Source organism: Dipodomys merriami, unplaced genomic scaffold (genome assembly GCF_024711535.1).
Source record: "Dipodomys merriami isolate MVZ:Mamm:240054 unplaced genomic scaffold, mDipMer1.0.p SCAF_5, whole genome shotgun sequence".
Taxonomy (NCBI): Eukaryota; Metazoa; Chordata; class Mammalia; order Rodentia; family Heteromyidae; genus Dipodomys; species Dipodomys merriami.
Window position 1 is genome coordinate 5,970,757 of NW_027206068.1, and position 72,089 is coordinate 6,042,845.

Below are 72,089 nucleotides of genomic sequence, written 5' to 3' on the forward strand. Positions count from 1 at the left end.
TTTTATTAAACTGTAAGCTATTTGTTCAGTGCAGTTATACCATTGGAATCCTCCCTTATATATACCATACTTGAGTTAATATATTTTTGTATATATGCATATGTCCCTGTGGGTATATATATATCTTCTATACATGAGAAAAAAGTATACATCTTTGTCTCTCTGAGCCTGACATACTTCACTTAACATCATTTTTTCCATATCCATCCAATTTCCTGCAAATAGTCTAATTTTTCCTATTGGGTAAATAAAATTTCATTTTGTGTGTGTGTGTGTGTGTGTGTGTGTGTGTGTGTGTGTGTGTTGTGTGTCTATTTTTCTTGGTCCATTTGTACATTGAAGGGCATTTGAGCTGTTTCCATAACTATATGAATTCCTGTTACTACAAAACTACTTAAGCAAGTTTTAATTAATACTTACCATTTATTAGTATGCAGTTTAAGAAAATAGAGAAGATGCCACTAGACTAGTTTTATTTAAATGGTAGTGCTACACATAGATTTTAACATGTGCACATCTGACATTTGGTTGGCTAGCCTTCCCTGAGTTATAGCCACAATTCTCTTACGAAAGATGTTAGCTATCCCATTTTGGAGAAGATTGTTGAACATTCACCACAGGTTCTCATATATAAGTACTAAAAGTGATCAATTCTTGCTTCCACTGCCTGGCTGGAAACTGTAGCAAAATAGCCTTAAAATCTAAATGTGGCCAGGCACTGGAGGATCATGGTTATAATCTTAGCTACTCAGGAACATAAGACCTGAAGATTGGGATTTGAAGCCAGCTGGATACGAAAGCCCATGAGAGCTTTATTTCTGATAAGCTAATAAAAAAGCTAGGAGTGGAGCTATGGCTCAAGTAGTAGTGTGCTAGCCTTGAGCACAAAGCTCAGGAACAGCACCCAGGCTCCAAATTAAAGCCCCAAGACCAGCAAAAACAATTACAACAAAGCTAAATGTACCAATTTGCATTGTTTGGAGATTTTGTCATTATTATTTCACCCTTTGAAAAGATCATGTATATGACTCGCTTTCTTTCTGCTAATTCAGTATTTTTAGGGAATAAAATATGTTGATGTAGCTTGGGAAATAGAGCTATTTTTCATATATTTGCTCTAGAATGGCCAAGATTAGAGCATTCCTGTCTGTAGTTACACAATTATCTGAAAATCAGCCATATCTGCAAAATCTACTGAGTCAGAAATTGTCTAAGATGATGTCAAGCCAAATGAACTCCAAGACATGGACACAGAGGTTTTTCTTTGTTGCTACTGTTCTCAATGTACTACTTTTTTCTTTTTGTGTTTTCCCTCCTATGGTACCCTGGGTATTGTATTGTTTATCTGAACTAGGGAAGGGAAGGGGAACAACAAAATGATGAGATAAAGGACAAAGTGGGAACCTATGCAACACTGATTCTCACAAGACAATATGTTGGAAATGATCTGTACAATTTGGCAAGGGTATGGGGGAAGAGAAAGAGGGAGAAAAATGAGGAAAGGGGTAACAAGTTAGACAAGAAATGTACTCACCACCTTACTTATGTAACTGTAGCCTTTCTGTACAGCACCTTGACAATAAAATAAAAATAAAGAAAAATAAAATTTAAAAAAAGAAATTGTCTTAACAGTGTTTTTCTACTCTTACTTTATCCTGTCGAAAGCTGCTTCCAGGGTTTTAAGTCCCTCCCTGATCTTGGAAAAAGGAAATGGGGTTTTGTTTTGCATTTTAAGATGAGTCCTTCAGATGGATCATAGCTATCTCTTTCTAGGTGGATAGTTAATAAATTACACACTGAATCTCTCATGCACATTGAGAATTCCCAATGACTGCTGAGACTCCTCAGCTCTGTAAGAACACATGGAGTAAACCTTGCACATCACCAGCTCAGATTCTTCCAGCAGAAAATAGTAGTTAATTATCAGGACTAAATGTGAAGCATCAGGTTGTCTTCTGGAAACTTCTAGCCCTAAGCTATGAGACATGAAAGTTCATTAACAGTGGAGATATTGGTTTCATGGGATGAAAGTCTACATCCAGCACATATATTATATTTCAGATTGTTTTTCCCTTATAATCTCTGAAGATATTTCAGTTATCTTGAATTTAGATGAAAAAATTATTACTACTATTTCATGTAGGTTTTCATTGATTTTCATGTAGTTATTACCATTAATAACGTACTCATCCTTAAGAGAATCTATTAAGGGAATAAATCTTTCTGAAAAGTTACCTTTCATGTACATTTGTAATAGGGTTTTTCCCCCTCTTTTTCTCCCTATCCAAGTCAATTTTGTGTGTGGAAACAAGATTTCAACAGCTTGGAGAAACATATAAAAGTATTCAAGTCTTTAGGAATGTTTTCACTTTCTAAAAAAATGTCTTAAGTAGAAGTGTGGGAAGAAAATCAATGTACATTAAAAGCGGACACGGAAGCTGGGCTCTGGTAGCTCACACCTATAATCCTAACTACTCAAGAGGCTGATATCAGAGGATTGTGGTTCAAAGCCAGGCAGGGCAAGAAATTCCCTTGAGACCCATATCTCCAATTAATCACCAAAAATAAAGAAGTGGCAATATGGCTCAAAGTGGTAGAGTGCTAGCCTTGAGCAGAACAGCTCAAGCCCCAAATTCAAACCCCATCACTGGAAAAAATATATAGATATGTGTGGTGCTCAAAAGAGAGGAAAATCACACATTTCCATGGGCATAATTGAGATAATAAGATCAGGAAAAAGAGTCTAGCTATGTCTTATAGATGAAGCCAAAGAGCCATTTGCAAAAGGCAAGTGGATGGACAAGTCACATCCATTCAACAGCCATTGGTATCCACCCCCTTTGCAAGGTGACCTGGTGGATATTAAAAGAGAAAAATATAGGGAGTGGTTAGTAGGAGGCCTGGGGATCTGGTGGGTGAGAGAGGGAGCTTCATAGATAGATTAAGAACACCATGTAGACATCACCACACTTGCAAACTTAAGATCCCATTCAGTAAACAAGAGATTGTGGTAGAGACTATACTGTATTTATTGAAAGTCAGGTGAACTTGACCCTGTGCATTTGCTTATTTCTCACACAGGAACTTTTTAAAACAACAGCAACTTGGTTTCTAAAGGAAGAAAAACAGATTGTATTCTCCGAACAATTATACTTCTTGTGAAGTTTATGTTCATATCCCCCATGTCTTCTCTTGATTTAAATTTCATTTCTCTTCCTAAGACAACCCTCTTTCTCTTGTAATGTGGAATAGATATCTATGCCTCTATGGAACCTATTTTGGCTGTACAACTACTAAACACACAGGATTCATTACTACTCTGGTAGAAATACAGGCATCTCACATAGATATTATCATGGACCAACAAATTTAGCTTTGTAGATCAGATAAACTTGGCTGTTATCTATATGAAAAATCTCTGGGTCTGGTGCCATGTAAGACTCTTCCTGATTGTTTTCAACCATCTTCCTCAGGACTATGAGTAGACAAAAAAGGAAAGGCATTTTCTTGACTTGTGAGAATTTTCTGGAAGTGTTTCTCAGACCAAAAGGAATTCTCCTGCTGGAACTAGAGGAAGTCAGCACTGGCATTTGTGGTTTCACAAGCTGGCATTTGGCCAGAGGTCAGCAGTTTTGAATTTGGATGCCAATAATGGCATTTGGCATCAGTACTAGTAGAAGAAAGCTAACATGCTGCAAATACTTTCCTTGTGTAAAAGCTGAGAGAAAACAAGATTCAGAGCCAAGAGCCTAGAGGGCTTCTGGCAGTAGCCCAGTACCTGGAGGCCCTAAAAAGACACCAATTAGAAGCTTGTCCTGAGACTGAAGAAGTAAGTTCTCAGGTTCTTACAGAGACTTGAGATATATCAATGCAAGTAACAGAATACCTTCCAGGCGTTTGTTTCTATCCTCCTAGGAGGATGGGCAAATAAAGAGTAAACCAACTGTGGTGCTAGTTATGAAGGAGTAAGTTGTTAGGAAAGATCCATGAGACAGAAGCCAGTCAATTACCCTGGCAAGCTCAAGCCATTGAAGAGGATCATATAACAAATTTACATTGTGAAGAAGGCTAGAGCAAATTTCCCCTGTTTTCAAGAAATTCTCATATAAGGACTAATAGTGAGTCTTTCCATTTCCTAACAAATGGGGTGATATCAATCTTTCTGATGGAGACATAGAATTCCATTGTGTGTGTGTGTGTGTGTGTGTGTGTGTGTGTGTGTGTGTGTGTGTGTGTGTGTGTGTGTTCCACCTTTTTTTGATCCATTCATCTACTATGGAGCATCTGGGTTGGTTTCATATCTTAGCTATGGTAAATAATGCTGCAATAAACATAATTGGGCTGGGAGCTTTAGTATGGTCTTGTCATCATTTGTGTAAATGCCCAAAAGTGGGATTGCTGTGTCATAGGGGAGCTCTATGTGGAGTCTTGTGGACCCTCCATACTGCTTTCCAAAGTTTACACTCCCACCAACATTGCAGTAGGTTCCCTTCTGTCCACATCCCTTCCAGCATCTGTTTTTATTAGATTTCTTTTTTTTCTTTATTATTTTTTTATTGTGAAAATACTGTACAGAGGAGTTACAATTACATGGGCAAGATAATGAGTACATGTCTTATCTTGATAAGACATGTTTCCCCTTCCCATCCCTTCCCATCCTGCTCCCCCAATCCTCTCAACCGCCACCCCCCCCCCCCGCCCCCACACGAAAGTTGTAAAGTTCGTTTTCAACATAACGACTCGTACATCTCAGTGTTGCAATAGGTCCACCTGTATCCCTATTTAAACGATTTGTTTTTCCCCTTCCCCTCCACAAATTATACCTACATCAAATACAGTGAAAGCAAGGGTTATACTGTGGGGAAGGGACATACAAAGCAACAAAGAAATAATCTTATGAATGTGTTAGAAACAATCACATGAAAGAAAAAAAGCATTTAAATACATATCTTAGGGTTCATTTCCCTAACATCATAGCCATTCTAACTGGAGTGAGGTGGAATCTCAATGTTGTCTTGATTTGCATTTCTTGGAAAAAATTATACTAAGTGAAGTAAGCCAGGCCCAAAGAAACATAGGTTCCCTTATTTGCAATAACTAGTATATGTCTAGGACAAGCAGAAAAGATCAAAAGCTATGTATATATGACCATATAAGATGATGTTAAGTGAAATGAACCCCAAAACAGGAACTCAAACATTTTTCTTTTCTTTCTTGCTATTGTTTTTAATGTACTTATAATGTACTATGTGATTTTTTTGTTTCTTTCTATGTTCTTGCCCCATGGTATAGCCCCTGTTTTCACTGTATCTGATTTCGGTGCCCTGCATCTTGTATATACATTTTTATAACTTGGGGAGGGGAAGAAATATAACAAAATGCTTAAATAAGGATACAGGTTGACCCATTGTAACTGTGAGATGTACAAGTCACTATGTTGAAAACAAACTTTACAATTTTGGGTGGGGATGGGGAGGGAGCATTTGGGGAGGTAGGGAGAGAAGGGATTGTAGGGGAAAAACAAAGGAGGAGGTAACAATGCTCCATAGGAAATGTACTCATTACCTTACTCATGTAACTGTAACCCCTCTATACAGTATTTTTTACAATAAAAATATACATGAAAAAAAACTAATAGTGAATGTGGTAGATTAAAACACATGATTGCTTCCAAGTAATTTGTTTCATGCTGAAGCATCAGAAACACAATAAAGGCCATTAATTACTAGTGGCAATTGTGTAAAATACTTTTTAAAATCTTAATTGATATCACAATGCTTGATATTTTAGTTTCTGAGAACTCTTCAGTGTTTCTTGGATTTGGAGCTGTCAAAGGAGTGTGCAAGTATGTCATCTTTGAATCTTATAATCAGCCCTTATTTATTAGGTCTCTGTTAGATGCCTCAGATCTCTTAGATGCTAGTATAAAAATAAAGCATGAGGAGACATGGTTGTTGTCATCATGTACTTCCTGATGAAGTATTAAATGGGAAATCTCAACAGCTGATTGTGTGTGTTTATTTTTAATAGTGTTAGTGAGACTAAATAAATAAAGGGATTTTTAACAGAAATATTAATTTCTCTATGTGTCATTAAGAATCTAATTGAAAGTATCATGCTCTGGCAAATAAATTTATTCAATGGATGAGTTCAGAGCTAATTCCTCTGGAGACTGATATGTGTTTTCACAGGATCTCACTCTTTGGCATCATGGATGTTCAGCTTTCATAAATGCTACCAATGAGTTGGCTGAGTGATTTCCTCAGTTTGCTCTTTCAATAGGGATCATGTAATATTTTGCATCTGATTTTTAGATACATTAGCTCATTGCTCAAGATGGAAAGATCTATGGGAAGTTTTCAGTTGTGTATGATTTTCTTTGTTCACCTTGTGGCAGGATATAAACTTCACAATGTGAAGGTATTTTTTTTTTTGCAAATGGTTCCCCTTGAATATCTTAAGCTCCTTAAAACTTATGAGAATAAGCTCCTCACTATTGCTGGGCTTCTTCATCAGCTTTAAGAATGGTGAAGCCTTTTGATTTTTGGTACATCTAGTGGTCATGGTTTCAATACCCTCCTCTTCCCTCATCTTTCCATCTCTACACTTATAGGGGATGAGAACCATGTTAGCTTTCCCAAGGCCATCTTCCTTTTTGATCTCCCTATCAGAATATGTTCTCCTCTATCTCCAAGTCAAAAAACAAAATAACAACAACAAAAAACCTAATGATTAAATGCTTAGGAAACAGCCATCATAGAAAACTTGCCTAATACATTATTTTCTGTCTCAAGTACTGATGCAGCCCACCCAGTTGCAGTGAAGATGCAAAATATATGACTTCTGATCATTTAAGGAGTAACTAATGAGACCCTGGTTCTTAGCCTTCTAAAGGGCAGTGACAAAAAATAAAATCAAAGTAGTCTCCTGAAACTAAAGTACATCATCATCCTTTGCATTCTACATCTCACTTGCAAGTGTTATTTTAGCAAGATAATCTTATTGAAATCCATATGTCAGAAGCTGATACTAAGTTCTATGAAAGAAAGCTTAACTTGCAATGTTCTGCGTAATGTTTTGGTAAATTATGTCATTTATGAAAAATTTTACTTCTGAATTTTAAAATGAAAGTATTTGATTTTGTTTTCTTAGTATTGGTTTTTTTCCATTATCTCTCATATATGTGTTAATTTTCTAAAATTTGAGAAAATTGCACATGTAATTAAATATTAGTGATTCCCTGTGACGAAAAACTGTAAGATAAAAAATCTTGTATGCTGGGCACCAGTGCCTCACACCTATAATCCTAGCTGCTCAGCAGGCTGATCACGGTTCAAAGCCAGCCCAAGCAGGAAACTCTGTGAGACTCTTATCTCCAATTAACCACCAGAAAACAGGAAGTGGCACTGTGGCTCAAGTGGTAGAGCTCTCACACTGAGCTGAAGAGCTGAGGGACAGAGCCCAGGCCCAGAATTCAAGCCCCATGACTGACCAAAAAAAAAAAAAAAAAATCTTGTAATAGAAATACTATAAGTAAGTTGAAAGCAAGTAGAAATTTATAGTACTTGTAACACATAATAAATGATTTAAAATAGTTAATTTATAGTTCCTTCTTTAAAAGAAAAAGTTTTATAGGAGGAAAATATGAGTAAAGAATATTTAATGAATCAAGTACCAGTGGGTCTCAAGAGTATGAGATCTGAAGATCACATTTCAAAGACAGCCCAAGAAGGAAAGTCCATGAGTTTTTCACCTATTAACTACCAAAAATCCAGAAGTGTAACTGTGGCTCAAATGGTAGAGTTCCAGCCCTGAGCTGGAAATATTTATATATATATATATATATATATATATATATATATATATATATATATATATATATATATATATATATATATATATATATATATATATATATATAATATATATATATAATATATATATATATATATATATATAATATATATATATATATATATATATATAATATATATATATATATATATATATATATATATATATATATATAAATATTATATATATATATATATATATATATTATATATATATATATATATATATATATATATATATATATATATATATATATATATATATATATATATTATATATATATATATATATATATATATATATATATATATATATATAATAGTAATATATATTAAATATATGCACCTTAAAAATATGCATATAAACATTTTTATATATGCACCTTATAAAAATAAAGAATATAAGAATAATCAATAAGTAAAATCTTAAGGCACAGTAATATGAAAATACATATTTAAAATGTCTAATATTGAAAAAAATCAGTATTAGCAAAATTAGTATAATCATTAAAAAGCATATATTGGTAAAAAGCTGTGGCAGACTAAATCTTCCTTGCTGACAAGGAAGCTCTAGCCTTACTTCCTTTCCTCTTTGATTTGATTGATTGATAAATGGCAGACTTAGCTACCCATTCTCATTGGCTAACTCCTTACCTTGCTGCTCCCTGAGGAAATATTTGACTCCTAGTCGTCCCTATCTCTTCTACCCTATGCAAATATTTGAAATAGGCAAGTTAATTTTGTATACAAAATATATATGGAGATAAAGTTCACATACCTTTAACGTCACCCTTTCAAAGTATGTGTTTTTTAGTCTACTCAAAGAGATAAGCAAATTACATCATAGTCTAACTTCAGATAAGTTTTATTATGCCCTCCTCCAAATAAACCCATCATCACTAGCAGACACTGTGCTTACTCTCTAGATAAATTCACCTTGAAAAAGAAAACACAAATCTTGAGAGAGAAACAAACTGGTGAGATCTCCAAACTTTAGATGAATGTAAAGAAATAATAATAATAATAGAAAGAAATCATAAACACAAGAAAAAAATAGTTTTAGGTCCCAATGACTGAGATGATCAGAAAGATATTAGAGAAAGGAGGTGTCCAAAATGTTCAAAACATAAGCAATTTGAAACTACAGGAAAGAACATTAGCATGAATACCATGGCTGTTAAATAAAAAGATTTTAGAATTGTGAATAAAACATTGAAAAAAGAACATTACTAAGTTAAAAAGTAGGTTAGACATAATTAAAGAATAAAATTAAAAGTTATAAATTATATATAAGAACTTAGCAAAAATGCAAAGAAATTTTGACATGTGAATGTCCATTAATCTTAAAAACATGAACTTTTTAATGTTATTATAAAGATGATGTACAGAAGGGTTACAATTAGGTATGTCACATAATAAGTATATTTCTTTTTGAACAGTACCACCCCTTCCCTCATTTTCCTTCCCATCACCCCCACAAGTTGTATAGTTCATTTTCTACATGGTATCTAGTCAGTACCACTATTTCACTTATTCATCCTTTGTCTCTCCATTTCTGTGACCCTGCTTACTCTCCCAAAGACAGATAAATGAGCAAGGCAAAAAGAATAAAACAACAGAAACAACAGCGAAGAAAAAAGCTTCTTCTTTCTATTTCTTGGAGTTCATTATGATAAAAACTCTTTATTTATAATAAGATGCACATACATATTGCACCTTTGTGTTCCTTTTCTAAGAATATACTCCTTTGGAGAAACAAATGCACAATTCCTATGTACATCTGATCACACAAAATAATATTTAAATGAACTTCAGGAAATGAAAACAATAGTTTTTTTTTCTTTTTTCTGTGAAAGGACCAAAGGGAATGAATGAAGCTGAGGAATATTTCACATTTTTTCTTGTTGCTTTCAATATTATAAAGATTACACACACATACACACACACACACACTCACCATTTTGAATACTTCAAAATTTTTAAAGGAGAAAATGAAACAATTATTTTAGCAGTGAGATTGAGAAAGGTTTTTACTTTTTTAAAATTAATTTACTTTATTGTTATTATAAAGGTGATGTACAGATGGATTATTACAATTAGATGAGTCAGGTAATAGTACATTTCCTTTTGTACAGAATCATCTGTTCCCTCAATTTCTCCCTCCCATCTACATCCATTAGTTGTATAGTCCACTTTCATCTATGTCCAGTCAGCTCCACTGCTATACTTTTTTCGCCCTTTTCCCCTGGAGATTGAGAAGTTTTAAAACAAATTTTAAAGGTTGGTTTAAGTCCACTGTTTCTGCTGTTCGCTGGGTGGTCTTACACAGGTTAATTAAGGAATGTATTTTCTCAAAACTGGGTACCTCATTTCCATAAGAAGTCAGTGATGCATAAATTCCAGTTACCTGTGATGAGAATTAAACAAAATACTAAGTGTTATCACCTTCATGCATGGTAGGTACCCCTATGCTAGTCAGCTTTCCATTATTGTAACAAAACACCTGAGGAGACAGTCTGTGGCGACCCCCTTGACCAGCAAGGAAGATGCGACACCGAGCTCTTCTCTCTGCAGTTTATTCAGGACCTTTGAGCAATCTTCTGACCACTAACCCCGGGGAGAATTCCCCACAGCCTTAAGTACCCACTGGGTAGCCAACCCTGATACGCCACGTGGGAACCACCAATAGGTTCAGGTGCGCCAAAGCAAGGCAGATTCTTTGCCTTAGCCATATAAGGAGTTGTTTACCACAGAGAGCACTTGCCATCGGGAAGGCAGAGGGCGGAAGCCGGCGCCATCTTCCAGGTGCAGCTGCACGCAGCTCTCTACAACAGTCAATTCATAAAAAATATTTCAGCTCACAATTTTGGGGTTCTCAGTTCATGGGCACTTGGCCCTGTTACTTTGGGCTTCTGGCACCATTATATTGGGAATGAGAATGGGTGATGTAGCAACAAATTTACCTTATGGTCAAGAATAGTGGGGGCTGGAGGGGGTAGAATAAGACCTTACTTTCCTATTTGGGGGCATACCCCAGTTCCCCTTGATGGGAAGACTTCCACTAAGAATTACCCCTTAAAATTCCATTTCCTCTCAATATCACCTTTTAGATTCAAACTCTCAACCTATGAATATTTATAAGGACATTCCAGTTCCACACAACAGAGCTCTCAAAAATATTAATTTACTCCTGAGTAAATGTAGGTAAATTCCCAAATCACACTGCAGGATTTATCTCATGTCTTAGCTCACAAAAGATTCTCACTTGAGTCTCTACTTTCTTTCTCATCTCTTCCTTCTTGTTTGACTTTTATCCCTGACCTATAAATCCAAGTACCATGGAAATACTGTTCATTTCTTTTCCAGACAATTTACACTTGGTCATCAAGTTTGGCAAATTTTGTTTCTGAAAATTTGTTCACACCCTGTCTAGATTGAGATCACTTCATTCTTCTCTTGAAGTATGCAAGTAACCTTCAAGAAGATGCATACTCCACTGGGAAGCCCACAGCAGACATCATGAGTTCATCCTCTGTTAAGCTCTTAGACAATCTTTGTCACCTCACAGTTACATCACGGGCACATGGAAAACTCTTCAGAATCAAAACAGATATGAATACTGTCATAATAGTCTATCATATTGATCTGATATATTTAAGGTTATTTCTAGCTTTGAATGATTGCAAATAAATATGCAATGATGAGTTTTATAAATACTCTATGGAATGCACTCATGATTCTGAATGTAAGCTAAGCAGAGAATTATAGGGTCAGAGGAGGAAAATATGTTAAAACTCCTTATAGCAAATTGTTTCTAGAATGGCTCTACTAATTATGACTCCTTTACATGTTAGCATTTGTACTGACTTTCCTATACCATTGCTAGCACCAAAAAAAAATTATAGATGCCATTCTGCTTTCTTTTTTTAACTAAAAAAGAAAGAAACAATTTTAAAAATGTTATTGTTAAGATGTTGTACAAAGAGGTCACAGTTACATGAGTAAGGCAATGAGTACATTACTTGTCAATCATTGTTACTGCTTCCCTTCCTTGTTGTTGTCCCACTATCCCTTCCCTCCCCACCTTACACACTCCTATCTTTCCTCCCCCCACTTTGCTGCCAGAAGTTGTAAAGCTCATTTCCAATATAGTGTCCTGTGGGTATCTTTGTTGCATGGGTCATCCTTGTTTCAGGATTTTGTTATTCCCCTTCCCCTCCCCATGTTTATTGCAGCATTATTCACCATAGCTAAGATATGGAACCAACCCAGATGCCCCTCAGTAGATGAATGGATCAAGAAAATGTGGTACATATATACAATGGAATTCTATGTTTCCATCAGAAATAAGGAAATTGCCCCATTTGTTAGGAAATGGAAAATTTTGGAAAAATTCATATAAAGTTAAGAAAGCCAGTCCCAGATAAATATAGGTCCCATGGTTTCCTTTATTTGCAATATTAGTATACATATAGGATAATCTTATCTGATGAGATGAAAAGCTCAAAAACCATTACAAATGAGCATATAAGATGATGCTAACTGAAATGAACACCAAGATATAGACACAAGAGGTCTGTCTTTATTGTTATTGTCTTAAATGCACCATGTGATTCTATCTTTTATTGATGTTGTTGTTGCCTTTGTATATTATTTCCCCTATGGCATATTCCCTGTTGTCATTGTACTCGATTTTGATATCTTGCATCGTGTATATACAAATTTTTTAAGTTATTTGAATTATTCTAATGTGGATTATCTCTGTATTTTTTGTCAATTTTGTTTCTGGACATTAGTGTTTTCTTATTGATGTGTATAAATCCTTTATTAGAATAATCTTTATTAGAATAATCTTTATTAGAATAATCAAATCTTTGATTTGATCTCCTCTCTCTATGAATTTTGATTTTGCTGGCAGTACTTAATCATGTAGGTATGTTTTGTACAAGGGTAATTGTTTGAACTATTCATTTTCCTTGGCCAGTTCATTTGCTTTGTATTATCATAATACGTTGTCCTATCTGAAAAATTAAATATATATTATTTTAGTACCCTCTTAATTCTTTTGTGACTTCCTTGTTTAAAATATGCTTGGAATTTCATTTCAGTATTTATTTTAGTGGCATGAGAGCCAGATTTACCGATGAACAATTCCTCCCTTACCACTTATTAAATAATTCACTCTCATCATTGATTTAAGATGCTCATTTATCAGTTACTAACATGTACAGTAATCTTTTTTTTCCTTTGGCCTTCATATTCTCAGTTATTGATCTGTTTATCTCTTTTCACAAAGTACATTCATAAGTCAAGATTTTTCTCATCACTTCCCTCTGTTAAAGGTTTCTTAACTGTGTTGTTTCTTTATGATTAAAAATATGTTGAAAGAGCACAACAGAGTGAATTTTTGAAAATGATAACAATAAATAGTTTAATTATTGAATACCATATAATATTCTATAGTACATTGAACTTCAGCTGGTTATTTTCTGACCTACTTCTAATCGCTGCTGAGCCAAGCTGGATCAGTTATAATTCTGAGTCTGTCAAACGTTACCCTTCTACTCTGATTTGTAGCCGAAGCTCAAAGCTGTCTTTCATCTCTGCCACCTCACTTTGTGCATGCAAAAGAGAAGATTGCTCTAGAGATTCAGCAACTCACCCAAGGGCAAACCAAAAAAAAAAAAAAAGGAAATGCTTTGTGGAAGTTTCCAGCCTATAAGCAAATCTTGCAGTTATAGAACTTAACTCTAGATTGAAGGTTGTTTGGTTTTTTAAAAAATCCTCTCCTCTTATTTAGAGATCAGGTATCACTATACAAACTGCTTACAATAAAAGTCAACTTGAAATCCAGTGGATGGAAAAAGCACAGCCATAAAGAATGTGGGAGCTGGGGAGAATGATTTCAGTAACTCTAAAGTGTTCTGTGAAAATCAGAGGCATTGCTTTCCTTTCTAATGTTCCCAACTATCCAATCACTGGCTTTCAGGTCTTTCATGAATACTATGTTCTACTCAAAATGTCATCTTAGAAAAAGATTCTCATTTATTTATATGGCAAATATTTATAATGTCCACAAACAAAAATTATTCCAAAGAAGAACCGCAACACAAGTAAGCTGTTAAATTGCTGCAATATGGAATAAGGGCTGAGTTTGCTTAGTTGAGGCAGGTGGCCAGACTTAGATGCCAGTGTGGACCAATGGGAATAATGCTGCCTGAAGAAAAAAATAAGGAAAAGGGAAAGAATGGTTCTGAAGACCAAGGGAAATTTTGAGAAGCTTTGAGAAAGAGAGAGGCTTAATCACAGTGTCCAGTTAGCAAGGTTATTTCCTTAGTTTTGCATCCGAAAAGTTGAAGCAGGGGCAATTAGAGGATGAGACATTAACAAAGCAGACAGTATATACAGGGATAGACATGCTATTTCATTCTGAAGTTCTTATGCTCTTCTGGAGCATAGATTGTTCCATTCTGTGGAACAGGGGTAGCTCTCTCCTGATGCTTTGGAATCATTGATCTCTTGGGATTCCCTTTAGGGTCCCGGCGATATATAAACTCTCTGAATGATTCTGAAGTACAGTCACATGGGACTGACCTGGTCAGGATCACATAATGTGTTCCTTGTGCATCCTCCTGTTAGAAGAACCAACTCACTATTGTGTACTATTGTCTAGTGCCTTTGTTATAAATTGGAACACAGATACAAGAAGTTGGTTTAGCCCAAACTAACTAATGGTTGTCTTCTATTATTGGCTTTCATTAGAATGTCATGGCTTTCTTTGTTGATAATGTCAGTTTTTTTAGGCACAGGCCCCTCAGTCACAGAATGAGTCCGTGGTTTCTTCACATTCAATCAAACTTAAATAACTGATTACCAAATCTCACCATAAGACTGATGAGGAGTGTGAAACTCAATGACCATCATTTTTCTTAACTTCAGCTACAAAATTTGTTCTCTAATTTTTTTCTCTGAAATTGAACACATTATGACTTCTCAATATAGAGACTTCTTTAATGGGCTCCTGCTTCTTCTCCACCCTACACATAAGCATGTATGTTGGGTTGTAACCATGAATCAGGACTAATATTTTCTATGTCTTTCTACAACAGAGTATGCTACCTCACATGCTGAATCATTTTTATGCAATTAAAATGTTACATGAAAATAGCAAGACACGGGCAAAGCAGCAGAATCTAGTGTTAACCTAGTAAACTGCAGTTGACTCTGCAGTCTTTGAAATTTGCAAAGCTGTGATTACACAGTGTTGATTCATTTCTACACCTTCAAAATAATATCAGTCAATCTTGTAGAAACATAACAATATTTCACACCTGCAATCTGTAGAGAAAGTGACTTCCAGATATTCACAGGGCTATGGCCTGGTTTGCAATCATCCATGTGACTTGATCTGCAAACCAAGCTCTGAAACCTGGGGTTTTCTCTACCTCCCTCACTACCTCCTTCTCTCTCTCTCTCTCTCTCTCTCTCTCTCTCTCTCTCTCTCTCTCTCTCTCTCTCTCTCTCTCTCTCTCTCTCCTCTCCCTCTTTCCCCCTCTTTCTCTCCCTCTCTCCCTTCTTTTCTCTCTTTCTCTGTCTCTCTCTTCTCTAGTCTTTAGTCTTTAATTGCCATTCAGAAACTCTGTCAAAGCAGTTTGGTGGGCAAAACCTACAATTAATTTTAGAACTATATTCCTTTTCTGACATAATTTAAAATTTCCCTTCTCTCACATCATTTCCTTTGAACATATCTGTTCTTGATGAACTATTATCTCCTCCCTGAAATGCTTAATATACTTTTAATTTCCTATTTTACCTCTACAGTCTAGATAAACCCTTAAAACTCAATTGTTGTTTAAGTTTTTTTCCTCCTACCATTTCCCTCTTGGGTCACTCTGTGCTCTGCATTTGCACTTCCCTTCAAGCAAATGGGTCCTGCCCATGAAGCATCGCTTTTTCATTCTCTGAGTACATTGTTGACTTTGCATATCAAAGAATCATTTGATGAAGTACTTATGATTTTATTATGAGGATGGTTTTTGGTTGTGTTCCATCCATACATTATTAGTCCAGAGATTAGGAGGGTTAGAAATAGTCATTTCCAAGATGAATAAATATCCCTACCTAAGGCATCGAAAGATAATATGCATATTGATAAAGAAACTAATGGCTCTCAAATATGTAACAGATTTTTATTGTTTCCATGGTTAAAAAACAAAAATACAGGAGGTCAGAAAATAAAAACAAGCCTTGGAATCTGGGTACCAGGTGGCTCACACCTGTAATCCTTGCTCATCAGGAGGCTGAGATCTGAGGATTCTGATTCAAAGGCAGCCCAAGCAGGAAGGTCCATGAGAATTTATCTCCAATGAACCACAAAAACCTTAAGAACAAAGTCCAGACACAGAGTTCAAATCAGGACTGGCTATTAAAAAATATCAAGCCTTGGATCACTATGATTATTCTAAGGTGTGAGAAAATATATCTTTGGTGTCCATATAACCTGAGAATATGTCTTAGTTTTATCACAAATTCAGAGTAATAATATTGATGTAACAGTCATTGAGAAGGCAAAATATATAACTCGTGTGTAATTCTGTGATGTTTAGCATGAGTCTTGACACAGGGTAGGTATTTAGCAAGCAAGTAAGTACCCTTCCTAAGGTATCTCTTCTCAATATATATTTGTTCCATAAAGCTGGAGAAAGAAATTTAGGCCACTGCTTCATTTCTTAAGAGAAAGATTTAAGTACTCTGATCCCAAGGTATCACTAGTAAAAAGATATCTTTTTTTTTTTGGGGGGGGGAGGTCTAGTCGTGGGGCCTGAACTCAGGGCCTGGTCGCTGTCCCTCAGTTCTTCAGCTCAAGGCTAGTGCTCTACCACTTGAGCCACAGCACCACTTCTGGCATTTTTCTTTTTGCTTATGTGGTGCTGAGGAATTGAACCCAGGGCCTCAGGCATGCAAGGCAAGCGCTCTACCACTGAGCCACCTTCCCAGCCCCATGGTAAAAAGATATCTATACCTGCATCTACATGTTGCATCTATCTATCCTTTTTGGATCAGTCCAAGGATCTCAGAAAGTTTTGCTTGTGATAACCTTATTTCTTTGATAATCTTCTTTATACAGGTATCACCCAACCCTGATGGGTCATATGACACCACGTTCATAATATTTTGGTATTTATCAAGTATGTGCAAGATTTGTACTCATATTTGTCAACTTATTTATATATGATTAATTTGTGAATTGAAAAATAATTGAATGCCGGGCGCTGGTGGCTCACGTCTGTCATCCTAGCTACTCAGGAGGCTGAGATCTGAGGATCGCGGTTCAAAGCCAGCCCGGGCAGGAGAGACCGTGAGACTCCTATCTCCAATAAACCACTAGAAAACTGGAAGTGGCGCTGTAGCTCAAGTGGTAGAGCGCTCGCCTTGAGCTGAAGGGCTGAGGGACAGCGCCCAGGCCCAGAGTTCAAGCCCCACGGCCAACCAAAATAATAATAATAATAATTGAAGCCAGATACTGCTTGCTCATTCCTGTAAACCTAGACACTCAGGAGGCTGAGATCTGAGGATCACTGTTCAAAGCCAGCCTAGGCAGGAAAGTCCATTAGATTCTTATCTGCAATAGGGTACTTGGCAAAAGCCACAAATGGCACTGTGGCTCAAGTGGTAGACACTAGCTTTGAGCAAAAGAAGCTCAGGGACTGCACCTAAGCCATGAGTTCAAGTCCTCGGACTGGCACAATAAAATAAAAGAAATAAATAAGTTTGAAAAGGGACCTCAAATATTTGGACTGAATATATGCAATTCGATCTAATTCTGCTTGTTAATCTTATAGATGACTCACTTGAAAGTACAAATCTAGACACTCCTTCAGAGATCCTTCTGAGGTGAGTGCTCCACTTCTGATGCTGTCCTTCTCCAGTGTGCAGCCTTCCCAGGTATGTATTCTACAAGGACTCCTCTGATCTCTGGGCATTAAGCAATTTAAAACAGGGTGAAGCTGAACATATTTATCTCTCTCATTTAACATTTCATGGAGAAAAGTATTCCATTTACAGACCTGAGAATGATCTCATAGCTCTAAACCAAAAATGTGCATTGTAAAATGTAGCCAAATAGATAAGCTCAATGTGAAATTTTCCAGCTAGTACTTCCTTCAACCACTGTACTGTATTGAAGCAATCAAGGGACCAAGCAAGTTATTCTGTATTTTTTTCTTTCAGACAAAATAATTTTTAGCTGAATACAGAAACTCCACAAAGAAAAGAAACTAAGCAGCACAGTTGACTGTCCTACCTGTATATACCTTACCATCTCCACATCCCTTCATTCTCTAGCAACTCTCTAGGAATTGAAGGCAGAGGTCTTCAAGGGTGTAGAGTTGTTTGGTATCCACATTTTCATGGTCTTAGTGATCTCCCAGTGTATTGGATAAGATCTCACAATGTACCATAAGATTGCCCTCATGATGATCAAGGCTTCTTTCTCTCCAGTGATTTATTTCTGATCTTTAAATAACAACTTTCCACAATCTGTTTCCTCAGCCTTTTTTGCTTTCAAAATCTGGGAATCTATCCTGAAAATTTAATCTATTCTAACCATCATATATCCTGCCTTCTGATGGGCATACCCATGGGTCTTTTCCAAAGGCACTTTTTGCTTATCTTGTTTATAAATTAACTCAACCATATTTCTCTCTAAATTTGTTTTGACCATTAGAATTGGTTTTTCATTCAACTTGAAACTGTATAGACACCCTGTACCTATCTTACACCCTCACCCTCTGTAACTAATTCACAGTGGCTTTCTCATTCTCATCCTTCTTCTTATGGCAATGGTTTGGATGTGATTCTGCCACACACACAATTCATGTATTAGAACTTAATTTTCTATGCAACCATGCTAAGAGATGGGACCCAGTGAGAGATGAATAAGTCATGACAACAAAGCTCTGGTTAATGTATTAATATTGTTATCACAGAAAATGGGTTCCTCATGAAAGAATGAGTATCCACCACTTCCATTATGAGGATGCACAAACAAGGTCCTCACCAGATGCCAACTTCATGATCTTGAAATTCCCAGGATTCAAAACTAATCATCCTGCTATCCATCCTGTGTTAGTTTGTTCTAGCAACACAAAACTCATTAAATCAGTCCCTCAAGTGTTAACATTGCAATCAAATTTGCATCATCTCATGCCTAAGATGCTGTAAGAGCTCATAGTATCACCCACCAACATCCATTACCACTGCATAAAATACACACACACACACACACACACACACACACACACACACACACACACACACACACGCATGAAGTGTTCTATATGTCATATCTTAGTGTTTCACTTCTCACTCAAAACTCACATCTGCTACAGGATAAAATTCATACCAGTGAGCATATAATAAAAGATTTTGTGCCTTAAGCCTGAACTCAAGCTGTGAAAGTACTTGCCCCAGGACCAGCATAAAGCTGGAGCTGCAGGCTAGAGCATCCATAATTATAACGGTACTCAGGTGTAGAGTCTTCTTAGAAAGTCCTTTGTGAGGTTGATGGGAAGGGCTTAGTAATCATCTTTGAAATAATTACTTAATGCTTTTCCTTTTTCCAGAGGAGGCAGCAAACTTTCAACTTATCTCCTAGTTATATTCTTGGCTATTTCCCAATGTGCTCCAATTTCAGTTATGTATTCTTTTCCATGGCAAAGTAGTGGCGAGGAGGATATAGTCCATTACTCACATACCAAGTGCCGTATTATGAACCTAATCTCTATGCCTCTATTAGTTCTTGTTTTATACCACTCCCTTTCCTTAGCGTCACTGATGACGTAAGTATTAGATCACAGAACTCCACTAGCTTTATTCTTGATTCTATTATAGAGGCAGAGAAATAAATGAAATGCTCCTATTCCCAGCTGTCAGTGTGGCCCTTGGTGATCCTGGAAACATATTTGTGGCTAGTCCAGTATTAGGAGATTACTTCCTTCTCTTCTTTATCCTACCTTGGGTACAGATATAAAGTTGAAGCTGCCTCAGGAAGACCGTAACCACGAGGTTGCCAACCAACCCACTTAGCACAGAGTAAGTGGAAAGAACGGGGGGACATGCTACATTGGCCCTGCTCAGTTATCTCTAGGCTTCCCGTGAGACAAATAAAGTCAGATTTTCTTAGGGAGCAGTTGAGTGAATTCTGTACTTCACCGAGCTGAAATCAAGAATCACTGACACAGCCTTCCTCAGCACTAATGTATAAAAGAGATAGGAACTTCCTCAGTTCATAGCTCAGTTCACAGACACTTCACAGCATGGACATGCAGAGTGATAGACACTTTGGAGCAAGGACAAGTCCTCCTATCTGCAACTGAGACATACTCTTTGTGACTTGCAAGATACCTATTATAGGATCTCTCAGTGCCTCTGTGGACCAATTTCTTCGCTACATTACACTACTTAACAATGGCTACTGGAAAAAGGTCTTTTTCCTGTTTTAGCACTTATCCAAAATATTGGAGAATATCATGCATCATTATAACATTAATAGCTGCAGCATTTCTCCCCCTCTAAAAACTCTTATGTGTATTACTTCTGAAGCAATCTTCCTACTGGATAATTATTCTGCCCCCAAATTTGCTAACAACATATATTAAAGAAATAAGAAAATATGGTATTATTCAGCTGTTGCTTTTGAATTACTATATAAGTCATTAATTTACATTTTTACCCATCACTCACCCTTATATAATCTGTTCCCCAAGCATGGGAAAGTAATTAAAATGGCTGAGACTGAAAAATTGCAAAGCACCAGATGCTAATACTAATTCTCAAGGGCTAAAAAGATGAAGAATAAGCTTTGAGTTCTGTGAATATTCTTTGATATTTATTCAGGATATGACAATTCTTGTCGCTGATTATATGACCTACTTCAGGTCTTCTATGCAAATATGACATTCTCTTGTAATTCTCCCAGGTCTAATCCTTTTCCTCTATATTTTACCTGCTCATTCTGTGTGTGTGTGTGTGTGTGTGTGTGTGTGTGTGTGTGTGTGTGTGTGTGTGTGTGTGTGTGTGTGTGTGTGTGTGTGTGTGTGTGTTGGTCCTGGGGCTTGAACTCAGGGCCTATGTGTTGTCAGTAGCTTTTCACTCAAATCTCCACTCTGCTACCAGCTCCACTTCCAGCTTCCACTTCTAATTAATAGATGATAAAGTCTCACAAACTTTCCTGCCTAGAGTGGCTTCAAATTGAGATTCTCAGGGCTCATCCTATTGAGTAAACAGGATTACAGGCATGACCCACCAGCACCTGGTTTGATTCATCCTTTTTCATTTAACTCATTATTCCTAATTCAGTGACATTTCCATTGTTTTTCCCATCAGTTTCATTTAAGACCATATTTCCTGTTCAGAGCCCTTTTGTCTAATACTTTTTGTATCCACCATTGTATCCCATGCAAAAACTCTTCTACTTTTACTCAGTTCCTGCTGTGTTCAGAGAGGGAACATCTTGCTATAGTTTAGAAAACAAGTCAATAAGGGTTTAGACTTGATCAAGTGGAGAGCACTATTTTCCACCTTGTTTATGGTTCTATTTTATACATTCTATCTTTTAGAGCAGTTCTACTGGCCATGATATACTTCAAATGTTACTTGGGTGAGAAAGTTTTTCTTTAAATTTTTAATGTTCCACATTGAACCAAGGCCTCATACATACTGCACAAGTATTCAACCGCTGAATCACATCCTCAGCTCCTCAAAATATTTTAAAATGACTTTTCAAAGACATTTTTGTTATGTGTATGTCAGATTTTCGTCTGTTAAGTGTTCTTTTTATCTCTCAATATTTAAAATATGTTATAGTATTTTCTTTTTGCTTGCATGGTAGTTTGCTGGGCAATTATTTTTGTTCTGTAACTATTATATTTGATCCATCTCCGTTTTCAAGATTTTCTCTTTAAACTTGGTTTTGAAAGTTTAAATACGATACGTTTGATATGTGTTGTTTTTGGGTTTTTTGGTTTTTTTTGGGGGGGCGGTCCAGTCGTGGGCCTGAACTCTGGGCCTGGGAGCTGTCCCTCAGCTCTTCAGCTCAAGGCTAGCACTCTACCACTTGAGCCACAGCGCCACTTCCGGCTTTTTTCTTTTTGCTTATGTGGTGCTGAGGAATCGAACCCAGGGCCTCATGCATGCAAGGCAAGCGCTCTACCACTGAGCCACCTTCCCAGCTTGTTTGATATGTGTTGCACGTGAGTTAGAGGTGTGCAGTGTGTGTGCACGCTAGTTAGTCCGCAGTTAGTGGCTAGTATTATCTAAGCTTTTCAGACTGGTGGTTTAGATTGTTGATTGTGTGAAAGTTTCACTCATTATTTCTTCTTCAAATATTTTTCCTTCTCTTTTCCCTTTTCTCCCTGCACTCCCCCCTTCATTCTAGCAATTTGAAACGTTTCTACTAATTTACCTTCAAGATCTGTCACTATTTCCACAGCTATTGCAAATCTACTAATGAAGGCATTTAAGTCATTTTTTCAACAATGTCAACACTGATTATATTTTTATTTGTATCATATCCATTTGACTCTTTCTTACAATCTCCCTTTCCCTACTAAAATCATTGATGTAACTTTTCATGCTTTCAACATTTTCCATCATGTTAGCATATTAAGTATATTTATTTTTAAATTCCAGTGTCTATATCCCATCTGATCATGTTGCTATTGTTGCTTTATGCTTCGGATGAGATATTTTCTCACCTGTAGATATACCTTATAAATATTTTGGTACAAGCTCTCTATAGAGAGAAAAATAAAAGTGTGGTAGAATTTTGTATGATTAAAGTCGATGTTTCATCCTATGAAGTTTCAAGATTTGTGGGGAGATTTGTGCTAAACTGTTCTAACAAATGTCAGTCTCACGTGGAGTTTTCTTTGAGACTACTTTCCCAGAAGATGACAGATTGAGTTCCTTCTGGAGTCTGGGAAGATGCTTCTGATCAGAGATGATGTGTTGGCCTCTGTTCTGTTCTTCTAGTTCAATGTGTTCTACTGTGCCTTGGGTAAATTCATTAGTTTCCCTGCAGATTGAACATCTTCTCCATAAAAGACAGCGGTAGAAGTACTAGAGTGGATATTTTGGGTCTCTAGGTAGCACTATAGCATGAGATCAGAAAGGTAGTGGAGCTTTTTCTGGGTTCTTCCTCATTCCTCCCATGAAGATTTGGTTGGCTATTGAACTATTGTGATCCTCTGACCGTATAAAATGATGCTAATTGAAATGAACTCCAAGGATAGGGAAACAAGATGTTTGTTTTTGTCTTTTTAATGTACTGAACGAAGTTATTTCTTTTTTCCTTCCATGTTTTTTCCCTTTGGTTTATCCCCTGTTGTCATTGTTTTTGATTTCAATACCCTGTGTTTATCTGACTTGGGGAAAGGAAGGAAAATAACAAAATGGTAAAACAAAGGACAAAGGATGAACCAATGCTATAGCAATACTCACAAGACATTATGTTGGAAATGAACTTCACAACTTGGGGAGAGAAGGGGGCTGAGGAGGAGGAGGGAAAGTGGGAGAAAATAAGGGAGGGGGTAACAATGTTTGACATGAAATGTACTAATTGCCATACTTAGTAGTAACCCCTCTGTATATCACCCTTACAATAAAATATTTTTCCCTAAAAAAAGCTTCTACTGATCAAGAAAAAAAGATTTTCTTAGTTCTTAGAAGAAAAGCTAATGGGCTATACATACTTTTCCTAGTGCTACATCTCCTAGAAGCTTGACACTCTTATACCAGCCCATCCTCAGCCTTCAGATTTTCACAAAACTTTCTTGTAATTTCTCCCACCATTTATATAAAACCTAGTGGTCTGCGCCTCCAGGAATGCTGGAATCTCTTCTGCTGGCCTCAGGAAGTCAGTTTGCCTTGAAACCTGTTTTCTGACAGGTCCAAGCAAAGGCATTGAATTGTAGTTTGTTCAGATTTGTGTTGTTATAAGAATGAAAGCAACAATTTCCAGTTCAATACACATAATGCTATAACTAGAAATCTTTATGTATATAGTACAAAACTAATGCTGATGTGAGTCCATTTTGTATCAGATATCAAGGAAATTTCATCTTCTATGCAAGAAGCCTGACAAAATCACCATTAGACAATCTTTTCAGATTGTAATGTTACACATGGGGTGACTAATTCACATGAGAATGTGTGCCTAACCTGCATGATAAATTAGTAAAGAAACTTCAAGACATCTGGATTTGTATGGATTTTTGTATAAACTATAGCAGCACAAAGATGAGAACCCATATCTTAGTCAATACTGTGATGTTTTATGCAAATTAAAGCCTATTTTAAGTAATAATAAATAAAATAAATTATCTTTAATTCTTTCATCATGGATAATTCAGGATTAAAATATCATCCTTTGTAATTTAAAGAACATTCAATTTTGACAAATATACTCTAGATATCATCATGACATCATAAGATATTTGAGAAAAATTATGCATGGAAACAGAATGCTTCAAGAGCACAGGTGGTTATGGAGGTAAGAAACATAGTCCTCCTATGAGAAATTGCAGCTCAGAAGCTTAATACTGAATCACTGAAATGCTGAACTTGAGATATGTAAGGAAATCCAGTGCAGCCTGAGCCATAAAAATTAACTAATCATTATTAATTAATTAATGAAAAGTAAATTGTAATTGAGCAACAGAATATATATATATATGTATATATATATATATATATATATATATATATGGTTAAAAAGAATATCATTAAAAGCTGGTGGCTTATCTGTAATATAGGTTTTCCAGATAATGATTACACTCGTCCATTTTGTATTACTATAAGAAAACAGGCTACTCAGCCTGTTTATAAAGAAGAGCATTGTACTTTCTCTCTTAGTTCCAGAGGTATAAAGTTAAGGGGCCACAGCTGGTATTAGTGATCTTACTGGTAGACCAAGGCCAAATGAGATATCATGTAACAAAAAGAAAGGAGGAAAATCACATGCCTATTTGTCTGGACACTTCTTTCTTTTTCTTATCCGGTTTTTTTCTTTTTTTCTTTTTGTTGTTGTTGAGAGTGGACTTGGGGCCTGGGGGCTGTCATTGACCTCAATTGCTCAAGGCTAGCACTTTACCACTTGGAGTCATAGCACCACTCCCAGTTTTCTGGTACTTAATTGGAAATTCGTTTTATGAGATTTGCCTGCCCAGGCAGGCTTTGAACTTACATCATCAGATCTCAGGCTCCTCAGTAGCTAGGATTACAGGTTAGAGCCAGAGGCACTAGGCTTCTCTTTCTTCTTATAAGTCACCAGAATCCACTCTTGGGTCCTTCACACTGATAAAACTAATCGTGTCCAAAGGCCCTACCTCTTCACTGTGGTTCACTGTGGTCAGAGTAAATCCCCCTGCCACACTCTTAATAACTCACCATGAAGATAATATTTTAACACAGAAACTTCTGTAGAATACTCTGAAAACATATCCAAATCATAACAGCCCTCCTAGCCAACCATTGACTTCATTTTCTGTGCATATAACATTAGCATCATTTGGACAGATGTGATAGGACTCACAGACAAGCCTGGGAGGAATGGCAGCCAGTTCTCAGTGATTCCAAAAAATCCAGCTTTTAAGAAAATTTTGACCTGCACCAAAGAGACCTAGGATTTCTCCTATTCCTTCCTGTAATGTTTTGAGAGTGTCTGCTATGACTCCGAGGTCTTTGATCCATTTGGAGTTCATGCTGGTGCAGGGTGATATATAAGGATCTTAGTATTCTACAGGTGATTAACCAATTTTGCCAGCACCATTTACTGAAGAGGGTGTCTTTCTTCCATTCTATTTCTTTAGCTCCCTTATGGAAGATTAGGTGACTATAGGTCTATAGATTTATTTCTGCATCATCAGTTCTATTCCATTGCTTCTGAGGTCTGTTCTTGTGCCAGTACAAAGCTGTTTTGATTATTATGGCTTTGTAGTAGAGTTTGAAATTTGGCATTGATATTCCTCCAGCACTGTTCTTTCTGTTAAAGATAGGTTTTGCTATTTGGGGTCTTTTATTGTTCCATATGATTTTTTTTGCATTGCTTCTTCTAGTTCATTGAATAATGAGGTTGGAATATTGATAGACATCACATTAATAGAAACCCACCCAGAAACACAACAAATCAAAGAAAGGTAGGACAAATTGGATTGCATGAAGCTGCAAAGCTTCTGCATGGCAAAAGACATAGCTAGCAAGATTAATAGAAAGCCCAGGGACTGGGAGAAGATCTTCACTAGCCATACAACGGACAAGGGTCTTATATCTAAAATATACTTAGAACTCAAAAAATTCAATCCCCCAATAACAAATCCTCAAAGAAACAACTGCCTGATTAATAAGTGGGTTAAAGACTTAAAAAGAAACTTCTCTGAAGAGGAATAAGACTAGCCAACAGACAAATGAAGAAATGTTCAACCTCTCTAGCCATAAAAGAAATGCAAATCAAAACAACATTGAGATTCCACCTCACCCCAGTTAGAATGGCTATAATCAAGAATTCTAATAACAACAGATGCTGGAGGGGATGAGGGAACCCTACATATGTTCCTCCCCCACTGTATAACCCCTATTTTCATTGTATTTGATGTCGGTGCCCTGCATATTGTATATACACTTCTCTAATTCAGGGAGGGGAAGGGAAAAAACAAAATGCTTAAATAAGGATACAGGTTGACCCATTGTAACAATGAGATGTACAAAACAATATGCTGAAAACGAACTTTACAACTTCGGTGGGGGGCGGGGGTAGTTGTGGAGGTGGGAGGGAAGGGATGGTAGGGTAAAAACCAAGGAGGAGGCAACAATGCTCAATAGGAAATGTTCTCATTACCTTGCTCATGTAACTAACTGTAACAGCATTTTTACAATAAAAACGTACCAAAAAATCCAACTTTGAGCCACCTGCTTCTGCCCTGTTTTGTGCCACAGTTTCAGATGACTCCTTCAGGTAAAGGTTGTCCTGTTGCTATAATCCAAGAAGAGTCCAACAAGGCAAAATGGAAGGCTAGTTTTTTTTCAGTATCAAAGAATGTATTAAAATATTAATTAAATACATTGAAATTTATCTATTGTCTTGGAATATTCTGGTAGCCAGGGAACGGCTTAAAGCAAAGATACAGATGATATGTCAGGGATACATTTATTGGAGTACCATTCAAGATGCAAAACATTATGGTCATTGGGAAGAAAAGATTTTAAACATGTCAGTATGTAGGAATATACATGTGTGTTGGAATTGAGGGAACTTCAAGGATTCCTAACTTAGGAATTAGATACCTAAAATTGTTTTTCCTGGAAAAGTCTCAATCCTGTAATTGTCAGCAGGTCTACCACTTCTAACCCTTAGTTTAAACGCTTTATCTATTTGGCTTCGCTTCATTCATGAATGCTCCTAGCTAACTAAATAGCCCCAAAGCAAATCTCACTAGTGATGTCCCTTTAAAGAAAATACATACCAAGAATGTCTACAATGTACAATCAAAATAGCTACTCAATACATATTGTTCCATGATCTTAAATGTTCCCTCCTCCAGAGAAAGAGGACCATATATGGGAACATTTTTTTGGAAAGGGAATTGGATAGACCTGGGAGTTTGAACACAGAGTCACACTCATTCCATTTCTTTCTCTTCTCATGCTCTTCCATGACCATGTCTCCAGCTTGACTTCTTGATTATCAGTTTGGAAACAGACTCCTGGATTTTTCTGTGTAGGATATACTATCCTTCAGATCTCAGTCTCCTGAGCAGTTACTTTTAGAGGTGTGAGCCACTGGCACCTAACTCAATCACATATTTATCTCATGTTTAACAGACATCCATGCTAGGCATAGGTGGCTCATGCCTGTAATTAGGTACACAGAGGCTGAGATCTGAGGATCATGGTTTGAAGTCAGCCCAGGGAGGAAAATCCTAGAGATTCTTATTCCCAATTAACCACTGAAAACTTGGAAGTAGAGGTGTGGCTCAAATGGTAGACCAGCAGCCTTAAGCACAAAAGCTCAGGGACATTGCCCAAGCTCTAAGGTCAAGCCTGAGTATTAGAAAAACAAAAAGGCTTCTACAACTCTGTTTCTGAGATTCTATGTCAAGCTATGTCCTGTAAAATTTGGATATGATCTATATTACTTCTTCAGTTTGGATAAGAATAAGGCTTATGTGTTGAAAGCTTAATTCTCAGCCAAGAGTACCTTTAGGAGCTGATGAAGCATAACAGAAAGCTTTTAGGTTTTCAGAAACATCACTTCAAAGGAGCTAATGATACCTCATTCACTTTTCCCTTTTTACTTCTTCATCTCTTTGAAGCATAAGGCTTCTTCCATCACCTGTGCAGTGCTGAAGGCAACCATTCACTGAAACCTCCAAGAACAACAGTCAACATAAAACCTTTCTTCTTTTTAAGTTGCTTTATCTCAAGTATTTGTTATAGTAATGAAAAGCTAATAACAATCTAATAATTTCTTTCTTTTCATCTGAACATGATCATTATTCCTTTCTTTTTGAACACGAGCACTGTGTTCACAGTACCCATTTTATTTTATTTTACTTTATTTTATTTTTTGTCAGTTGTGGGGCTTGAACTTGGGGCCTAGCCACTTTCCCTGAGCTTCTTTGTGCTCAAGGCTAGTGCTCTACCACTTGAGTCACAGTGCTACTTCCAGTTGAATAGAGATAAGAGTCTCTCATGGGGACTTTCCTGCCCAGGATGGCTTTGAACTGTGATCCTCAGATCTCAGTCTCCTGAGTAGCTAGAATTACAGGTGTGAAGTGCCAGCACCTGGCTCACAGTACCCATTTTGAAGGTATCTATTATCCATGAATGTATTTCTGAAAGGTCAGAGAAGAATGCTGATATCAACCTGCAAATCTTCAGAACTCTTCTTAAGAAGAAAAATACCCATTGACATTGGGTATTATAACATAGTTCTATTAAACAATAGTTGTACCAAGTTAGTTGAAAAATAATATCTACAGATAATTTTATTCTGGAACTTAATGTTCAAATATCTTCATTATGTAGGATCTGATACCTCTAATATGGAAATGATTCCAAGTTGATCTAACAAGCTAAGTCACACAGTTAAAAAGCAGACAATGTGGGATTTGGGTGAAAGATTGATGGCTTAAATGCTTCTAGATGGAAAATATATTTTATCTCATTAAAACAGTCAAATGAATCAATAATACCTCCAGATTAAAGTGGAAAGAAACAAATATTCCTAATGCACATAATTTCATAGATAAAATGTTTGAGTTTTATCATAAGCCCTGTTCATTGTTGCTGGGCATTTCATATGGTCATAGACCATCATACAATGGGGCTTTTCATTCTGTTCCAGAAAATTCTCTCTCACACTTAATACCTCATTGCTGCACCATCTTTTTTTTTAAGGGAGATGGTTAGTGGTTCTTTCCTCTATATACTCCAAAGTATAACTGTTACACATTTTTGCAAGCTCAATAGCACAATCAGAAACTACAACTGAAAGTGAACTTGGAAGTTGTTTGAAAGAAGAGAACTACAAACAAATCACTGCAGGTCCTGGCAACAGCAACAAGGTACCACAATGTCCATTTGCCAACAAGTTACTTAGCTATATTTTCCTTCTCTGAATTCCCCATGTGCTAATGAGAAACACTTCAGTGAAGTACTTAATAAACAAGCAATTACCAAACAGGAATTTAAGAGCTTGTTCTATTATTACCACTAATGTAAAATGATCTAGTGAGAGGTACAAGGAAAATCTCAACATTTATAGGTCATGACAAAGAGGAAGAGATTATTTCCTGCTATAGTCATTACCTGTTTAGCAGGTGCACATTTATCTAATTTCTTTAATGAAAGATTAATACAAATAACCCCTTCTAAGAGCTAATGTTAATCAGGAAAGCAGAACACTGCATTGACTAATGTGACCAACAAACCATCACCAATTCATTCACACATAAGCTTGCTAATTTGTTCTGATTAATTTCCCATCATGAAAACTTCGTCTGAGGGGCATTGAGAGCTTCCTTTTGCCTCATTTATCTTTGCCATTGAGTTTTTTTTCTCTTTTATTTGGGTAATCAGCTAATCCTTTTCCTCCAAGCTCCAAACCTTCTGTAACTCATCCTGGTCATCTAGGGGAATGTGGCTAGTTTTCTTGCTCACAATGTGGAACAGAGTCCCATTGTGGCTCTTGTTCTCTAAGCCCTGGGGGTAAGATCTGCACACCACATTAACCCTCCTCACTCTTGTGCTCCCAACTTTCCTCTCAAGTTTTATCACTGGCCCTGTGATTGACAGCGATGAAGAAAATGGTGCTATTTTTTATTCTGATTTTATACAAGCATATTCACCACCACCCACATACCCTTTTCACTCCCACTTTTTTTATGTTGGTTGTAGGGCTTGAACTCTGGGTCTTGGTGCTGTCCCTCAGCTCTTTAGCTCAAGGCTAGTGCTCTACCACTTGAGCCACAGTGGTGCATTTTTTTCAGCCTCTTTGATCCCTAATTTCTCTTGTTGGTATACAGCAGAATTATGTAATATCTCGAAGGTTTTAAAAGGCTTTTCCTCATTAGTTGACATGTAACTACAACTGCTTTGTACATCATCTTTATAATAACAATTAAAAATTTAAAAAACACATTTTTCCTCTTGCAAGCTCCTAGTAGTAAGTTTTAATTTACATTTATCTGTACCAGTATTGGAACTTGAACTCAGGGTCTTTCTTGCACTCTTGTTAAGATTCCTTGCTCATAGCTAGCACTCTGCCCTTTGAGTCACACTTTCACTTTTGACTTTTAGCTGGTTAATTGAAGATAACAGTCTCTCAGATTTGTTTATCCTGGTTGGTTTTGAACCACTGTTCTCAGATATCAACTTCCTGAGTAGCCAAGATTGCAAGCATAATCCACTGGCACCTGGCTTTCTTTTTATTTCTGATTTCACATTTTATTTTTATCAAAACAATGCAAATATAGGTCTTAAAAAATCAACTAAGGCAACAATGTTCAAGAGGAAATGTACTCATTACCATACTCAAGTAACTGTAACCCCTCTGTAGAGTATCTTTACTATATATATTTATATATATTAAATATATATTATATATAATCAACTAAGACTAATAAGGAAAGAATAATCTTTTTCCCATTCTGCTTTTCTTAACTGCCAAGGACAGGCTTTGGTTGATCTTAGAGGAACTACACTGTAGCCCATAAAGAAAACAAGGAAGCTTCCAGTAAAGAGAAAAGTAGAAGTGCAGGATGTGATACGGATAAAAATACATATAAGATGGCTCACAACCATAATCCTAGCTACTCAGCAGGCTGAGATCTGAGTATCAGTTTGAAACCAGCTTGGGTAGAAAAATCTTTGACTCTTATATCCAACTAACCACACACACACAAAAATAAGCAACCAGAAATGGAGTTGTGTCCCAAATGGTGGAATGCTAGTCTTAAGCAAAAAAAGCATAAAGACAGCACCCAGGTTCTGGGTTCATTCCCCAGGATAATACACACACACACACACACACACACACACACACACACACACACACACACACACACACACACACACACTTTCTCAAAACATGGTTTATTACTTTAATGTGAGTGATATATGTATATATACGATATATATGATAAAATATATGTAAATGTAGAATATATATAGAACAGTATGAGAAGTTGGAAGATGTGTGTGTATGTGTATGTACCTACCATTTTATATTGTTTCCAAAAGTAAAATCTAACTTCTTTTAAACTATTGAAATACCATTTTAATATTGAAGCTAATGTAAGTAGAGGATTTTGCAACTTTAATTATATCTGTCACTATTGGACTACTTGGTCTTAGCTTGTTTCATACAGATGAAAATATAAATGAAATGTTGTTTGTGTTTCTGGAGATTAAATAAGAAGTAGAAGACAGGTTCTACCTTACAGTAAACTTAGAAGAAACAGCACACTACACAACAGATGCTGTTCTAGAGGTCTGAACAGAAGTTATGTTAACAAAGAGGAAGTAAAAGGCAATTCTATCGGGGAGAGCTGTCCAAGTTTTGAGGTAAGAGAGTTTGACCTACATCTTATTTGTGTTTTAAACCCTCAGAAAGAAACAATGTAGGTGATTTATTACAATGTGTGGAAAAGAGAAAAAGGGAAAAGGAAAAGGAAAGAAGGAAGGAAGGAAGGAAGGAAGGAAGGAAGGAAGGAAGGAAGGAAGGAAGGAAGGAAGGAAGGAAGGAAGGAAGGAAGGAGGAAATCATTTGGAGTTATTTTTAACCTATTCTGGGGTTTAAAGTCAGTGTTTGGGCACTGTCCCTGAGCATTTTTGCTCAAGGCTAATGTTCTAACCACTTGTTCCAGTTTTTTGGGGTGGTTAATTGCAAATAAAAATCTCATGGACTTTTCTGACCTGACTGACTTTCAACCGCAATCCTCAGATCTCAGCCTTCTGAGTAACTAGGTTTGTAGTCATGAGCCACCAGGCCCCTACTTGAGCATTTGTATTAAAGATAGAAACTCTGATTTTTTTAGCTCTGTTTATTTGGTTATATCATTTTGAAACTTCAACCAACTATTCTTAGAATGGCAAACAAGAAATCAAGTCAATAATCTATTGTTTAGAAATATAGTTTTGTACTACAAGCAGTTAAAAGGTTAAAAAGTGACATAGCTGTGCTTAGGAAACTCATGTAATTAAAAAGCAAAAGTGTAAATTTGTTTTTCTTTATGACTGTTTAATACATTGCAGCAGCCGCCCAATGATGCTCAAAGCCCTTATGATTTCATTTTGCTTTGTGTAGAGACAGTTTCGTTTTTAGTTAAAGACTTCTGGTATTGCATCCCTTTGTATCAAGAATGTTTGCATTTCTAACATGGCTGCCTTAAAAACCTTTGAATCATAATTTTAACAAGCATGTTATTTTAGAATTTATTATCTCTCATTTAGCATGAGGTATCAAAATTTCTCTTCTTTATAAGGACACAAGCCATGTTGGACTACAGACAATACAGTTATATTCTGACCTTCTGAGAAGATGATTAAGAATTTGGAAGGATGCCAAGAGCTTGTGGCCCACACCCGCAATCCTAGCTACTTAGGAAACTGAGATCTGAAGATGGCAGTTCAAAGCCAACCAGGACAGGAAAAAAAAATCTGTGACACTCTTTATCTTTAATATCCTACCAAAAAAAGAGCCAGAATTGGAGCTGTAGCTCAAATGGTTGAATCCTATCCTTGAAGGAAAAAGTAAATCTCAGGAACAGAACCCAGGCCTTGAGTTCAAACCTCAGACCTAGCATCAAAAAAAAAAAAAAAAGGAAGGAGTCCACAAATTATCCCTTCTAAATACAACTTGACTAGATTGCACCTTTAGCATGACAGAGTTTACAGAAAAAAGAGCAACTATTTCTCAGTTAATTTTGGCTTTCTTCTGCCATGATATGAAGCAAGTAAACCATTTGCGTTCTGGACCACAAATGGGAACTTACAGGAAGGGAGCTGCAACTGATGGTTTCCATTCTCCTGAAAGAGAAATACAAAGACAAATCTTCATGCAAAAATGCTTCATTTGGAGAAGCCAGGTGCCAGTGGTTCACACCTATCACTGTAATTATTCAAAAGATGAGATGTGAGGATTGTGGTTCAAAGGCAACCGGAGCACAAAAATCCATGAGACTATCTCCAATTTATCAGCAAAAAACAACAAATAAAGGTGTTACATAAATGGGAGATGGTCAGCCTTGATTTAAAAAGCCACCACACACACACACACACACACACACACACACACACACACACACACACACACACACACACACACGTTTCATCTACAAAATGCAAATAACAAGTTTGTAGCCTGGGTGGGGTGGTCCCTGGCAAGTGCAAGGAGCAAAAATAGATGTTGGGGTCTTATTGGTGAAAGATCTTTTACGGAAAAAGAGAAATATATGTCAGGCATTTTGCAGGAAAACTCACTGGTATCTATGTCTGGGGTTTTGTGTGAAAATGAGCAACTCTGACCTGTGAGGCAGAAACTAGATAAACTAGTCTCAGAACTAAGCAGGTGTTTCTTTGGATGGTGTTTGCATTACTGGGAGGTAAGTTTTCTTAGATGATATGTAAGGGGTTATCTGTCTTTATGGGTATTTCTCTTATCAGGGAAACCATGACAGAGAGTCCTGCCTTCACAGATTTCCTGCCTTGTTTGTCAGTGTTTGAAGCTAGGGAAACCAAGAATAAAAATTTAATTGTGAGTTAGTGTAAGAAGGGTCAGTCAGAACATATAATGAAGTGTATATATAAATGGAATTTGGAAACTTGAGAGAATGGATGGATTTTGGAGAGGTAGGGGAGAATGATGGAAGGGGTGACCTTGATCAGGATGCATTGTATTCATAACCTGACATGTAGAAATGAAACCACTGAACTACTGAAAAGTAATAGAAAGTAAACTTAGAAAAAAAGAGAGTTCTAATATAAATCCTGGTATTGAATCTCCATTGAAATGAATTTTTACTTTTTGCCTAATAAAATTTTTTTTGTTACTAATGGACTAAAAACTGTGTTGAAGACATATGATTTTATCTATCATTTCTCCCCCATCCTGCTCCCCACATTGCATCTCCCTGCTGCATCCATTCAAAAAAAATAATAAGCTCAGTTTGAAGGCTGAAATGTCAAGGCCATCCACTCATATTAAAAAGACAAAGATTCCCTGATAAAATAGACATAAGTTCAGCTGTAGAGAAAAAAATGGGGGAAAAAAACCCTATAGTGTACTCAGGTGTGCTAATGTGTGAACTTTGCATTTCAAAGATAGTGGTTTCTAATTAACTGCAAAGCTTCATGCTCTATCAGCAACAGAGAAGCCAAAACACAGCATTATTTATGATAATTGAACCCCACAAGTAAGAAGTATTTGGGAGAAGTGTGGATCAGGGCTGATCCTGTTAGACAATTATATTCTATTAGAATAGAAAACGTGCAAATGATCCTGAAGCTGATGGCAGGGAAAGCAAAAGGCTTGCAGAGTGCTGTGGCCCTATTCCATTTTCTCTGATTTTTTCCCAGCAGGTCCACATCTTTCTCTGTTAAGTTTCAGCTTCAGTTCTCACGACACATAGTTTTGACAGGTGTTGACACCTGGATGGCTGTTTTCTCAATCATTTTCCAACAATTGTTTGCAACTGGGTCCAAAGGGCCAGAAGCTTAAGCAAACTGTTCAGATACTTTAAGGAGACCAATCTCAATGATTACATTGAGAAAAATAAATAGAATTGGTATCTGGAAATTTTCTTTAATTTAAAGACTTAGTAGGTCTAGGAAGTAGTTGAAATGCATAAACTTCCTGATTTTTTCTGGTGTGGTAGAAACAGACAAATGGGCCACACGGCCAAAATATCGACACTTAAACACCTATTTTATGACAAATATCTTGCTGGTGTCTATTTGTTTTCTTATATGCCCAATAATTTCCAATTTAACAATGGTCAGAAACTTTAAATTCACTGTTAATTGTTTCTAATTATTTATTTCAAAAACATATTCTTCAGAAGCGGTAGCCCTTATTTTTTGTTTATAATGTTATTTATACTTCACAGCAATACCAAAGGTCACTTGGAGATGGTGCCTCAGATTTGTTGTCATCAAAATCTCTTGTTATTCAGAATTACACGAGAAGAATTCCCAGGTGCTGTAACAAAACAATAAAATAGAATGTGACTGTCTGGGAGCCACTAGAGTCATATGAACATTTGTAAGCCATAAGCAGGAGCAAAATAAGTACAGATTCACAAAGGGCATAGGGAGAGTCAGGTTAGTCAAGTCACCCACTGACTATCTCTAGAATTTAAGATGTATTAAAAAGCAGAGGACAATAACTAGGCAGAAGCCACCCTTCTGAGACACCAGCAAGTGATGTTTGAGGAGCCATTCTACCAAGTTTTAAGGGCAAGAAAATACACAAATGCCTAGGGAGCTCAGCAAGAAACCATCAATTATGTCTATGAGTTTCTCTGTCAGGTAGCAAGGGAGAGAAGTTGTTTGTTCCATTATGCAGTAAACACAGCTGTACTTAGCACTGGGGCAACAATGGCTGGTAATAAAATTGCTCATCTGTTAAATATACATGTTTCAGTATCTACACATGCTGTTGAGCTTCTCCACATTTCTGCTTTGGAATTCCCATGTAAAATAGAGAAAAGGAATGCCTTTCATTGAACAATGTCCTATACTGATTTTGTCCAGTTTCTAAAATTTGAGGCGGTGAGGCATTGAGAATGTCAGAGCAACACTTCTACGCTCATTTATCCCCACATAGGAAATGGTGCTTAGTACCAGTCAAAATCACCAACTTCTATCCCAAATAGGTGTTTCAAAATATCTGTCATTTGAAAATAACATTCAACTTAAAGTAGTACTTATTAGTCTGAATTTCCAAAGACTGAGAGACATTGAAGACCAATGTGCCTGCCATGACAAGAATCATGAGTTACTTATCTCCTCTTTGTATCTGTCAGTGTAACACCACCCTTCAGCACATGGTTAGAAGATACAGGTTGTAGTTACAAAGCTGATACCAGGCAAACATTTGAAAGTACACATTAATAAAATCATGACAAGGTTGGAAAATACATCCATCATGCTTAGGGCTTTTGAAATGTCACACAAGACCCTGCCTTAGCAGCCAGCTTCTCTGACAAATGATAGAACTTGTGAGGATTTTTGAATTCAGGCTGCTGCTTATGTAACAGCAAGGGATAGATGGCATGCATTAGGACCAATAAGCATCACATAAGAAATAATCATGCTGAAAATGTTATAACAGATTTGAGAAGCCCTTTCTAGGGTAGCAACAGATCCTACTGTCACCTAGACTAGGCTCTCTGGACAAGGCACTGGGAAGTACACATGAGCAAAGCCTATGGTGGTTTCAGGATACTCACTACAACACTTACCTTATAGATGAAGAAATAAGGAATCAATTAGTTCAGAGACTGACCCTGGACCATGGAATCAATTTGTGCCAGAGCTGAGATTTGAGTAGGGCTTGAGATTCCAAGTCATCATGATAAAAATGTTACATGTCCTGGATTTTTCGTGAGCTGCTCACCAGTCTCATTACACGTAAAAAATAGATCAAAAATAAACTTCCTAAAAGTTTATGTCTCTGCGGTAACCCAAAAATATTTTAAGAAAAAAAATAGGTTACCTTTGAACCTAAGAATATTTGTCATGCTGCATTTTTGTTCTGAATCATGTAGTGAGTCTTCACATTATCCTCATTAATCCTTTCAAAGTCCTCCATAGATGCCAAGCAAGCCGGGCACTTTGTAGCTGAAAATTCTCTTTGGCCATGTGACTATGTAGCAATCCAGGACCAGAAATAGTCATTCCCTTTATCTCCACAGTCTTGACCTTGAATTTTAGAATCTAACATCCACTCCAATATTAGCATGTTCTAGGCATCATACCAACTGTGTCCTTGCTGTAAGGGTGGAGAAAAGTGAGAAAGACCTAGTTTGCATTGGAAAAAGTAGAATTGAACCAAGGGGGGGATAGAGGTAGGCCAGGAGATCTGTTAGGAGATCTCTGGGGATGGGTACTCCTAACCTCAGACAAGATATGGGCCATTCTCAACTATGTTTTTTTTTGTTATTGTTGTTGTTGTTGAATCAATAAATGGATGAAGGTCCTAAATCACTGAATTTGTAAGATTAATTTCGTTGTCAGAAGAAGGATGAGCAGCATACTACATTAATTATCTTCTTTGCTGAATGACAAATTACCTGCAGACTTTGTTCTTTAGAACAACAAACATTAATTATCTGACAGTTTCTTTGGGTGTGTGCTAGCTGGGTGTCTCTGTCTCCATGAGGATTCCAGGGCTACAATCAAAATACTGTCATCTTCTTTGAAAATTGGAAGGTGGGGAAGATTTTCTTCTGAGCTCAGGCAAGTGGTTTTTGGCAGGTCTCGTTTTCTGCATGGTTGTTCATCAGAAGCTAGCGAAGTCCTTAGCTATATGGGCCTCTCCTTGACAACCAGTAACATAACATGGCATCTGGCTTCTGTCAAGGGAGCCGCCATTTTATTTTCTGTACCCTAATCATTAGAGGGATATTACCTTAGTTACTTTCATTTTGTTATACTTAGGACAAAGGAATTACTAAAGTCAACCAAACAAGATAAAGATGGAAGCCATTTCACAAGTTGTTACAATAAGGGGACAGTTGGGTTATAGTTTCCATTCCCTTCAATTGAATTTTCATGGATAAATTTTAATGAGCAATATCTTATTTCTATGCATCACTTTTAGTGTTTGCTATCAAGATTGTTTGCTGCCCTTGTAAAATCATATTTTATTGATTTTCCAACCTCCATTTTAATCTCTTTCTCTCTCTCCCTTTTAAGAACACTTTCTTTACTAACCTCCACAAGAAATTAAAATGTAAGATGACCTTTTCTTATCTCTACAGTCTTTTTAGTCCACTGGTCCTGGGGCTTGAACTCAGGGCTTAGGTGCCTGAGCCTCTTTTGCTCAAGGCTAGTGCTCTGCAACAGCTCCACTTCTGGCTTTTTCTGAGTAGTTAATTGGAGATAAGAGACTCATGGACCTTACTGCTTGGGCTGGCTTCAAATGACAATCTTCAAGTCTCAACTTCCTGAGTAGCTAGGATTACAGGATGAACCACCAATGAACCTGGCTATACAGTCTTTTTATATTTTGCTATCTGGCATTACTGTGACCTAGAGCTGTGTTCAGAAGTGATACATGCATCTTCTTTGCACAATGCAGTCCAACCCCAGTTCAGGTTTTCATCCCAGCAAGCACAGCAGTCTGTCACATCTGAAGGCATCCTGCATCTTTCAAATGACAAAGGAGCACAAGGAGAATATCATAGCTCTCACATAAGACAGAGTGAGATGCTTGGATGGGGTCAGCCCCAGCCTGACTGTGCCAGGGAGACTGTAATGGATTATACACAGCAAGCCGCCCAGTATTGGGTCCACTCTCTCCCGAATTCCTTTACTTTCATAAGTGGAACATCATTCCTCTCAGGACACAGACACTGAAAGGTGTATAGACCAGAAGAGTTCAGAATTCACACATTAGAATGTACACAATGCAAATAAACAGAAAGACAGTGTTAATGAATCATAACCTTTCTTTGGTGAAAGCAAATATATTCCGATAGGAACTAAGAAAGATGAAAATTAAAGTGAACATTGGATAAAGTCTATGTAGCAAGTGGATTATAATTTCTAAAGCAAACACATATCCACAGTCACTCAGTTGTCCCACAAACACCTGAAACAGACAGATATGTAATAAGACACACACATACAATTCAATACATGCATACTCACACACACAGATACGCATACACACTCTTCTCTCCTAGATACATACCTAGTGATACACATTCACAGTCACAAAGACACACACACATGTACAATGAGATGCATACACACACTCCTAGATATACTCAGACACATGACACACCCACTGACATACATACTTAGTCACACAGAGACACTTAGACACATTCACACACACACACATACACAGTCACACACACACACACACACACACACACACACACACACACACACACACACACATTTCCTGAGCAGATCTTTGAATCTGGGAATGATGTGAAACTTTGAGATCCATTACTGTGGAGAGTAAGACATCTTCAAGCAAAGTGAGTCCCCATAAATGATGGGCTTCTTGCCTCAGTTAACCTGAGGGAACAGGCTGTCATGAGCTGAGAAGCAATGACAAGAAGAAGCTGTGCTGGATTTATTAAAAGAGACCCCATATTATTTGAGGATGTATGTAAATATGATGTTCAGAGTAATGGTTTGCTTTGATGAAGGTGATTAACATCCTGTGTGAATCCCTCTAGGTTTTGTTTCATGGAAGTACAGAAGGAAGCAAGGACGCTCATTCTGGCTCAGATGGTAAAGTTTTAGTCTTTCTTTTTTAAAATTACCCATAAGAAGTTATACAAAGTGTTTCCATTCAAATTTTCAGTTTGTGAGTAAAATGCATCTTGATCAATGTCACCTCTTCCATCATTTCCCCCATGTCTTCCAACCCTACCCATTCCCTTAATTTACCTAAGCTCTACTTTCTCACATAAGCGTCAAACATTATGACTGTGTTTACCATCCCTTCCTGTCTCCATTGGTCTGCTCCTGCCTCCCCACTGACACTCCTTTCATATCCCAACAACATAGCAATACCACTCATCCATGTATCCAAAAGATTACAAGTTAGGATACAGGAAAGATACTTTGCACCCATGTTAATTGCTGCGCTATTCAACATAGCCAGGTTATGAGAAGAACGCCTTTCAATGCCTGAATAGACTTTTTAAAATGTATATGCATATACTCAATTATCAGGAAGAATAATATCATGTCACATTTTCAGTCTTGTGAGTACAGACTGAAATGAGCATCTTGTCTCCCAGAACTCTTTCTCTCCCAGATGTCTTGCATTTTCCACATCCATCCTCACCAATTCCATTACTTTCTGACTGAATCTTTAACACATCTTAAAACTTAATTGTATGAACAAGCCTTTAGTTAAAATTACCATATTGTGTTTTTAGGATTAATAAAGTGCTGAAGAAGAAGACTTGCATTTTAAATAAATACTGTTAAGGTGGCATGGTTACAGATAATTTCATTTTCAATTGCATTTCTGATATGCAACATGACACAGCAAGATACTAAAATGAAACAAAATTGCTTAGAATCTTGCAAGGTCCTCTGGCTAGATAAATAAACTGACTACAGTCTGATGGTTTCATTTCTGTTCCCTAGTGTAATTTTGATTAAAATACTATGCCATAGAAAATCTTATTTTAATGGAAAAACCCATGCTATGAAAGTATTTTTGTGGCATTTCTAGCCCTTGTTAAAAGTTTTCATGTCTATTATTCTCATAGATTAGTTTCTGGCAGTGTTATCTTCCCCTACCCCACCCTAGGCCTAAAAAATTAATCATACAATCCTTTAAAAACAATAAAATGCTTCATTTTTGTCCTCATACACCTTTTTCTAATTCTTTTCTATATTTTATTAGCATCAATGAGAGTTTCATTTTGACATATCCAATATGCAAGCAATGGATCTTGATCCAAATAATCCCCTCCATGACTCTCTCTTGTTCCCTTTTCCCCAGATCTAAACCAATCTCAATGAGCTTCATTGTTCCATTTCACATATGCCCAAATAAAGATTTTGACCAAGCTTTCCCTCCTTTCTCCCACTAGTACCCAAGGTAATACCTTTTTTACATTCCTGTCCTTTGTTTTTTTAAACTTATGTGCTAAATATTCAAATGGATTTCACTATAGTCTTGATCCAAACAATTTTATACTGGATATGCTTTCCAGTTTGATGTAACAAGGATACTGACCCCAAGGGGTGTGTGTGTGTGTGTGTGTGTGTGTGTGTGTAGGTTTAAATGCATATCCAAATGAAGAAATGATCTCAGAATCTTGCCAGTAAAAAATGGGAAGGACTTTGAGAATATTCTTACAATCCTTCGACCAACATCCCCTCCACGATTCACTCTGTGTGTGTGCCTTTGGTTGAATCTCCTTCATTATGATGTTGCTTACACCTATAATCCTAGATACTTGAAAGGCTGAGATCTGAGGGTCATGGTTCAAAACCAGACTGGGCAGGAAATTCCATGAGAATCCTATCCAGAGAGAGAGAGAGAGAGAGAGAGAGAGAGAGAGAGAGAGAGAGAGAGAGAGAGAGAGAGAGGAGAGAGGGAGGGAGGGAGGGAGGGAGGGAGGGAGGGAGGGAGAGGGAGAGAAAGGGAGAGGGTGAGGGAAATAGGGAGGGGTCAAATAGGAAGAAAGAGGAAGAAAGAGAGAAAGAAAGGAAGAAAAAAGGAAGGAAGGAAGGAAGGAAGGAAGGAAGGAAGGAAGGAAGGAAGGAAGGAAGGAAGAAAGGAAGGAAGGAGGGAAGGAAGGAAGGAAGGAAGGAAGGGAGGAAGGAGGGAAGGAAGGAAGGAAGGAAGGAAGGAAGAAAGAAAGGAAGGAAGGAAGGAAGGAAGGAAGAAAGAAAGGAAGGAAGGAAGGAAGGAAGGAAAGAAACATTTTCTTTTCAAACAAAACAAGGACCATGGTAATATTGCTCAAAGGCTGTGGTATAGACTGAATAATTGTATAGTAATTATGTTCCCCTGGAATTCATGGATTGAAATCTTCTGAACTAACAGAAGAGTCCTGAAGAGTCAGGACAGTGATGTTGCTTTCATCTTGGATTTTTCTGCTTCCTCTCTCCATTCTTTTGGGACCCACTCTTCCCTCTTTATGTTCTGTTCAGCAACCTGTTTAAATTTCATAACCATATTCACTCCTAGGAAGCTTTGCAGCATAAGTAATCACACAGTATTTCTCAGAACCTCAGGAACCAGCAGGCAATCCTTTCACTCCCTCTGAATTCCCTCAGCAGCATTTCCTGAGGAGACACTGAATGGGTTCTAGGATCATGTGCTCATAGCATATGGCACTTCCATCATTTCAGTACAGTCCTTGGAGTGTCTCCCTTTTGGTGCTAGGCTGGGCCTTATTTTTATTTATTTATTTATTTATTTATTTATTTATTTATTTATTTATTTATTTATTTATTGTTGTGGGGCCTGAAGTCTGGGCCTGGGCGCTGTCCCTCAGCTCTTCAGCTCAAGGCTAGTGCTTTACTACTTGAGCCACAGTGCCACTTCCGGCTTTTTTTTCTGCTTATGTGGTGCTGAGGAATCGAACCCAGGGCTCATGCATGCAAGGAAACACTCTACCCCAAGCCACCTTCCCAGCCCAAGCTGGGCCTTATTTGTGTATCACAACTGAACAAGACAGTTCATTAGAGGTTGAGAAAAGTGTCTGTTCTTCCATATGTCATTCTATCTTACATATCCCTAGTTCCCAGCTAAGGTATCACCTTAATGAGTTTGAGCAGCCATAAGGGAATTCCAGACACTGGTTGGCTGGAACAACAAAGATTTATTTCTCATCATTAGAGAGGCTGGAAATACAAGGCCAAGGTGGTGGCATAGCTCTGTTCTTGGCGAAGACTTCCTGGCCTGAAGACAGCTTCCTCAGATGGCTATAGGAAGAGAGGGAGAAGGAGAGGGAAGAATGGAGGGAGAGAAGTAGAGGGATAGGGAAGAGGGAGGAAGAGAGAAAGAGGGAGGGGGGAGAAGGGAGGGAGAGGGAGGGAGAGGGAGGGAAGAAGGGGGAGAGAGAGGAGGTGAAAGAGAGTGAGTGAGAGAGAGAGGGAGAGAGAGAGAAGAGAGAGAGAATACCTGGCGGAACTAACCAATCATAGAATCCATAACCCCATGACATCATCACCACCCAATCACCTCCAAGTGCCCAGGCTTCAGTTTCAAGGCAGGGATCCTGCAAGAGCCTAAAGAGGCATCCAGTTCATGGCACACACTGACTATGACATCATCTTCACGATCCAATTCTGCCTTGCACCACAAACCACTTCTAGTGGAATTCTTTTTTCTTTTATCATTTGTTTAGTAGCAATATCGTGGTTATTTGGAATGGCCAGTTTCTCTTTTGTTTGTCCTTTCTGCTTGAGCAAAGTTCCCTGTCATACCATGAGGAGTTGTTATTTTTTTAGATTTTTTAAGCCATTTTTTTCTCACAAAGACATCTCAAAAGCCTCCTCTTTCCAGTCTATCCATGTATTTTATGTCCCAGTGGCATTATTCTTTTTCTACTTGGCAAGAAGTGGTTTGTGCATTATTCATAGAGAGAAACTTGTTCAACAAGAAAACATCAGTTATGTCTATACCCCCACATCAAAGCTTCTGCTGTATTTGAACACTGGGATTCATATTCCTGACTCAGTAATCCTACTGCAGAGAATTTGTCTTAAATAATCAGTGATGTATCCACAGATCCACCAGCTACTCAGCAGAAATGATCAAAACCCTGTAAAAACCCTCAAAGGTCAGGTTCAGAATGTATCTGCCTAATCAGGCTTGTATGGATGAGAGAGAAATCTCAATTATAATAAGCAAAGCTTCTGGGAATAGGCAATCAAATATAAATGCAGAGTGAAAAACTATAAATGAGAAAAGAGCAGTAATGACAACAATTGCTAAAAGCAGACAATAATTTTAAGGTATTATGAACAGTATTGATACTTCCTGCTACTGGAAAAATTATGATATTGCATTATATTCTAGTAATGTGCTCAAGTGACTTGAGCCTGAAAGTTTGAATATTAGGAACAGCAAATTGTTTTCCCTAAATCCTCTAACTAGTAAACATAAAATAGTTTCATTTTTTTAAAAAACTATCTTTTAAAAAATAAAATATGATCTTAGAAATTACTAGAATGAACTCAACCCTCATTCTGGCACTATATGGACTCAAAGCATTTGCAGAATAACTATCCTAATGAAACTGTTCCAAAGCAAGCACTAGAATCTTGCAAATAACAACAATAATAATAATGACATATACATATATACATATGCCACAAATACCTATTTATGTAAATGCAGATTTTTTGGGGGGTCCAGTTGTGGGGCCTGAACTCTGGGCCTGGGCGCTGTCCCTCAGCTCTTCAGCTCAAGGCTAGCACTCTACCACTTGAGCCACAGCGCCACTTCCAGCTTTTTTCTTTTTGCTTATGTGGTGCTGAGGAATGGAACCCAGGGCCTCAGCATGCAAGGCAAGCGCTCTACCACTGAGCCAACTTCCCAGCCGCTAAATGCAGATATTTTTATGAATGTAAATGTAGGTATTTCTTATGAAAAGAGTAAGATACATTCATGGTCAGTATTTACCTCTAAAGGCAGGTTTGGGATGTAAGTTAAAAAAAAGAATGCTCATTGCAATTTTGTATCTTTTCTGTATTTCCTTCCTTCATTCTTTCCTTCCTTTCTTCCTTCCTTCCTTCACTCCCTCCCTCCCTCCCTCCATCCATCCCTCCTTTCTTTCATTTGTTATTTCTTTCTGTCTTTTGTGGGAGACATGGGATTTGAACTCAGGGCTTCACATTTTCTGGAATTTTTATTCAACAGTCACTCTACCATTTGAGCCATGCTTCCAGCCTAGCTGTTTGCTGGTTATTAATAAAGTTTTGTGGACTTTTCTTCTAACCTAGCTTAGAACCATGATTCTCCAGATCTCTTTCCCCTGAGTCCTAGGACCACAGAAATGAGTCACTGGGGCCTAGGTTCTTATTTACATTTTCTAATTTTGCTTTCTTTTTAATATTATGCAGGTATAGTATGGAGGGCTGTTTAGAAGGGGGATGATAGATTGTATTTTGTGTTACTGTCAGTGTTTGTTTATGTTCTGTATCAAAAGGTTCTTTCTACATATTGAAGACATTATGTTCCCTGTGTTGTACTACATACTGATGGGATTCAAATAATTATATTTTAATGTCATCATATTAAGGGTAAGTTATGGAAGGATGTTTGGGTGCTACTACAGTGACATATGGGCTGACTCACAATGTTACAATTTTCAAAGTAGTATTTTTTTACCTTCACACTAGACAATAATTCAATGGGCTTCCTAATGAAGACATATGGACTTCAGATTTGCATTCCTCTTTGTTTTTTTATTTCTTTTTTATTGTGAAAATACTGTACAGAGGGGTTACAATTACATGGGCAAGATAATGAGTACATTTCTTATCAAGCATTGTAGCCTCCTCCTTTGTGAAGTAAGCCAGGCCCAAAGAAACATAGGTCCTATGGTCTCCCTTATTTGCAATATCTAGTATATGTCTGAGTCAAGCAGAAAAGGTCAGATAAGGTGATGTTAGGGAAATGAACCCTAAGATATGTATTCAAATGTTTTTTTCTTTCATACGATTGTTTCTAACACATATATAAGATTATTTCTTTGTTGTTTTGTATGTCCCTCCCCCACAGTATAATCCCTGCTTTCACTGTATTTGATGTCCGTATAATTTGTGGAGGGGAAGGGGAAAAACAAATTGTTTAAATAGGGATACAGGTGGGCCCATTGCAACAATGAGATGTACAGGTCGTTATGTTGAAAACTAACTTTACAACCTTTGTGGTGGGGGGACAGGGAGGATTGGGTGGGGGGTGGTAGGGGAGGATGGGAAGGATGGGAAGGGGAAACAAAGGAGGAGGCTACAATGCATTCCTCTTTGTTAATCTATTTATTCCTCTGTGCTAAGTGATAATCATAACACCTATGATTAGTTTGAGCTCAGACATTCAAAGATTTTAAACAGTACAAGGGAGCCAATGAGCTATTTTTTAAAGTCTTTATTAATGATGGCAGTTATATTCAACTGGCATAAAGAAGATGTTGGAGTAGATGGGCAGCTGACTTTGAAGTTACAAGTATAAAGTTAAAATGTGTTGTCTAATTAGAAAAAAAATGACCATTCAGAAAGCTGGCTGTCACTAGACCCTTCACTTCTGTACATTGTCTTCATGTTAGACTTCCCTAATTTCATACCTATGAGAAATACAATTATATTGTTTATACACCCACTGAGTCAATGTTGATCTGACATGGCAGCTTAGTTAGAATAAGACAAATGTGAAAATCTAGAAATATGTGATCTAGAACAAAATAAAATAGCACTCCTTATCTCTAATATATATTTTCAGTTAAAAGTTACGTTAAAATAACAGCAATAGTATTTGTTTGATTAGAATTCATTTAGTTTCTGTCATTTCTCTTTGCAAGGACTTGATACCTTTACATTTGATGTAGGTTATAAGAAACATGCATTGTATTTTGTTATAATTTTAGCTTATCTGGAAAGTTTACCACTAAATATTCAGTCCATTGGATTTATCATAATTTCTTATTGTTTGTTATATTTTTCATCTTGGCCTGACTTTTTGAGATTCTTTTTAACCTATGCTAGCTTTAGTCTGTGTTTGTACCTTTCATATTTTGGATTGATCTAATACTTTATGTATTTTTTCTTTTCTCTTCTTTTTGTGCTGGTTCTGGGCTTGAACTCAGGGCCTATGCCCTGGCCATAATCTTTTTTTAAGAAATTAATTTTGTTTCATTGTAAAGGTGATGTACAGATGGGTCATAGTTACAGAAATAAGTAATGAGTACATTGTTACCCCGCCCATTTTTTCTCCCACTTCCCCCTCCAACTCCCCTGCCTTCCCAAGTTATAAAGTTAATTTCCAACATAGTACCTTGTGAGTATCACTGTTGCATTGGTTCACCCTTTGTCCTTTGTCTTACTATTTCATTATTCCTCTTCCCTTCCCCAAATCAGATAAATGTTATATACACAACACAGGGTACCATTATGAAAAATAGTGACAACAGGGGATAAATCAAAGGGAAAAAAATGAAAGAAAATTAACTTCACATACTCCATAACCCCTGCTTTCACTGTATTTGATGTTGGTATAATTTGTGGAGGCGAAGGGAAAAAACAAATCGTTTAAAAAGGGATACAGGTGGACCCATTGCAACAATGAGATGTACAAGTCGTTATGTCGAAAAACAAACTTTACAACTTTGGCCAGGGGATTGGGGGGAGCAGATAGGAAGGGATGGGAAGGGGAAACAAAGGAGGAGCAACAATGTTAATAAGAAATGTACTCATTATCTTTCTTGCCCATTTAACTGTAACCCCTCCATATGGTATTTTCACAATAAAAAAAAAACCTCTTGTTGCCATATCTTGGAGTTCATTTTGATTAGCATCATTTTATATGGTCATATGTACTTAGCTATTGAGCTACTGTGATCCTCAGCTAGGACTCTCCTATGCATATACTAATTATTTAAAATTAGGGAAACCATGGAGCTTATGTTTCTTTGGGTCTGGCTTACTTCACTTAATATGTTTTTTTGTTCATTTTGCTCAAGCATAGTGCTTTACCACTTGAACCACAGCTCACTTCTGGCTTTTTGGTTATTAATTAGAGATAAGAGTCTCACAGCCTAGGTTGAATTCAAATTATGATCCTCAGATCTCAGTCTCATGAGCTAGGATTATAGGCATAAGCCATCACTGCCTTATTGACTTAATACATTTTAAAAATTATTTCCTATCTTTTTTATTTGTTTATTTTTTTGGTCAGTCATGGGGGCTGAACTCTGGACCTGATCGCTGTCCCTCAGCTCTTCAACTTAAAGCTATTGCTCTACCACTTGAGCCACAGCACCACTTCTGGCTTTTTTCTGCTTATGTAATGCTGAGGAATCAAACCCAGGGCCTCATGCATATGAGGTAAGCACTCTATCACTGAGCCAACTTCCCAGCCCTATTTCCTATCTGTTTTATTTGTTTGACTGGTGCATATTCCTTGGCATTTTTATAGTTTTCTTAAGCAATAGAGCATGTATCTTTAACTTATTAATGTATGTACATATAAACACACACACATTTACACACTGGAGGGAGAGTAAAGACTTTGCACTATAGAGTTCTATTTACTATCGTTGAACTCTATACTATTGTTTTCAAGTATTAATCTGCCTGCTATAATTTCATTTTATAGTTTTAAATAGCAATTATATAAAATTATGGCCAAAAATTTATTTTCTTCCTCTCCCAAACATATATAACATGATGTGTAATGTACAATTAAATAAATAGGCAATATGTAATTTGTTAAATATATTTTCCTTATCATATAAAATTTATATTCAAGACAGAAAATTACATACTTAATATATTTAATATCATGTTGATGTTAATCAAATTATATTAATTAAATTAGTTATATAACATTTATTTGATCACATTACTATTTACTCAGTGTTGAAACTTATAGTTAACCATTAACAATATTGATGCTTAATTGATCAATATCAATTGAATTGATTAACGTTGACTTAGTTATATATAATTTATTAATGAATCTTCATTTAAATCTGAGAGAATACCTAATCTTTTGATGGATATTTTCATTTTAATTTTATACATATATTACATTGTAAAGATACTGTACTGAGGGTTATAGTTACATGAGTAAGGTATTGAGTACATTTCCTATTAACTATTGATACCTCCTCCTTTATTATCCCCTACCATCCCTTCCCTTCCCATCTCCCCAACTCCTCTCCTCCACAAGTTGTAAAGTTCATTTTCAACATAGTGTCTTGTACATCTCATTGTTACAATGGGTCAACTTGTGTCCTTATTTCAGCATTTTGTTATTTCCCTTCCCCTCCCTAAATTAGAAAAATGTATATAACATGCAGGGCACTGGCTTTTAGTACAGTGAAAACAGGGGTTATACCATTGGGGAAGAATATACAAAGAAACAAAAAAAAACACATAGTACATTAAAAACAACAGTGACAAAGATTAAACCTCTTGTGTCCCTATCTTGGAGCTCATTTTGCTTAACATCATCTTATATGGTCATATGTACATAGCTTTTGACCTTTTCAGCTTGTCGGTAAGATTATCCTAGACATATACTAATTATTGCAAATAAGGGAAACCATGGGACCTATGTTTCTTTGTGTCTGGCTTACTTCACTTAATATGATTTTTTCCAAGTCTTTCCATTTCCTAACAAATGGGGCAGTATCATTCTTTCTGAAGGAGGCATAGAATTCATATATATATATATATATATATATATATATATATATATATATATATATATAATATTTTCTCTATCCATTCATCTACTGAAGGACATCTGGGTTGGTTCCATATCTTAGCTATGATGAATAATGCTGGGATAAGCATAGTTGTCCTGGTAGCTTTAGTATGGCCTCGTTTGTGAATGTTTGGGTAATTGCCAAAAGTGAGATTGCTGGGTCATAGGGAAGCTCTATGTGGAGTCTTTTGAGGAACCTCCAGACGACTTTCCAAAGTGTTTGAACAAGTTTACACTCCCACTAACAATGCAGTAGGGTTCCCTTCTGGCCACATCCCCTCCAGCATCTGTTGTTATTAGATTTCTTTTTTTTTTAATTGTGAAAATACCATACAGAGGGGTTACAAGTACAAGGGCAAGATAATGAGTACATTTCTTATCAAGAATTGTTGCCTCCTCCTAGATTTCTTGATTATAGTCATTCTAACTGGGGTGAGGTAGAATCTCAATGTTGTTTTGATTTGCATTTCTTTTAGGGCCAGAGAAGTTGAGTATGACTTCATTTGTCTATTTGCCAGTTTTATTTCTTTTTCAGAGAAGTCTCTCTTTGTCTTTTTTTTTTTTTTTTTTTTTGTTGGTTGTAGGGCTTGAACTCTGGGTTTGGGCACTGTCCCTCAAGGTGAGCGCTCTACCACTTGCGCTACAGCACCACTTCGGTTTTTCTAGTGGTCTAATAGAGATAGGAGTCTCACGTACTTTTGTGCCGGAGTGGGCTTTGAACCGTGATCCTTAGATCTCAGTCTCCTGAGTAGCTAGGATTTCAGGTGGGAGCCACTGGCGCCCTTTAAGTCTTTAGCCCACTTATTAATCTGAGTTTGTTTCTTTGAGGATTTGTTGTTGCGGGCTTTAATTTTTTGAGTTCGAAGTGTATTTTAGATATGAGGCCCTTGTCTGTTATATGGCTAGTGAAGATATTCTCTCAATCCGTGGGCTTTCTATTGATGTTGCTAGCTATGTCCTTTGTCATGCAGAAGCTCTGCAATTTCATGCAATCCCTCATTTTAATTTTAAAGAAAGATACCTTTGCTTTCACAATTAAAAATACACTGTAAATAAACAAGTTTTCTTTGGGTAAAATGTACTTATTTAACTTTATTGACAATAAATATCATTTTCTTTGACACTGATTTTCAGTTAATGTTCTTTTATTCCTAACCTTCCAGAATTGTTAGAAACATTCTATTACCATCTATTTCCTTTGATCTTCAGAGTAGTTGACTCTATCTCTTTACTAGTTAATCCTTGGAAGGTTTTCTCATTTTCTCTCTTAAAAACATTCTTTCATTCTCATTTTTTTTACTATGTAAAGGGGTAGTTCTGTTATTATTTTTAATTTGTCCTTCTTAATCTTCTTACTTGTCTTTAAATACATAGCTTGAAAACTTTAAACACTTATCAGGACTGATCAAATCTTACCAACTATTGTTTCTGTTTCATTCCAATTCTCTTTCTAGGATCTCAGGTACGTGGAGTCATTTTCACAGTGTGACATCTCTGTAAGTGACACCATTCTAAGTGTTTTTCTGCTTCTCTCTTCATGCATCAGCACAGTTTTTTTTTTGAATCATTTCCTACTTTGCTAATTTTCTGATCAGCTATTCATAATTTATGTCTTTCATATCCATTTTCTGGTCCTTTTGTTTCCTTACATATGGTCTTGATTTTCAAATGACTGATTGTTGTTCTTGTACAGGCAAATTGAGACTTTTCAGGATGCTGTCTTCCTCTCCGAATACTGGTTGAATTTAATCCTACCAGAAATCAGCGCAATTACAAACTGTGATTTTATCTTTGTAAACATGTTTTATTTAATGCTCATTGTGCCATTGCTCCTAGCAGTGACAAGTCCAGGTTAGAACTGATATAAACATTCTCCTTTTGAAGGTGTCTAAACTCCAGTTTTCCCTTTCTGTTCCTATGACCCTAGGTTTCTTGGATTGAGAAACCTAAGCAACTCCATTTTACTTAAGACCCCATCTCAGTTCTGAGACTTAACTCGTGGCCCAGTTTAGCCCCAATGCCAGGAAGCCATGCATAAACAATTCTTGGAGCCATAGATGGTGTTCGCTTAAGGCAGGTGTTTGCCCCTGAGTGACTTAGGGCTAAGAGTTTTAGTTAAAACCATATAATGTTCCGACCATATAATGTTCCAACCAACCTGTTCTTCAGAGCCCAGGGCAAAACATGCCATGCATACTGTTGGTCCAGGTGTGACTCATAACCATTTGTGGTCAAGCTATGGACCAAGGATATTTTTCTGTAAAGGTCAACCAATCATATTTGCCCAGCTTAGCTTGCTTTAAATGTTAACCAATCATGTAATTTCTTATGTAACAGTTCCTTAAAGTTGTTTGTTCATCCCTAGCCATAAAAGAAATGCAAATCAAAACAACATTGAGATACCACCTCACTCCAGTTAGAATGGCAAAAATCAAGAACTCTAACAACAACAGATGCTGGAGGGGATGTGGACAGAGGGGAACCTTACTTCATTGTTGGTGGGAATGTAAACTTGTTCAACCACTTTGGAAAGCAGTATGGAGGTTCCTCCAAAGACTTCACATAGAGCTCCCCTATGACCCAGCAATCCCACTTTTGGGCATTTACCCAAATGTTTACAAACAACACCTCACTAAAGCTACCAGCACAACTATGTTTATTGCAGCATTATTTACCATAGCTAAGATATGGAACCAACCCAGATTGCCCTTCAGTAGATGAATGGATCAAGGAAATGTGGTATATATACACAATGGAATTCTATGCCTCCATCAGAAAGAATGACATTGCCCCATTTGTTAGGAAATGGAAAAACTTGTTCAGTACTATAAAAACTGTGCTGATTCTATGCTCGGGGCCTCTTAGCGTCACTGGTTAAGGAGTGCTGGGAGGACCAAGCTCGAGCTTGCAATAAACGACTCTTTGCTGTTTGCATTGATTGTGGTCTCTGGTGGTCTGTGAGGGGGCATCTGAAAACGGGGTACTTCCGGATTTTCTATCAAACTTTCAAATAAGAAAAATATCTCAAGGGCAAAAGAATCTCCAAGTGTCATACTTAACTTTTAAAAAAGTTATTTTAATGTAAAGATAATTTACAGAGGGGTTACAGTTACGGTAAGTAAGGTAATGAATACCTTTCTTTTTTTAACAATGTTACCCTTTCCCTTATTTTCTCTCATTTCTCCTCCCCACATAACTCCCTTCCCCTCCAAGTTGTAACATTCGTTTCCAACATAGTGTCTAGTGAGTATCGCTGTTGCATTGGTTCACCTTTGGCCACGGTTCTGTGATTCCCCTTCCCTTCCTGAATCAGATAAAGTAATATACAAGAAAAAGGGTAGTGAAATCAGAAACAGTGACCATGGGAATAAACCAGAGGAGAAAAAATAAAATGGAAAGGCAAAAGAAATAACTGTAAACAGTACACTATAAAATAAAGAAAAGTAAAACAAAAAAAAACTCTTGTTTCCATACTGTGGAGATCATTTCAATTAGCAACATTTTATGAGGTCATGTGTACATTTCTTTGAGCTATTGTGATCCTCTGCTAGGACTATCCTAGGCATATACTAATTATTACAAAGGAGGAAAACTATGGGAGCCTATGTTTCTTTGGGTCTGGCTTTCTTCATTTAATATTTTTTTTCCAAGTCTTTCCACTTCCTTACAAATGGGGAAATGTCCTTCTTTCTGATGGAGGCATAGAACTCTGTTGTGTATATATACCACAGTTTCTTGATTCATTCATCTACTCAGGGGTATCTGGGTTGATTCCACTTTTTAGCTGTTGTAAATAATGCTGCAATGAGCATAGTTGTGCTATAGCTTTAGTGTGGCCTTGTTTGTGGTCATTTGGGTAAGTGCCCAGGATTGGGATTGCTGGGTCATAGGGAAGGTCTATGTGTAGTCTTTCGAGGATCCTCCATCCTGCTTTCCAGAGTGGTTGAATAAGTTTACATTATCACCAACAATGTAGTAGTGTTTCCTTTTGGCCACATTCCTTCCAGCATCTGTTACTTGTTTTCTTGAAAAAAAAAAAAACATTCTAACTGGGATGAGGTGGAATCTCAGTGTAGTTTTGTTTTTTGTGGGGTTTTTTTTTGTCAGTTCTAGGGCAAGAATTCAGGGCACTGTCCCTGAGCTTCTTTTTGTTCAAGGCTAACACTCTACCACTTGAACCACAGCACCACTTCCAGGTTTTTCTGTTTATATGGTACTGAGGAAATCATACCCAGGGCTTCATGAATACTAGAAAGCACTCTACCACTAAGCCACATTCCCAGCCCTCAAGGTAGTTTAGACTTGCATTTCTTTTATGGCCAGGGATGTTCAACATTTCTTCACGTGTCAACAGACTAGTCTTATTTCCTCTCCAGTGAAATCTGTTTTGAATTCATTTCCCCACTTATTAATGGGGTGGTTGTTTCTTTGAGTACTTATTTTTAGGGGGTTTAAATTTTTTGACCTCTAGCTATATATTTGATATGAGGCCCTTGTCTGCTATATAGCTAGTGAAGATCTTCTCTCAATCTGTGGACTTTCTATTTATCTTGCTAGTGACATGCAGAAGCTCTGCAGTTTAATGCATTGCCATTTATCCAGACTTTCTTCAATTTGTTGTGTTTCTGGATCTTTATTTAGGAAGTTTCAACTTGTGCCAAGAAGTCCTAGTGTTTCCCCTATCCCTTCCTGTAATAGTCTCAGGGTACAGTATTTGCTCTTACCTCAAGGTCTTTGGTCCATTTGGAGTTGATTCTGGTGCAGGGTGATATATAAGGATCTAAATTCAGTTTTCTAGACATGTTTACCAGTTCTGCCAGGACCATTTGTTGAAAGGCTGTTTTTCTTCTATCTGATGTTTTTAGTTGCCTTATCAAGGATTAGGCAACCATAGGTCTGTGGGTTCATTTCTGGGTCTTCAATTTTATTCTATTGGTTCTCAGGCCTGTTCAAGTACCAATAGCAAATGTTTTTATTTTTATTTTACTCTGGGCCTGGGCACTGTCCCTCAGCTCTTCAGCTCAAGGCTAGCGCTCTACCACTTGAGCCACAGTGCCACTTCCAGCTTTTTGTTCTGCTTATATGGTGCTAAGGAATTGAACCCAGGGCCTCAAGCACACAAGACAAGCGCTCTACCACTGAGCCACCTTCCCAGCCCAAGCAAATGTTTTTATAACTATGGTTTTAAAATATAGTTTGAAGTTTCATACCTAATGTTGTCTCCCAGGTGTCAGCTGACAAATTTTCATTGACTTGAAAGAGGTTTAAGTGTCAGATTCACAGTATAGAGATCTAATGTATAGTATGTGATGAATAAGTAATAAAATTTTATTGTATTTAGGGGAAATAAAGCAAAGATGAATGGAGGATAGGAGATAGTATCTCTGTAAAACTGAAATTTTTATTAGTATCCATTACTTGTACAGGGGGCTTTTATTTTTGACATATTCACCCCCATAGTCTCTTTCCTTCTTTTCCTTCCTTTATTTCCAAAGCAATCTCAACAGGCTTCAATATTCTCTTTCAAACATGTACATAAATTATTTTGACCATAGTTAAAATATACATGCTAATAATTCAAAGGAATTTTACCTTGATATCTCACAAATGCATAAATAGAATTTAGTCAGAATTGGAGTCAGACTAACTCTATCTCTTAAGATCAAAAGTGGACAAAAATAAACTCAAAGAGATGTATATAATATGGGAGGTAAAAAAAATCACTCTGGATGCATCTAAATATTTGAAACATCATACCTCTAGGGTAAATTTTGTCTCAACATCTCACAAAGTTTCTCACTATGTTTTTAATATAGCATGCCATGAATTTGCCAGATTAGGCAGAATAAACTCAAGGAAATTTCACAACTTGTTAATGATATAATAGCATTATTATAATGATATAAAAGCATTATTTATTTTTATATCTTTTTGACCATTGAAACCTGAAAAAAAACAACTGTTTAGCATCAGATTCTGGAATGATTGTAGTTTATAAAGCATGATGGATCACTTTGTCTATGATCTTCTAATCCTAGCTACTCAGGAGTCTGAGAGTTGAAGATTGTAGTTGAAAGCCAGCCCATTGCAGGAAAACCCATGAGACTCTTATCTGCAATTAATTACATAAAAAAGGTGGAAATGGCACTGTGGCTCAAAGTCTTAGAGTGCTAGCCTTGAGCAGAAAAGCTCAAAGACCATGCCGAGGCCCCAAGTTTAAGCCCAGGACTAGCACAAGAAAAAAACATCATGAGGATCCCAAAACTCAAGAGGGCTTGTAACAGTTGCCAGAACATGATGCCCTCTCAGTATTTGGAGTACTATTAAAGAATGCTAACATGGCCTAAATAGTCCTAGGCTAACTCCATTACCAACAGCCATAAATTTTCTGCACTACTCTTTGCTTCTTGTAGATTTTGCAAATCCTCAGTGATTTTCCAACTTACCACAGGTGGTTGATCTCATTGTATAGAAGTGTCATACTTTGCAATGCTGTTGTTTCTTAGAATAAAAGCATTGCCTGCTTGTGGAAGAATACATTTAATGAGGAGACATCATTCTTCAATCAAAACAGTATATAACCTCACAGAATATCTTTCTGCCATGGTTCTTCTAGTCAAATACATTCATACTGAGGAGTACTTTATGGTTGTTTCAAGAGGGTATTGTTTTATAGGTTTCTATCTAGGTGAAAATCTGAGAATATCCAGGAAATTGTAAGTCACTCTGTAACTTACTTATTTAGAAATCAAAGCCTGATGATGGAAGGGGACATGTTACAATATAAAGTTTGTTACTGTGAAGGTTAATAGTTAGGAACCATAGATGTTCTTTTGCTGTCTAGCTGCTAATAATGTCAATTCTAAATCTCTGCTTATTAAAGAAGAGGATTCAAAGGAGATATCCAGAGACAAATTTCCAAAATCAAGAGCTCAGGGCTTATTTTTAGTTTTTCATACTCTTTTATCTCCACATTTTTCTTTGTGGCCTGCAAATGGAATCTTTGGAGCTAGGCATGCATCTGTATAGGTCTCCCATGAGTCTAAAAACAAAACTAACTCTGCCTTATCTTTTAACAGCTTTGTAATTCAGCAGATATTTATTGAGCACAGCTTTATGCTAGAAATGTTTTAGGAGCCAGGAATAAAGTGCTGAAGAAAACCAACAACATTCTCAGAATTATGGAGACTAAATTCCAGTGGGAGAAGAGGACAATCATGTGTGGGCAAACAGAAAAACGATATAATTTTAGATAGAAGGTTTTGAAGAGAATAGTGTAATTCCCTATGGGTGAGTGATTGGGAGTTTCTGTTTAGGCTGAAAGATTGAGATGAACCCTATAAGAAAATGACAGATTATCTCAACTGCCCATGACTATAAATGATAGTATTCTTTAAAAGAATAATGGACAAATGCACCAAGAAAATGTGGAATTTTACCATCTATCAGAAAAAATAATACATCATTATCAGAGAAATTGGTGGATCTGAAAAAATACTATGTCAAGGGAACTAAGTCAAGCACGGAAAGACAAAGATGCATGTGTTCTCTTATATGTGAAAGTTAGATCTATTATAAACATATATGTAAATATATACATATATGTAAATATATTAAAATGTTGTATATGCAGGAAAAAATTCCAGTGGTGTACCGTCTTTGAATAACTAACTTACAGTTTAATGAAATGGATAACAGGCACCTGGAACTTCTGGTGTCAGGAGGTAGGATTGGGTCAAGGGGAGGAGTAGACAAATGAAGAGAAGAAGGGTGGGTAAATGTAGTCATGATATTCAATATATACACATGTGTGTGTGTGTGTGTGTGTGTGTGTGTAAATGGAACTGGAAAAATTTAAGCTAAGGGTGGGGCTTGAAGAGTTGGGGGGAAAATAGTGAAAAGGATGACATTGCTCAAGATGCATTGTACTCACAAACTGACATGTTATATTGAAACCCCTTTGTACAACTACGTCAAGATGATAAAAATGTTATATGTTAAAAAAAAAAAAGAAGAGGAAGTGGTGCTGTAGCTCAAGTGGTAGAGGGCTCGCCTTGAGCTGAAGAGCTGTGGGACACCGCTCAGGCCCAGAGTTCAAGCCCCACTACTGACAAAAAATAAAAAAGAAAAAAGAAGAAACCCCTTTGTAAAACTACCTAAAGATAATAATTTTGAAAAAGAAAGAAGATGTTGGTATTTCGACATTCTTTATTGACAAAAAATAAGGTTACAGAAAAATGTGAATCATTTTTCTTCATGCAGCTAGGACATTCTTATTTGGTAACCTTGATAGTATACATTGGTTTTAGATGAGAAAGATTTAAATAACACAATATTTCCTGAGTATTTAAGAGTATGAGTAGATTTTGGGACAAGATGGGCAGATTCTATTCTGTCTATATTTATTCTCAGAATATGTGATCAGAATATGACATAACATAAAGCTGTAAGCCTTTTAATACCAGATTAATAATCAGTGTCAGACTACTGAGTAATATTTACTATTTGTTAAACAAAATCACAATCACAACTCTTTCCAGGACCCCTTTGAAATGAAATAGCTGTTTGTATAATATACTTAAGTTCTATTTCTCACAAAGCCATAACTTTCTACAAAATGTTTCCCACAAACCAAGAGCATCACTTAGTTGAGGACTGGAGAAAGGGTCAAGGCAATAAAATTAACTCAAGGAAAATACAGAAGTTACTGTCAACTTACACTTGGGATGTCTTGTTGATTTTTCGGTGCAAGGCCAGATAATTACAAAAACTTTAAAGTAATTAATTTTGTTAAGAAAATTAAAATTACAAAAATAAAAGAAAAAATCAAATGTGTAATATACAGGGCATAGTGTTTGAATGTGAGGTCATGATATTTAAGTTTTAATTGGAATTTCTCAATTTCTATATTTCGATCTGGCTTTTTAAGAATTACACACATATGTATATATGCAGACATTAACTAAAGTATGACATATGCAATGGAGGATTACAATGGTGTAATCCTTCTGAATGAATAATTTAACAGTTTAACAAAATGAATGCCAGAAAACTGGAACTTGTGTTGTCAAATTGGGTATGGTCAAGAACTGGGGTACAGATAAGGGGAAAGAGGAAGGATGCACAACTATAGTCATACTATTCAATGTGTGTATGTGAAAATGGAACCAAGTGAATTGAGGGAGTGGTGTGGTTGAGAGATTGGGGAGAAGGTTGAGTGATTTACTTGCCCTCTTTGCAGATGACATGATCTTGTACTTAAAGAATCCCACAGACTCCTCTCCCAAATTACTTGATTCGAAACGTTGGCAAAGTAGCAGGGTATAAAATTAACCCTCAAAAAAAAAAAGGCTTTTCTGTATGCCAACAATGAGAAGAGCCTGGCTGAAATCAGGAAAGCAACTCCATTCATAATAACCCCACAAAAAATAAAATACATAGGAATTAACTTAACCAAAGAAGTGAAGGACCTCTATGATGAAAAATCAAAGCAGAACTTAGAAAGTGGAAAAACCTCTCATGCTCCTGGATTGGAAGGATCAACATTGTGAAAATGGCAATACATCCCAAGGCATATTCAATGTGATACCTATCAATATTCCAACCTCATTCTTCAAGGAAATAGAAGAGGCAATCCAAAACTCCATATGGGACAATAAAACACCCTAAATAGCAACAGTGCTAGAGGAATATCATTACCAAATTTCAAACTCTACTACAAAGCCATAGTAATCAAAACCGCTTGGTACTGGCACAAGAACAGACCTCAGGACCAATGGAATTGAACTGAGGACCCAAAAATGAACCCACACACCTATAGCCACCTAATCTTCCATAAGGGAGCTAAAAAAAATAGAATGGAAGAAAGACAGCCTCTCCAGTAAATGGTGCTGGCAAAATTGGTTAATCACCTGTAGAAAACTAAAGCTAAATCCTTATATATCACCCTGCTCCATAATCAACTCCAAATGGATCAAAGACCTTGGAGTCAAAGCAGACCCCAGAAAACATTACAGGAAGGAATAGGAGAAACCCTAGGTCTCCTTGGCACAGGCTAATGTTTTCTTAATAGAGACCCAGAAATACAAAAAATCAAAGAAAAGTTGGACAAATGGGACTGCATGAAGTTGCAGAGTTTCTACATGGCAAAGGACATACCAAGAAAGATCGATAGAAAGCCCACGAATTGGGAGAAGATCTTCACTAGCCATACAACAAACAACGGTCTCATATGTAAAATATACTTGGAACTCAAAAAATTAAATCCCCCAACAACAAATCCTCAAAGAAAAGACTGCCCAATAAATAAGTGGGCTAAAGACGTAAAGAGAAAGTTTTTTGAAGAGGAAATAAGAATGGTCAATAGACACATGAAGAAATGCTCAACCTCCCTAGCCATAAAAGAACTGCAAATCAAAACAACACTGAGATACCACTTCACCTCAGTTAGAATAGCTATAATCAAGAACTCTAATAACAACAGATGCTGGAGGGGATGTGGACAGAAGGGTACATTACTGCATTGTTGGTGGGAGTGTAATCTTGTTCAACCACTTTGGAAAGTATTATGGAAGTCCCTCAAAAGACTCCATATAGAGCTCCCCTATGACCCAGCAATCCCACTTTTGGGCATTTACCCAAATGATCACAAATAAGACCATAAAAACTATCAGCACAACTATGTTCATTGCCGCCTTATTTACCATAGCTAAAATATGGAACCAACCCAGATGCCCCTCAGTAGAGGAATGGATCAAGAAAATGTGGTATATATACACAATGGAATTCTATGCCTCCATCAGAAAGAATGACATTGTCCCATTTGTTAGGAAATGAAAGACTTGGAAAAATTATATTAAGTGAAGTAAGCCAGGCCCAAAGAAACATAGGTCCCATGGTTTCCCTTATTTGCATTAATTAGTATGTGTCTGAGACAAGCAGCAAAGGTCAGATAAGATGATGTTAAGTGAAATGAACTCCAAAATAAAGACACAGTGATTTTTTTTTCTTTCTTGCTATTGTTTCTAGCATATTTATAATGTACCATGTGATTTTTTTGTTGCTTTGTATGTCTCTCCCCTACAGTATAGCCTCTGTTTTCACTGTATTTGATGTTGGTATAATTTGGGGAGGGGAAAGGAAAAAACAAATTGTTTAAATAGGGATATGGGTTGACCCATTGTAACAATGAGATGTACAAGACTCTATGTCTAAAAACAAACTTTACAATTTAGGCAGAGCGGGAGTGTAGTTGTGGAGATGGGAGGGAAGTGATGGTAGGGGAAAAACAAAGGAGGAGGCAACAATGCTTGATAAGAAATGTACTCATTACCTTGGTCTTGTAACTATAACCCCTCTGTACAGTATTTTCACAATAAAAACCTTATTAAAAATAAAATAAATAAAAAGTGTGATCGAACTACAATGGAAGGGAGGACTCCAAGTTATTAGTTTAGGAATCTTGCCCGTTGGCCATCCATAAGTAATTCCTGAAATGTTCATGACAATAAACAGCAGTACAATCATTACACTAACAAACATCAGAGGAGCAGGTGCAATAAAGTTGTCACCTACAGGGTATAGTGTTTGAAGAGGGAGACTGGAGAGAGAGTTAGCTTGGAGAGGACACTCCAGAGTTGGGTACTGTGGAGCATTAATTACAGTTAATATTTTTCAAAATGCTTAGAGTGCTATTTACTTATATTTACCATTTGAATACACACACCACAAATAAATTAAGAGTACCTTTATCCCTCCACCCCTCTCCTTGCTTTTCTGTCTCTGGGGTTCAGAAGGCCAGCGCTATGCAGTTCTGGTCTCTCATTCCATCCATCTCAGAAGCAATCTCCATGGGACCAGTCCTATCCTCACATTCTCAAAACATTTATCATTACTTGCTTTTCCCATGGAAAAATTCTTCCTCTAGATTCACATCCTCACCTGTGCCTTATCTATCCCCTTTCTTCCCAAAGAAGCTGCGAGAAACAGGAAAGTCTAACACTCTTCTCAGCTGTCTTAGGTCCTTAACCTACTCTGTGGACATGCTTTATTCTTCCTACAGTGTTAAGCCAGCCATGCTTGTATATTGGTAAGCAATGTCCATGTTTCAGGCTTGAGTTCAAGTCTCATTTATTCACATGGAAGATCCAGGCACATAGACTTCCCAGGAATCAGTGTATACCTGAGAAGACTCATTGTGTTTGAGATTTATCCTGATTCTTGTTTCTCCAGAATTCTTTTCCATTGCTGTGTAGGCAATGCCACAACTTACTTCTATTTGTGTTACTATGTCTTTAGTTTTTTTTATTGTTATTGACTTTTATCGATATAATTGTTAATACTGTTAACTCACCTAGATATTTATACTGATGCAAATATATAACTGTCTGGAAGAGTAAGATCTTATACCTGGAATATATATCTGTATCTTTGATGATGTACATAACCTAAAGATGAGGCCACAAATGTTTCTAATGTAACCCCTATTTTCACTGTATTTGATGTTGGTACCCTGCATCATGTATATACACTTCTCTAATTTGGGGAGGGGAAGGGAAAAAACATAAATAAGGATACAGGTTGACCCATTGTAACAATGAGATGTACAAAACACTATGTTGAAAATTAACTTTACAACCTCAGATTGGGGGGGATGATGGGCAGGTGGAGGGGGTAGTTGTGGATGTAGGAGGGAAGGGATGGTAGGGGGAAAACAAAGGAGGAGGCAACAATGCTCAATAGGAAATGTACTCATTACCTTGCTTATGTAACTGTAACACCTCTGTACAACATTTTTACAATAAAAATATACAAAAAAAGAAGTTTTGCCTCCATTGGGTATTCTGTATAAGAATTTATCTTGGACTTGAGTGTGGTGACACACATGTGTAATCCCAGTACTGAGGAAAGATCACAACTCTCAGGCTGGTATGGCTATGTAGCCAGTCTGAATCTCAGAAGATCAAAAGCCTAGCAAAGAAATGGAAAGGTTCATAATGTTGCATGTGTTTTTAAACACAGTGTATGTAAGCACAATTACTGCCTCTGGAGAACACTTCAGTGTGAAGTGATATCTGGTGGTTTAACTTATAATTCCAAAGAATTTGTGGTATAAACTAAATTTTCCACCAAGAGTGAGAAACAGCTTGTTGGCCAGAATTTTATGATGAAGACTTGAACTTTCCATGCTCATGTGGTTTTTAGGTAGGTACAGCCATGAGAGAAAGAAGGGAGGGTGCAGCAGCCAGGACCTCTTCACTAGATTGCCTATTTGTCATCTGATGGTCAGACAAAGTAGACAGACACTGCCTTAAACATACCCATTGTAAATGAAGGTGTAAGCAAAAGGTGAAAAGTCCTGCTTTCACAGTTGAAATTTCTTTAAGATCATAGATCACAATTTTGGCCAAATTGGAAAGATCACATGATATTTACTACAGATAAAGGGGGAAAGAGAAGGTGCATTCCAGATTTCAGTTAACATCCAGATTGGCTGTTTGAAACTTTGGTTATTGGGAAGATGGCAATTGACAGGTAGGCCACAGTAGGAAGATAAACTGAGTGTGAAAATGTTTACTGTTGCTGGGTGCTGGTGGCTCACGCCTGTAATCCTAGCTACTCAGGAGGCTGAGATCTGAAAATTGTGGGCAGGAAGGAGACTGGGCAGGAAAGTTCATGAGAGTCTTATCTCCAATTAACCACCAGAAAACCAGAAATGGTGCTGTGGCTCAAGTGGTAGAGCACTTGCCTTGAGATGAAGCACTGAGGGATAGCAGCCAGACCCAGATTTCAAGACCCACGATTGATGGGGGGAAAAGAAAAGAGAAAGAAAAAGAAAATGTCCTTTGTCATTAGCACATGAAAAAATAGGTTGCAATCATCATGTATAATGTAAACTCATTTCTGCTAAAATAAATAAATAAATAAATAAAGATACACATATGAGTGAAAATGAATTAATTGATTTATGTACATATATGCAAGTCTCTCTCTCTCTCTCTCTCTCTCTCTCTCTCTCTCTCTCTCTCTCTCTCTCTCTCTCTCTCTCTCTCTCTCTCTCTCTCTCTCTCACCTTGCTGGTACCAGAATTTGAACTCAGGGCCTTGAGCTTGGGTATTTTCCTTGCTTAATTAATGCTCTTCCACTTGAGCCATATCTCTAGTTTGACATGTTGCTGGCTAATTCAAAATGAAGTCTCTGAAATTTTTCTCCTCATGCTAACTTCAAACAGGATCCTCCAGGTCTTAGTCTCCCGAATAGCTAGGTTACAGATGAGTTTTACACATTTATTTCTTTGTGTCTTTAAAATCAATAATGAATGTAGTTGATCTTTGGCTAGTAGCCACCATCCTCAAAGGATCCACAGCTCTAAGGTTAGAGCTGAAGGAGGAATAGACATGAGAACAGAAAAAGAGCTTGGCGAGGCAATCTGGGCAGAATTTCCTCCTGCAATAGTGGTTCTGCATTGCTCACCATGGCCTCGAACCATGTGTTCAGGCCCGTAGACATCACAGCACCATGGCCTTGACTAGTCACACATTCAGTCCTCAAGGGCATCACATTATGGCCAATTGTGTTTGGAAGACTTGAATATCAGCAGTGTACTGTTTCCCTATATTTTGTCTCATTCATTCACCCATTAAATAAGTAATGTATACTTAAAAGATGTCAGACAACTTGCCTAAGTGTTGTAGCTATTCCAACAAGCAAAATAATAATAACAAAGCCTAAACCTGACATCGAAGAATAAAGAAAGAACAAATAAAGTAATAGGTACAGGGAAACTCAGTAGCTCAAAAGAAAGAGATAAATGCTTTGTAGAACTATAAAGCAGAATGTCTGAGAGCAGTCTAATCCATAATAACATCCCTGACAATGTTGCAGTTCAGCAAAGATTTGAACGAAAGAAACCAGCGTCCAAGAGCAGAGTTTCAGTAGAGTAGATTCTCAAGTCAAAGGAGTTGGGAATACAGTCTCTTACTGATGGCCCTCATGCTGCTTCTTCACGTAGTTGCTCTTCTGCAAGAAGCACTTGGTCATCTCTGTTTGCAGACCAAGATACTCCTCTAGTAAGAACATCAAATACATTAACATCCCTGCCATCATCCTGTTAAAGGTCTTGACACTCCAAAACAGTCACATTCTGAAATATTGATGGTTAAAAGGTAAATCTACCAGTTTTGTGGAATATATTTTAACCCATAAACTGTTTACACACTTTGTGAATATGTAGATGTCTATACTGCATTTTATTTATTCACTTATGGTTTAAACTTTCAGCAAGGATTTTAGCATCACATAGTTAAAGGGAAGAGAAATAGAAAAAGAGAAATAAATATTTCCTACCCACTCTACCCCCACTCCCAGCAGGGAATGTGAGTTGCTGTGTCCTCAAGTACATTTTAGAATCAGAGGAGCCTGTAATAAATGTGTAATGTATGTTAGCTGTTAGGTGTTCCTGGCAGGCAGATGTCAATCAAGAAGATGAATGAAGTTGCCTTTGAGATATTCATTCCTCCTCATGAGGGCTGATCACAGGACAGAGCAAGAACTTCTTCGGTTCAGTAAAAGGAATACTAGAGATAGCAAAATCCAGTTTAAATGGTGTTACTAATTTGAGAAAAGATTTCTAAATGCCAGCAGATGTGGTATAGAATGCACGAGATTTGTGCTCTCCTTTGAGCACTATCAAAGAATTCATTTGCATTGGCAGAGCTTTATTTGCCTTTTACTTTTTTCTTTGATTTGTTATAATCTTTAGGTAATTGTCTTTTAAAAGTGCAGCACTGATGTGATTTCTAACACGAGTTCACAGAGCTAAGAAATGAGTGGTTAATGCATCATTGGATTAACATCCAATATTAAATTAAATGACCTTTCCCTTTTCATTTTGTAACTCTCTTAGGAAAAGGAATCAGAGGATCATCAGAGAAGGGTGGGTTAATTTCTTGCACAGTGGCCAGGGTGCTGAGACTTTTACTTCAATATAATTTCATTCCCAGGGGAGTCATTTTTTTCATCCTCAAAAAAAAATAAATTACTATTTTGTTCACTCCTTCAACTCTTTACATTCATTCATTCATTCATTGAACAAGGATTTATGGAGCTTATTGTCCTGCAACAGGAAATTGGATGTGTAAACTTGGTCTCTAAACTGAGGAGTTTTTCAGTTTAGCTAGAATTGTTAAACTAATATCATATAACATTGGGGGCAGCTGAGGCAGAATTTAAAATGGAGAAAAATAGGGCTTTGTTGCAAGGTGGTGTCTCTTGAATTGCTGGTCACAGCAGGATGGTGACACTGGCCAGAGCAAGGGAGATTTCAGGTCAGCATTCCAGCGCAGGGACTCAGCAGGCTTGGCTAAAGAAGACCCAGCAGCCTGACCTGGTTCTTCATCCGTGGCACATTGCAAAGTGGCAGTAGGAGGCCAGGACATTCCTCAGAGCTGGACTGGGTAAGTGAGGGCTGGAGGCATGATCATTAGAAATCAGGGTTTCTAAGAACATACTGCTACTCTGGGGTGCTTCTTTGGAGGGATATTTCCCGCACAACAGAAATGTTGGATTCTTTTTTCTCTAAAATAGCTATTTCATTCTGGGAATCACTCAATGGTGAAAACATCTAAAGACATAGGGTGTTACTGCCTATATGATTAAGTAACCTACCCCCAACCACAATGCACATGCCTAGTAAGGTTGTCGGAAGAATACTGATTGCTCATTTTCTCTCTTCCTCTGTGTGTGTGTGTGTGTGTGTGTGTGTGTGTGTGTGTGTGTGTGTGTGTGTGTGTGTGTGTGTGTGTATTTTACTGGGATTGAAACCAGGGCCTCTTAGAAGCCACATTAGGTAAGTGCTCTACCACTTAAACTATATCCTTACCCCTATATCCTACCCCCATTTTGTGCCAGACCTAGGGCTTGAACTCAGGGCATAGGTGTTATCACTAAACTTTTGTGTTCAGGCTAGACCTCTACCCCTTGAGTCACAGCTTCATGTCTGGCTTTTTTGGTGGTTAATTGGAGAGAAAAGTATCATGAACTTTTGTGCCTGGGCCGGCTTCAAAACATAGTCATAAAATCTCAGCCTCTTGAGTAGCTAAGATTATAGATGTAAGCCACTGGTGCCTGGCCTTCCCCAACCTTTTTATTTGCATTTTGTTTTTGAGATAAGGTCTGACTATGTTTGCCTAGGATGTCCTTGAATTTGGATTCCTCCTACCTCCACCTCCAAAGTAGCTGACATTATAGGTGTGAACCACCTCACTCAATTTCTTTCCAGCAATTATTTTGCAGAGGTTCTCAAGAATGGATTTTGGATATTTCCACTTCTGATAACCGGATTTTTTTATGTTTCTATAGTAAATGAAGTGATTATGTTGCTAATGGAAGTAAAACTCACATTGTGTGTAAGTAATGACTTCAGAGCTCTGAAGTCAGCTCATTCACAAAGTTACAGACTACCTCTCTTCAGTTTCAAAAAGTTTTCCTCCACCCTAGAAGGATATTCCATGCACTTTAAGTACTCAGGCCTGTTTCTACCCTTGCTGTCTAACTGACAATACTAATCTTTTCTTCTGCCTTTATGGATATACCAAAATTTCATATAAAGGAACTCAAACAGTATGAAAACTCTCAAGCTTATTTTTATGTCTGCCTAACAGAAATAAATTCCTGCCTAAATAATATTCTGTTAAGTGTATTTAATGCCCAGACATTTATGCTCATGATTATAATCACAGTTACTCAAGAAGCTGAGATATGAGAAAGAGATTCAGAGCCAACCTAGGCTGAAAAATCTGAAAGACAGTTACCTCTAGTTAAGTAGCTAAAAAAAACCTGGAAATGTGGCTCTAGTGTAGATTGGTAGCCTTAAGCAGTAAAGCTGAGCAAGAGCTCAAGACCCTGAGTTCAAACCTCAGTACCAGTGCGCATGCACGCACCGACACACACACACAAAATGTATATAATGCAATTGGATTTGTTTTCTTTATCCATTATTTTCTTGCTAGAAATTTAGGTTATTTTACTTTTACCCATTATGAATAATGGGGCTGCTAGCTATGTTTACATTTCTACACAGATGTATAAAACATAATATGCTTCTGCTTCTTAAGTGTGTGGCTGGGATTAGAATTGCAGTGCCATGTGATATTTTTGTAACCTTTATTAATTTCTCTGTTTCTAATGTTACTTTTCTTCTCTCCACACACACTTCTGTAAAATGCTATCTCCATGATTTCATTTTGTATATCCTTAGTGACAAATGCAGTTGAATATATTTTCTGTGAATGTTGGCAATTTGTGTATTTTTTTGTAGAAACATGTCTTCAATCCATTATTTAAAAGAATAGTCTTTTAGTTGTTGATTTGTAAGAATTCTAAGAGTTCTTTATATAACCTAGGCCATTATCTGATTTATAATTTGCAAAATATGATTTTCCATTGTTATTAAGAAAGTACTTTCTTGATAAAATTTCATTTTATTATATTTAGGCCAGTGATTTATTTTGAGTTAATTTAATTTGTTCTGATGTCTCATACAGAATAGAACATAAAAAGCTTTGCATTGTGTTATTGTGTGGACTACACTTAACTTCTAACTGCATACTTTACAAATTAAGCAAAATCCATATAACCAAACTGAATTCTTCAATACTCAAACTGTACCAACAATAAATACTTATTTCTAGTTTTGTATTTCTCCATGTAAAAGTCCTTCTACTGGTTCATCATGTGTTCCAGCGTTTATCTCAGCCATATCTGCTTGTTGAAGCAATTGCTGTGTAAACAATGCAACAACAGAACCAAGTCTCTTTAAAGTGCTGGTTCTTTTCAGGATTTGCTCATTGCTCAAAACATGGAACCTTGGAAAAACCCATGACCCAGAGAACATCAGCTGACACAGTACAGAATGCCTTGATGCATACCTCCTTACAGTGAAACTGTGACCCAGCCTATCTTCAAAGAGAAGCTTCTCTGAAATGCTCAAGTAATTTAGAACAAAATAGGTATAAAAATAATGAATGGTGGAGGAAAGAACCATGATAAGATGCAGATTTTAAACTTTTACCAAAACCTTGCAAATACATTTGTTTGAAGAAATTGGAAGAAGTTTGTACAATTAAAGACTCAGCTTCAATAACTTCATAGTGAATACTCCTCGAGTTTATAAGTGTCTGTTGATGGATTTTGTTTGTTGTCTGTTTGTTTCCTGGTTCAAGGGCTTGATCTTAGTCACACTCACTGGCTTTGATTATTCATTCTGGCTCTCTACCTCTTGTGTCACACTTCCAGCCCAGGCTTTCATTTTACTGGTTAATTGGAGATGGAGTCAGGAAGATTTTTCTGCCTATGTTGTCTTTAAACAGTGATGATCTGACCTTAGTTTTTCTGAGTAAGTAAGATTACAGGTGGGATCCACCAATCCCAGCTTAAGGAAATCTTTAAATTCTACTCCATTTGTGTGACACAACTCCTTGAATTGTTTTGTATTCAATTTCCAATAAAATATTTAAGCAGGGTTAAGTGGGGCAGAATGGTGCAACCATATTATTTTAACCTTGGAATAGAGCAAATCTCTCATCAGATATAGCTCTGGGATCCAAGCAAAGGCAAAGTCTCTAGGGGAAATATTTTCAAAGTCCAGCAATCTCTCTAGTCTCAAATACAGATGAGAAATGTCTCTTGCTTTTGGTGATCTATATTCAGTTCTGGATTTAATCTTTCTGCAGAAGTTTTCAACCTATACTCTCTGATCCCAGTAGGAGAGTGCAGTAAAATTTCAGCCAGTCAGTTTAAGAAGGTACCATTGCTCACCAAAATTGTGTTTTTCAAGAATTGTTTTTCATGCTGATGATATGGTTCAGTGGTAGGGTATTTGCTTTTCCTGCCTGAGGTTCTGAGCTCAAACTTCAGTAGTGGCACGAAAAAGAATAATTTTTATAGACTTACAACATAGAAGGAAGCTTACAGAGAAAAATCTTATTTACATAAAAAACACTGAGCATATATCACCTGCCTGAAGCATGCTAGGTACACACGTGTATAAGAATGACAGAGTTTTAGCTTTCTTGAATGTTAAGTCTAGCAAGTGACGTGAGGAATAAGTTAATATTTAATTTACTGATAATAAAATTGGTGAAATAAAAAAAGGCAGGACCTTCTTTAAAATGGTAGATTTACAAAATTAAACTTGTTCAATATCTGCAGTACTTTTAAAGTCCCTCTAAGAAACATTTAGTATCTCTGTTTCCATTTTGTATGAAGAGAGAGGCATATGTAATTTTGATAGAATAAAATATCAAACAGAACAACAACAAACATCACTTGCATACTAGAGTTATCAATCCATTTGGATAGCTATGACAAAATTCCATCATTCACCATAGCCAGTTTATGGAAACAACCAAAATGCCCTTTAATGGACAACATTAAATGATGTAAGCTAGGTTCAGAGAGACAATGAGTTCATGTTTTCTCTCATATGTGGAAGTTAGATCTAAATTTTAAAAATATATGCTAACAAACATAGGGTCATATACATACATACAAAAACATTAAAAAATGTTTACTGAAATATGGTATATACAGGAGAGGATTCCAATGATGTAACTCCCTTGAACAATTAACTTACAGTTTAACAAAAAGAATACCAGGAAGTTGGACTATGTATTGTCAGGGGAAGGGAATTGAGGACAAGGGAAGGTGGTAGACAAATGGTACGTGTATGAGTATGTGTATGTGAAAATTAAACCAGGTAAATTGAGGGGATGGGTGGGGTTGGGAAGAGATGTGGAAGAATGATGAAAGGTGTGACATTAATCGAGATGACTTGCACTCACAAAACTGTCATGATGAATTCAAACTCTTTTGTACAACTGTTTAAGTATAATAAAAATAAAAAATAAACAATCTCATCAACTATGGCTTATAAGCAACAAAAACTCTAGAGCATAACAAAGCTCAAGCGCCAGGCAAGGGCCTATATCCTAATAAGAGGTAGATATTTAAGGCTCTGCCATAACTAGGAATCTTTGAGGTTGCCATTTTCAAGCAGGTCATCATTATTTATTTACTTCTAAGGATCTCTTTATAAGAGTAGGAATCCCCCAGGATTGACTCACACATCAAGGCCAAGCCTCTTAATAGCTTGGGCATTGGTAATTAGAATTTCAACATATGGATTTGGGGAGGTAAAACATTTCTCTCATAATAAGGTCCACAAGGGAAAGGACGTGTGTCAAAGTCAGCATTAACTCAAATAGGATCAGCACAGTCCAGAAGGCTTCAGGTGCATGGGAGGGGTGTTGGTCTGCTTGTTTTTCTGACAGCCACAGGGGAAAGAGTCAACAATTATCCACAGTGGCAGCCATGGTCACACTGAAATAGCTCTAGAGGTCTTTAAGATCATCTTAATGAGAGCTGAAAGGTGTGAATTATTAAGCAATGGGATTTCTGTCAGCTGTCACTGTCACCTGTGTGATCATTCAGCTGCTAAGATTCTATAAAGCATAACCTGGTTTTAATGACTCACCAGGTACAAAGAGGGGCAGCCCTCACACACATTAAATCCACAAATCCTGTATTATAAGGGTCAGGATTTTTTTCCTGGGGAATTCAAATGTCATTAAATCTCAATGAAACAAAAATTAGATACATCATTGTTGGTGAAGAATTTTGAGCTGTTATCTTCTAAAAGTTCATATTGTCAACTTATAGAATTGTGGTCAAACTGTATTGCCTTAAGTTCTATATGTTGTAAAATAGCCTATGTTCTAAACTCTCAAGATTGATATCAAAAAAATTACTAGGAATAGCTGAGTCGAAAAAAAAATTATATGTGTAAGTCTGATATTGATTAGCCAGCTAAATTTCTCCTAATAAAGCTATTTTTTTATCCCTCCTGACTACCCTAAACATTTGAGAGAAAGTCACTCTGTTTCTTTAGTTATCCTAACATTTTAATACAATTAACCCTCATTATCCATGTAGGACTGGTCTAACACCCCCTGGAGATTCTAAGATACTCAAGTGCCTTCCATAAAATGCCATAGCATTTGCATAGAATGTGTTCATATTTTTGCATTTTATAAAACCTGATAACATGCAAATGTTAGGTAAATACTTATTACACAAATTTATCTATAGAATAATAATAAGAAAAATGTCTTTAGTACAAGTTTACAAAACGTATTTATACTTTTTTTTTCAATTTTTTTTGACTGGTTGAATTCACAGGTGTGGAGCCCAATATGCAGGACCAATTGTGTATGTCATTACATTCATTAGGTTTTTACCTCTCAGTTCAACCTCACCTTCTGTGGCCTGCTTGACAAAGTTGGGGTTTGGGCACTGAGGCCACATTCCTATTTACCAGCTTAGGTCTATTCTGTTTTTCCAAGAGAGGGAAGAAAGTAGCTAGGCTGGGAAGCAGGAAGGAGGGGCAATGACAGGAAGAGGAGAGATATGGATGTCTTGTCCCCTGTAATTCTCATTTACTCATCATCATTATGACATGTCATCATTCT

At 36.9% G+C, this 72,089-nt stretch overlaps 1 long non-coding RNA gene across 1 annotated transcript; it reads right to left on the bottom strand.

The window, feature by feature from the left end:
* Window positions 1-10,048: 10,048 nt before the first annotated feature.
* Window positions 10,049-37,090, bottom strand: LOC138810030 (uncharacterized). Its single transcript, XR_011366998.1, has 3 exons — window positions 36,875-37,090; window positions 35,525-35,610; window positions 10,049-10,260 (listed from the first exon to the last, which is right to left on the bottom strand). It is a non-coding gene; the product is annotated as an uncharacterized lncRNA (long non-coding RNA).
* Window positions 37,091-72,089: the final 34,999 nt, after the last annotated feature.